Raw genomic sequence first — 72,089 nt, forward strand, 5'->3', positions numbered from 1 at the left:
AATATATTCTTAGCATTATGATAAAATGGTAATTAGCAACACTGAAGTCCATTACATTAGCCCATGCAAATCTATAAAAACTGTATGTGTAGCTTGTTAATCTTTTATTGATTTGTTCTCTGATTGTTTTTTTCCTGTGTACTGTTCTTTGAACTGCCTCTGTGTTTTATTCAGTCAATAGTTGTAACTCTTGCAGTTGTCAAAACACTTCTTGGTAAGAGACTTCATCTTGCATAACTCTTTTATGACTCTAATGAATCTGAGTATCATGCAACTTTTTCAGCTTGCATAATTTTCTCTGTTTATGACTGTATTCGCTTAGGGATGCTTTCCATTTCCAATGTACAAAGGTCATAATCTTCAAAAACAAAAGAGCTTAAATTCACTGCTCATTCATCAGAGAGAACCTCATGGTGTGTATGTCATAGTAGTATTTGTCCTGGTCCCCTTCAGTGACGCACATCACACCAAATGACATTTGACGACCTTTATTAATTTTCCATAACATAGCTTTGATCACCAACTTTATTAATTACAACTATTCATGGTATAATTGATTCTAAATACAATATAACATACTTGTAATGTTAATCAGGGCAGCATACCTACTCACCCTGCTCCAGTAAGCAGCGTCCATACCTCTACTCACTTACTTTACTTATGAAGCAGCATCCCATCTCACTTCAGTGTTAATCAGGGCAGCGTACCTACTCACCCTGCCCAACAAGCAGGGTCCATACCTCTGCTCGCTTACTTTACTTATGAAGCAGTGTCCCAACTCACTTCACACACCATCCATTAAATTACCTTCCACCAAATAAGCACCATCCTTACCTCAGCTTGCTTATCTATTCAGCAAGCTTCCTCCAACTACTCATTTCCTTTCCCCAGATCCTTGAAATGAACACCCAGACATCAGAGAGGGAACAGAAGAGGGCAAGCCTATCCCTCTTCTCCGCCAACCAGCCTGACCAGGCTGTTCCCACTTCCTTCTACCCCAAATTGTTCAATCCACTTCCCATAAAGGGAGGGGTCAAGCCAAACATCATTTGGTGTTACCCATCATCTGTAAAGCACCTTAGAATCCCATCATAAACTTCTTTGCCTTGCCATCAATGAAACACACCCTAATGAACTAAATAAAGTAGGATTACCGTGACCCCATTGTAACACCAGAGCATACACACCAAGAGAACACATACCCTTTTAGCCCACTGCCTTCAAGGCTAAAATCATGGTTCAACCTGAATGTATTGACAACATATAACCACAACAAACCACAAACTATAACCCCTTGAACTCAAGACGGCACCCAGTCAAACTAGTAGCAAGTCTCACACCCAAAACCCTGTTAACCATAGCATATCACCTTAGCCCACTCACTACCCAGTTCTGTATATGCAACAACTCGTTACCGTAGGGAACAGTCCAACTCCAACTTTAATGTCCTACCTTAGCTGGCAAAAAAACAGCACCCCTTGACCTAATTCCTGAAAACTCGCCTATGCTCAGCAACGAAGTACTCTACATACCCAGCCCTAAACACCCCCAATTCACTCATTACTGAACCATTCTTAACCCCTGTTTGGCCCTGGCCTTTCCCCTGGAGATCTCTTTCCTTATATTACCTATTCCACTAATAGGCAATTAAGAACTGTCCTACCGCTGCCTTATCCTGCAACCAACCTTCCTTAAACCTTCTGACTCCCCTGTAACAACACACCCAGTTTTAAAATTACCCCACCAACTGCCTACCTACCATGCTTCTTAAAACTCTACTCACAAAATTGACAAGAGCCATAGGGCTTTAGCCTAATAAGTCCTATGCTCTTATGAATGTCGTGACTCTACCCATCCCCACACTCCTCACAAACTGTCCCCAACTGTTTCCCCTTTGCTCCCCCCCACCTACCTCTTCCTTACTTGCTCCCTATACCAATGCAAACACAGAGCTCAAATATACCTTAAGGTGATTATTTGGACCCACCTTGTGCCCTCAATTCTGGTGGCAAAACATCCTTCCTATCAAAATGTTACCTTTCAGATCCCCTTTCCAAGCCACTGTATGATGTCTTCTGTCCTTCAGCAATTTCAGTCAGTAACTGTTGCTACCTTGTGCTCCCCATGTGCAACCTCTTCGCTCACCACTGCTTCCATCATCTACAAATTCCTTGTGTATCGCCACCACTGGTACTCGGCACACCACCATCTACAAAGAAAAGGACAGGCATAAATCCTCTAATATGTAAAGAGAAGGCTCTACCTTATACCCACCTATTCCAAATTATAGCAGCAGAATTCCAAACCCCCCCATCTGCAAGAATGAAAAGACATGTAACTAATCTCAAACACATAATGCACATTTCAAGACCTCTTTGAAACAACCTCCTGCCAACCTGGGAAGGAGTGTACCACCACCACACACATTTGTGACAAAGCAGCCATAACTGAAGCTGTACTTCCAATGAACTTATCAAACACCCACTATAAATTTAACTACCAATTGAGTATGTTACAAATAAACCCCACACCTGAAGGGACCTATCAATATCCCCCAACCAGGGTAACCTTGAGATTCCATACTGTATCACTTAGCGCACTGTATAAGCCAAGCTAACTTATATTGTCTTTTTTTCCGCCTCAATAACTAGGGTAGTCTTTTTTATATACTTTATTGTATTTTTATCTTTTTGTTTAAACTACCAAAGAAAATAAATTGTTTTTCTTTAATTAGTATTTTTCCTACTGTTAATGTGGAGCTTTTCTCCCCGGGCCTCCGCTGAAAATGGACATGTATCCAGTCGGACCATCCCGGTCAACAAATGTAAAATAAAATAAAATAAATAAAAATAAATAAATAAATTGTAAAACCATCCACCTAGCTCTTAACCTTCCATCTCCAAATGAGGCACACTAACCAACATAATGTTGAACAAAGTGTCAAAATGCAGCAACATAATAGCTTACTAGCAGCTTACAAAATGCAATTAGGTATTATTTAAATAGTCTTCTTACAAACTTATAAGGTTGACAGTACCGGTTTGCTTAACCTAGACATTCAAAACGGTAGGAAGCCTGCAACTCAAATGATTGTCATTCTTTGACATAAAACTGCAGTAGGCCACCATAAATTTCCCAGAAAGAGACTCCTACACTGCCATCACCTCCCCTGAGCCACCTTTACAGCTGTGACAAATGTAGTTTCAAATGTTGTGGTGTCTGTTCTCTAAATGGTAATTAGGAATCTGGTTAAAGCTATAAATGGGGGGGAAGAGAAGTCCTGAAAGTCTTTGCTCAAATCCCTGTCCTTGCCTGCACACTCCTGTTTGATATTTATATATACTGTTTATATATATATATATATATATATATATATATATATATATATATATATATATATATTGTTGTTTATATATTTTGTTTTTGATATTTATATTTAATAAACAGATGGGAGAAATAAAATTCACCCCGGGGATCACGTCAGTCGCCCTGCTAGACAGGGGTCCAGGGAAGTCAATTGTGTGGGAAGAAATAGCCAGGGAATTGTTATGGCTAGGCTTGTATAGACATTAGGGCTGATAGCCTAGTACCAACCTAACAACCTATGAACCTATAGACTTAAGCAGGGTCCATCTTCTCTCAGCCTCTTAGTACAAGAAATCTGACAGAAACTACATAATGGGAGGTGGTCCAAAGGCCTATAAATGATAGCATGCAATATTCAGCTGCCATTGCCAAATGGCCAGAACAACCCATTTCCACTATCTGCCCTGAGCTCAGAAACTACTGACTTTCCCATCCAACCACTCCCATACACACTATTTTATTTTCCATTGCCTAAAGGTGAACAGACTACAACCATGTCAGTTATGAAGCTGCATATGCCAAAAACAGCAAAGTAAATGTGGCAAACCTCGTCACTCAGACCTCCCCAGAGCCTGCAAAAAAGAACAAACACACACAGCCTCCATTGAGGAAAACACCCCAAGATGCAAACAGCAAACTTACCCCACCAGTGGATCCTGCCCCTGATGGCAACAAACCACCACCAACAAGCCGAGCAACCAATCACCCAAATAATTAAATAAACAAACAGGAATCAAATCATGGCACCCCACAAACAATGGCTGCAGTAGGAAGGAAACTCTCAACCCAGCTGTAGACAAAAGTGACACCTGAAAGACCCAAGGAGGCAGAAAATCAAAGAGAATACCACAACCAAAGCTCTACACAAAGCCACCATCATGTAGCTGCAAATCATCAAAAATCCAAGGACTACTATGACCCAACAACCCAAAAGGAAGACAGTCCCACCTCTGCAACATGTACAACACACAACCCAGCAAACCGATCTTACCAATGGGGCCTCAATCCCTAGCAAAAGCAAAAAAAAAGGGGGGGGGCGTACAAAGCAAGACCTTTCTATCTTCTTATCAAATCAGAAACCACAATATAAAACAATGGTTGCACACTTTATTCATTTATCCATTTTTTCAGACGAAACAAAAAGCTAGCGCGAGAACTTCTTACCTCTCTTTCTTCCCCTTTTCCTTTTCTGTGTTCCCACCACAAGCAAATGGTGCATCTCTTGCAACCCGCCAGTGACTCCAGGAATGGGAAGGTGAGATTAGTGCCAGCCTGTCAAACCACCCCACTTTCTCTCCCTTCTGCTACCGAATCATTCATTCCACCTAGCCGTCAGAGACCCTCCACTGTGAAACATGCAGAAATCGGCAAAACGCAACACCGACTAGTTCAAAGCTCTCCTCATGCATTGTTGACCTGCTCCACAACGAACCACAGGCTGCTGACTCTGGAACCACATGGACACAAAAAAACATTTTTTTTTTCTTCTTCTCTCTCCCCGGAAAGGTTCTATAATGATGAAGAAAGGTGGCCGATAGGAAGGGGGGAAGACAAGAAGCAAGCACATGCATCAACACCAACCGTGTCATTTCATTCATGCCTTCCCTGGTTCAAATGCTTCACAATGCCATACCTCCCCATGCAACAAGTAACTCAAGGAAATTGTCTGCACGAGTAGATGTGCACAAACTGATCCACCGAGCAAACCGTGAGCTACATTCCACAACAATTTTTCAAGAGACATGCTAGTCATGATGTGCATGTGTGGTAGCAGTCACACCAACTTGCACAGAGCCCTTGAAAACCATTCACCGCTTCACTGAGGTTAATATCTTAAGCTGAGCATGGCACACCAACCCCACCAATGAATCCTAAAACTGAGTGACAGCCGCAAAACCACCATACTAATGAAATGAGAACTCCATCGCAAAATAAACACAAAAAGGGGTGCTAGAATTACATCGCTAATTTAAGGCTTTTTCTTTTTTCTTCTTTCCTTCTTTATTTCCAAAAAAGCCCCGAGTAGACAGCGCATGCGCACTGTCCCCACCATCACAAAGGGGCACAAAAAGCAAACGAAAAATTCAATGCATATCGAAGAAGGGATGGCATAGCTCAGGAACCAACAGAACAGCAGCCAGGAAACACTTGAAACCCACACTCCTCCAATGGAGGTGGACATTTAAACACAAGAATAGCGACAACAAAATTCCGTCCCCAAGATCCAAGAACAAGGACCAGTTCACCTGCATCTCTAACAAGATCAGTAAATCAAACCAACTCAAAATGCTAAAGGCTTCTGTCATTAATGACAGAAAGCCAGTACACAACAGCTTTGTACCTGCACCACTCTCCAAAACACAGTCCACAACGCTACCTTATCTAAACCACCCAAACCCCATGTTATAGAAAACCGCCAAAACCATGAGACAAAAGTGCCTCACTTTGCCCATCTGCTCCCCCAAGAAACACCCAAATGCAACCCCAAAGGAGTTCTTCACTGATTAAAAAAAAAAAAAAAAAAAAAAATGAACCGCTCACATACTCAACCTTCCAAGGCCCACCTGACCACCAATACCTGCAGGCCATCATGGACAAAAACCTGCTCTAGCAAGTTCATGCCAAAATACTAAGAAATTAAACATTCAATTAAATATACCCTAGGTACTCACCTCCTCATGCCCACCACCAAACCAAGGCCTACCTGACCACACAACATACCGGTCGTCAAGACATGAACCTGCAGTAGCAAGTTCACGCCAAACTGTGATTGCTTAACCCAACTACACTACACTAAACCTCTTAAGCCCCTCCCCATCATTATCTCATTTCCTCCCAACTATCCCTGCCTCCACTTAACCCTTTCACCTCCCCAACCCACTTAACTTCCCTTAATATTAACCTAATAACTTCATTTCTTCCTTTGCTTTTACTTTGCATTTATTCTTTGGCACAATAGTTGTATTTTGGTAAATTGAAGTTTAAACTTTTTCTCTTTAATTATTGAGCTGGTAAAAGATTGAGATTTTGCAATGGAGCATTTATATATTCCAAATTTGCAAGATGGAAACACCCATAGCTATTGCTAACATACACATCTTCTTCAGATTCTTCCCAGTATGAATTATTCTATCTACCTATTTAATTTTGGAAGATACAGACTTTTACTAATATGCCTAAACTTCTACATCTTTTATATTTGACTTTATAAGCACCAATGTAGAGCACCTGTTTTTGGATCTACAAAAGTATGGTTTTGTCAAAGGAAGACCAAGTTGCCTTAATTTAGTAAACAGTCTCTCTGAAGCTGTAGACAGCGGCCATACAGTTCATATAGTGTCACTGGGTGTGGCTAAGGCCTTTGATATTATGTTTCCATGCTGAAATCATAAACAAGGTTAAAGGTATAAATGTAGACTATGTTGTAGGATGGACAGCAAAAAAGCTGACAGAACTCATAAAGTTAAAGAAAGAAAAAATATTGCATTCCGTAAGGCTGAGTATTGGGACCACTTCTGTTCAGCATCTATTTCCTCACATCCACATAGCACTTACCCAGATAAAGGGCTAATTAAATTTGCTGCTGACAACATCCTTTTTGTGTAAAAGAAATCAATGTCTATATGTGCACACATCAGATGTATTTGACAACAGTGTTAGTGATATGTACAGACACCATATGACAGGTACAATGTAGTCTAAGCAGTAGTGGATGGATTTGAACTAACTACCCAAGATCACAAACTTAAGATTAGGACCTGAATTGCAAGCAATGCACAACATGTTGAGGTACAAATGGGACAGTGTAGATTTAAATGAATGACATCACCACTATTTATTAGCTGGATATTCATGCAAACAATGGTCGAAGTGCACAATAACACTGTAGAGCTACCCATCATATATGCATTTGAATAGTAGTATATATAGTATGAGGATGAAAGACACACTCCCAGCTAGCCTCCAAAATCCTACATATGTAGTTACACAATGTGCAAACACAGTATCAAAGTCATGCATCACAGGAGAATTCAAACCCCAAATGTGAGATACTGCAGTTATGGTAGCATTATTTAATCATTGTGGGGAAGCTAGGATTTGCAACTGTAACAGTGTGCCCAAATAAATCCATCTCACGAGTAGAAGTGGAAATAAAGATGGGTCTGAGGTGGTCAACAGTATATGACTGTAATCCCAGTGACACTATCTAAGCAGTGATGGACTTGAACCACCTAACTTTCCACTTACGCCATCTATACAGCACATTATCAGCAACTAGGGCCTAAGGCAAACACGGGATACAAGTGATGCTTACAGCATTTATGAAGGGATGGGATCAGCAGTGTATTGTCAAGGAGATGTGTCTGGTTAAAAGACTTTTGCAGCCATCTGGAGTTGTAAATGTTGTCACTGTAAATGTGTGTAAAACAATCCTGAATTCATTTGTAGTCATACACAAACACACACACACACACACACACACACACACACACACACACACACACACACACACATGCACACACACACACTTGTATTTAAACTTATTATGTATCTATTTACACATTCCAGAGAAGAGTGTAAGTAATTCAAGCACCACAGGAGAAGTCTGGCATTTAAAGCATGACAGTTAACTTTAGAAGGAATGACCTCATCAGTGTGTTGCACAAGGGGTATAGACAGAGAACAGAATTTTGTAATCATGTGCTCTTAATGCTGTCCCCACATACTATTTGTCATTTGGAAATTGAAACTTTTCCCTTCTTACTTAACAAATGTTTGCATCAATGCCCCTCTAAAAACCTTAGATATTTTTTCAGTCTATACACTCTTATTGAAAGCATTACTTTAGATAGTTGTGGAAATAGTAAGGTCTAAAAAACATGGTTTCTTTCAATATTGTACAGAAAATTGTACTCAATACTGTATAAACATTATGCCTAGCTCCACTCTTGTGCTGCAAAGAAATTGTCATTGCGAAAGGTGGGATTAGGTGATGGTGGAGTCATCTACCAGTTTGAAATGTTTATCCAGAATAGGAGCTAACTTAACACATGCTCAATTTAAAGTAAACACCCCCCTCACACAAGTTCCTCATACTGTGCACAGAACCTCTTACCTATCTTGTTATACAATGTAGAAAACATTGTACTAAATGTAAGCACCACAAGAGAAGTTGGAATTTTAAGGGTAGAAAGTTTACTTTTGCCACAATGACCTCATCAATGTGTTCCAATAAAAAGTAGGATAAGAGCGATGTGTGGAGATTTAAATGCCTTCTCTTTAAAGGAAGTGAATACATCACCAAATGTTACACACACACACTCACACACACACAAACACACACACACACACACACACACACACACACACACACACACACACACACACACAAACACACACACACACACACACACACATGTTGCCCATGTTTAGCATCAAATATGCTACCTATCTAGTTACACAATGTAGAAAGCACTGTATTAGTTGCAAGTGCTACAGGTAAAGTCTGACACTTAAAGGAAAAGCATGCACTTTTGTCAGGATGACTTCATCAATGTGTTTCGTGGATTATGTTCAGTAAAAAGTGATATAAGGGAGCTGTGTGAAGAGTTAAAAGTAGAGCTGACAGAGGAACTAGATACAGTACCAAGTGTTTCACGCATACACAATTTTCCCATTTTGTGCATTGAACTTCATACTTTTCTAGTTATACAGTCTGTCTACAAAGCACTATATTAGTCACAAGCACTACAGGAGAAGTCTAATTCTTGTCAGGGCAGGGTGCACTTTTGTCTGGATGACCTCATCAGTGTACTTCATAGAGGATGTTTTAGTAAAAAATTGGATAAGGGGCTATACCTCTTAATTGCACAGATTTTTACATAATGTCCAGATTTGTGACTCACATTTTGGCCTGTTTTTCATAAAAATGAGGTCTTCTGGCAAATTAATGGCAAATCATTAAAGACTGAAGTTAGAAAATATGACAGACATTTAAGTTTCAGACTTCATATCCTTCATAAAATTCATGCTAAGGCAAACACTGTTATTCTATCAACTTCCTAAGCTTGCAAGTGCAATATTTAAAAGTTATCCCTATTTTGGGGTCTTTGTTCCACTTTTATTTATGGCTTTGTCCAGATTTCTTGCTGTAAGAGGATCAGAGGCATGAAGGGAGCTGTGTGCACATTTAAATGCATTCTCTTCAGGGGAATTGGGTAAAGCACTAAGCAGTACACATATGTTTCTTCTGTTGGGCATTGAACCTGCTACCTTTCTAGTTTACACAATCTAGAGAACAATGTATTTGTCATGAGCACTACAAGTAAATTCTGATTCTTAAGGGGGAGTCCATATTTGTCATAATGACCATATCACTGTGTTTCATCGAGGGTAATTCAGTAAAAAGTGGGATCAGGGAGCTGTGGGAAGAGCTAAATGCATTATTTTCAGGGGACATGGATAAAACACCAAGAATTACAGTCTGTCACACACAAGTTTCAAATGTTGAGTATCAAAACTTTTACCTATTTAGTCACACAGTTTAGGGAGCACTGTATTAGTTATAAGCAGCACAGAAAAAGTCTGACCCCCGGATTCACGAATCCTCCGTGTAAGACTTAATAAGTCTTACACAGAGGCTGCAGTTGAACGGTATGACGTCAGCGTGCCATGAATATGTATGAGGGCATGCTGAACCAACCTTAAATCCTACATGGAGGGGGCGTGTCCGACTGCAGAGCAGTCTAAATGTCCACGCCCCTACAAGTGTTGAAAATAAAGGGAAATAAACAAGAGCGAGTCTGCTCAAATGTCCCTGCACCCAACACCTCACTGTCTGATATTGTAAACCCCCATCACACATCTAAAACGCATAACATTAATTATTTTTTTTAAATACCCAAAATAGCTGCCCGTATTTGTGTGTGTGTGCACGGGTGTGCCCATTGCTTAGCTACAGTTAGCAATTCTGACATGGAAGAGCATAAGAAAGAATGTTTATGCAAATCACACGCAATAGCGTAATGGTAGACCATTCTCACAAAGAAGAGGCATTCATGGTTTGATTCCCACCACTCCCTTTCGTATTTATTTTTTAAATCAGTATATGGAATAATACCCAACATATATGTTTAAACATAACTAAAAAGCAATGAAATGGCCAATGTATCAGTGAATAAAATAAATATTTTAAAGGATCCCAATATAAAATTGCCTGCAGTTAAGCAGCGCTTCACCCAGTGCAATATAGTTGCCCCTAGCTAACTCGTGCTTTACCCAGTGCAATGTAGTTGCCCATACCTAAATTGCACTTTACCCAGCGCAATCAGTTTGCGCAGAGGTGTGCGCCGCGCCAACCAGTTGTGTTGGGCAATGTGGAGCAACGTATAGCAAAGTTGCTTAAACACAGCCATGCCCCCTAACTTGTCTGGACAGTAGTAAAATAAAATGCAATGATAAGGTTTGAACCCAGGACACTGTGCACCATAATCAAAGTACTGAACCACTAAGCCACAACAGCTTAAATTAAACATCCACTGTTAACATATATATAGTAATAAATGTTTAATTAACCATTGCTAAGCAGGTCTGCAGTCAGCCGAAAATATTCAAAAATGGCCAATCACAGAAAAGTGTGGGAAATGCGGCATATTTAAGCTACATAGGTGGGAATACTCACCATAACTGATTGTAGCTCCCATCTGCAGTTAGAATGTCTTGTGCTGGAGGGGGTGCACGCTTTCGAGTGCAATGCCGGGGCATTGAGGAGTCAAGATATATGGTTTGGCTCCTAGTCCATTGGCATGAGAAGGCCAGTTCCAAGGAATGGAGTATAAGGCGGAAGCTTGGAACCGGTTGTCTCATGAACTCACCAGTGCCACAGGTGTCCCTCGGACTGGTGAGCAGGTCCGTCACCACCATGCAGACCTGAAGAGGCAGAAGCAGGACCTTCTGAACCAGTGTATCCAGGAGGCCTGTCAAATGCGGGATGCCCCACTACTAAGTAGGTAGCCATGGAATGCAGTATGTAAGATAAGCTAATATAGTCTAAATAATGGATAGGTATGTCTCAATATCCCTTTATTTACTCCACAGCTGCAGGTGCTCGTATGAATCAGCAAGCCTATGCAGATAGGCTGCTAAAGCTGCACCACCAGGCAGGTTAGTAAATATTCTGCATGTATTGTTACATGATATATGTGAGTGAGCATGAGAAAAGTGTTTAAGCCCAATAATACAGCAATAAAATGTCCTGATTAAATCCTCTGCATGTACTGTTATATAACAAACGTCAGTGAGCCAGAAATAGAGTGTACTAACCCACCAATCAAGGTAAAATAATTCTGGAATGCTATCCCTGCATATACTGTCATAACATATAAGTGAGCAGGCCTAAAAAAGAGTGTTGTAACCTATCAAGAAAGGTATAATATGTCCTGAATATGTCTTCCCTATGCACTGTAATAACAAGTAAAGGAGAGAGCCTGTAGAAAAGAGTGTTCAATGTAATTAATAAAGGTATAAAACTTGGAGTGTGTCTGTGTCACCTACTTTGAAATGTTGCCGTACCCTTGAAATAAAAAATAGTACTGTTGTATTAGGTGCTGTCAACCCACAGTTGTGCAGTCCCATAGGAAGTGGATGAAGGAAGTGGCAGTAGCTGTGAAGTATAAAACATTTATTCCCTGAATAAATCCTCTGCATGTACTGTTACATATCATAAGTCAGATAGCCAGGAAGAGAGTGTAGTAACCCATGAATAAAGCAAAAACATGTCTGGAATACTATCTCTGCATGCAATGTCATAGATAAAAAGTGAGTGAGCCTGTAAAACAGTCTTGTAACCTATCAATAAAGGTATAACATGTCCTGAATAGGTCTACTGTATGCAGTGTAATGTCAAATACAGGAGAGAGCCTGTAGAAAAGAGTTTTAATGTAAATAAGAAAGGTATAATACTTGTAGTGTGTATGTGCCAGTTACTCAGAAATGTTGTTGTACCCTTGTAGTGAAGAAATGTTACTCTGTTGTAGTAAGTGCTGACAACCCCCAGTAGTGCAGTCCCATATAAAGTGGATGAAGGAAGTGCTAGTAGCTGTGAAGTATGCAACAGTCCTAAACAGTTGTGAAATGGCTGACATGCATAGGTAAGTCTGGCACACGAGTAGCCTGTCAAGGTGTTCCCCAGAAATGTTAGTGTGCTACCTGAAAAGTAGGGTTGTGTAGAAAACAAGTGAAAAAGCCATGTGAACACATCCAGATGTGCAGATACATAAACAAGTCAATTTAATACAAGTATGTAGCAGTAACATCTGCATCCTGGACAGTTACCATGTCAGATATAGGCCAGGTATATCATGAAGTAGCAAAACCCATAATGCAATCAAATGCATGTTGCCTAGTGTAAGACTGCATGTAGGGGATATACACCTGCAGTCAATAGGAATGTAGTGTACAGTTAAAGTACTAATAAGATGTTAATGGAGATTTCTTTTTACACCCTACTCCATGTGCATAAACAATGCAATTCCACACCTCAGTGGGTATGTCTAATCTCATAACATTTGTTGGGACATATGTCCTATTGTTATATAAAATCTGCACTTACTTTGATGCATGTCCCCTGTTAAAACACCACAATCTTGGTGGCCTGTTGCCACCAATCATCCCTGCATGCTGTTGGAATGTCCACTGTCGTTCAATACATGCATGTGTTATGCTTGCTGTTCAACTGTTGTAACCCTGGTGTGTTTGGTTAATGGGGATTTTACTGCATGCTGTTACAACTAACTTGGAATACGGTTGCCTATGTTGTAATTAAACACACCTAATCACAGAACGTATGGGAAGGCCAGTCCCAGCGGATCCACCTGTCCCTCCTCAGCTGGCAGTTGCACCTGGCACCAGCAGGTCTGGTGCCCAGCCCGGACCACCCTCCTCCGTAGGTCTTGTGCCACCTTCGGGTGGAAGCACTGCAGGGGATGGGGCTCACCCCCCCTGCAAGCATGGGCAGAGAAGGATCTCCTGTCACCCTCTGAAGGGTCTGGGTTGTGGTGAGTAGGGAGATCCAGCGTTTAGTCACTGATCCCCTACACCAGCTCAAGGTGAGAGTGGCGTGACTCATGGGTGAGCCTGCCCCTCCTACGCAGCCCCCAGCATAGTGACCCTTGGGTCTGTGAAGGTCCAGTGGTGACTGCACATGGGTGGGGATATCAGTCCCACTGTTACCATCTGTGGGCTCATGGGCCTGCGTTTTCCAAACATCCGTCCCCGTCAATTATGTTCACCCACCCCATGTGTCATACACTGCCCCTGTATGCATCTTGTTTGTCTTGTCTGTTTACCTACCCAACCTACCTCCCCAAATATACCTAGTTCCTCTACCTCACTTTCCACTCTCCCCTGAAAAAAAACAAAAAAACCCCAAAAAGGGCAATCTGTACACGAAAAAAAATGATGCCTCATACATAGCTTTCCATTTCGCACACATGTTCATTCGACATGTACACTGATAATTCTAATTGGCAGTACAACAAACTATGTTGTCCTCACCCCTCTCTCAGGAGTGGAAGGTTTCAAATTTCACTCCAAATTTTCAACATATGCACAGCTGTTGCTGGTAAAGAAATGGGCAGCTATGGACCTTCCCTACACCCGTCCTGCACATCCCAAGTTTGTTTTCCTACTGTCTTTCCCTCTCTGTGCCCCCTTTTTCAACACTTTCCTATCTCCCCATTTTCTTTTCTTTCAAAGAAATTAGCCCGGGTGTTAGCAGGAGTAAGCACTTTTAAGCAGTAGTAAGTGGGATTAAGCGAGCGTGAGCATGTGTACGCTTAGCTAAGCATCGCTAAGTGTCGCACAAACCCACACAAACCCGCTTACAACTGCTTAAAAGTGCCTTAGTCACTCTATGGCAGGGCCCTTGTTCTGCTGAGCAGCAAAAGAAAAAAACATCTGCCAGTCTTGAACCCCAGACCTTTGACACAGTAGACTGCATGAATTACCACTAAGCCACAGCAGATATGCAAATAGCTTTGTTCTGAAATAAATATATCATGCATTACAATGAGGGAATGTAAATGGAAATTAGGAATGGTATAACACAAACCCTTTTCTGTGGGTCTTTACCAGCAGTGGAATTGCATGACATGACTGTGAAAGGAGACCCAGCTATCCTAGCAGGGAATAATGTTACAGTAGCACCTTACAAACACCACACAGTATCAGACCAGGATAAATACTGGCCACAGGAATACAGTGCAATAATTACATTTGTATGGCACTTAATTGTGTAAGTGAGAAAAAAGTACATACTCCCATGTATCCTGTGTTAGCATTTGGAGGGGTGCATATATGTCCACACTGAGATGTGTGTACTGGAAGCAGCAAAATTCAGGTATGAATACAACATGCATATAACTGGCTACAACCCTAGCATTAGATACGAGACATATACCAACCTTCAGACTGACACAACAGTGTCCAGAGCAAACAAGCATGGGCACACCTTGGAAGTCTGAAAGTGCTACACTTACCTAACCTATCATTTTATAGCAGTGGGCTGCAATCACAGTGAGTAATGCAATCACCAAACAGCAGGCTGCATGCAATTACTGAATGGTGGGCAGCAACTGGTGCAGAGGCTGTCACATGCACAAGTGCAGATACCTAGAAAAGCAGGCTGTACCTGCAGTCCACACATGTAATTATATCATTGCAGGTACTGTGAGATATAGAGTGAGCGAGAGAGAGACACAGACACAGACACAGACTGAGACAGAGACAGAACAGAGTGAGAAACAGAGACTGAAGGTGAAATAGACGGCGAAAATCCAAAACAAACCACCAATTAAAAAAAAAAAAAAACTACAAACTCATAACACATGGAGCAGGGAAATACAAAGTTAAGGTATGTAACTCACATGTATGTGCTGGCATGTTGTAGATGTTCCTGAAGAATACTCTACACATTGAAAATCATCCATGTGTGGCAGCAGTATGTATCTATCTGTATCTGCACATGTGCATAGGGCAAGGGACATACTGCAACTGTTAGTGAAGGGTGGACAGCTATCTGTCAGTGAAGGTTGATATGTGCATATATCCATGTAGGTCATAGTGTGTGGCCTAGAAGACAGCATGCAGTGTGCAGGAGTGGCCTTAGGTCAACTGGTGCCCTAAGAATCAAAAGCACCAAAGGCTAAGCAAATTACTTAAAACAATTTATTGAGTAAGCGCTTTTGGAAACAAACTGTTTTTCCTTCTTCAGACAAGGTACAACCATTTTGCAGAGCTTATAAATAACACATACAATGCTAATTAACTGATTGTTAAAACTAATTGAATGGTTTTAAAGTGACAGATACATTTCAGTAGATTTTGACAAGCCAAAGGAAAAAACCTTTGGCAAATACACTTAAGTCCCAGAATCCTACCTATCAATTCACCCAACCTATAAAGAATAAAGGTACTGTGTGTAAATATTAAAAACACTTAATAAAATTGTTTGTTAAACAGATCCAAAAAGACACATATACTTACTAGACCATTAAAAACAAATCTTCCATGACATTAATATTTTAACTAAACTGAACGCTCACAAATGAAGTCAGTAAAACTATTATCTGTTTAAAGCCAACTTCTTTAAACAGCATTTTATAGAGACCATTCCATTTAAACCTGGGGGTAAATAAGCAGCAGTAGAAATTTGCCATTTGAGTTCATCAATTTCCAAATTAATCTGCCAAGGCCCTCCTCTTATATCAGTATTAGTTTGTTTTAACACAGAGAACTTAAAAGCATGGTCTGGGAAATCTGCTATGTGCCTAGCCAAAGCATTATTTGTATCCCTTTTGTTAACAGCATAAATGTGCTCATAAATGCGTGTCCTGAGCTTTCTTTCGGTCTTCCCAATATAGAAAGCTTTACAGGCTTGGCACTTGGCACAGTAAACCACCCCCTTAGATTCACACGAAAATCTACCATTAGGTTTATATACCCTCTCCCTTATTTCTAGATGGTGATTCGTGTTAAGGTACCTACACTGTTGACACCTCCCGCATTTAACCATGCCTTTACTAGTATTGGGGTGTGGGTTAGTGGAATATTGCAGCAACTGTTTCAAGTTCTGCCCCCTTCTGAAGGTGATCTTAGGTCTATTACCAAACAGTTTAAATAGGGAGGGGTCCTCCATAATGAGGGCCCAGTTCTTATAAAAAGTTTGTCTAATAAAAGAGTGGTTAAGGTTGTAGGTAACCACAAAACTTATGTGGTGGCAGTCTTTGGTGTTACATAAAGAAACGTCCCTCTGATGAACAGGAGAGACGTCTTCAGCCCAAGCTTGAGTTGTACCCAAAAGGGGTATAAAATGGCCAATCTGCCTTTTATTAATAACCTCAGTGGAAATACTAGAAACTAGGCTCAGAGGGTATCCTCTCTTAAGAAACATCCGTTCAAGCTTAGAACATTCATCCGTAAAATCTCCCTCATCGGAGATCATTCGGGCTGCCCTGACTAACTGCCCCTTAACCACTGCTCTCTTTTGGTGGTAGGGGTGGCAGCTAGAAAAATGAAGGAAACAGTTGGAATAAGTGGGCTTCCTATAGATGGTACTTTTAAATCTTTTTCCACCCACATCCTTATGCAGGCTATTGTCAAGAAAGTTAATACATTCATTTTGAAGGTTGAATGTAAACTCCAGAAAGTTAGTTGAAGCTGAAATCAATTCGATAAATTCTTGAACACCTTCAGTCGGCCCTTTCCACAAAATAAACATATTATCTTGGTACCTTGTGTACCAAGCTATGTTTTCTTTAAACACTGCCATTTTAAAGAGGAAGGTGGTCTCCCAATGAGCCATTATGCAATTGGGAAAACTGCCACCACAGGGGGATCCCATCGCCACCCCTGATTTTTGCAAGAAGATCTCTCCCTCAAGCCACATAAAGTTGTTACTCAACACTAAATCTAACAAGGTGGTAACGATGTAAATGGTATTATTGTCACATTTCCTTGCTGCCATAAAATCCCTAATCCACTCAATCCCCAAATCTTGGGGAATCACTGTGTAGAGTTCCTTTACGTCTACTGTCAACATTTTGAAATCTTCCTTAAAAGGGATGTTCGCAAGATGGGTTAAAAAACTCCAAGAGTCCTTACATATTTGGAGCTCGCTCTCAACTAGAGGCCTTAGGATACTATCCACATACTTGGCACAACCATAAGAAATGGACCCACGTCCATCAACAATGGGTCTAAAAGGGGGATCAATAATCCGCTTATGGATTTTGGGAATGCCAAATAGGGATGCCATTCTGGGGGCTGGCATAGTCAGAAAATCAAACAACTCTAAATCTATAGCCCTTTCAATAAAAAGCTCGTCTAAAGCAGCCCTAAACTTAGCATAAGTCACATTAACCTCATTGAGACAAACTTGTTGGTAAGGCGAATTTTTAAGATATTCAGTCATACATGCCTAGGCAATAGGGCTCCACGGCACCCTCTACCACACTTCCTGGTGCCCCCATCCTTGTGTCCACATAAATAGTGGAAAAACACCCCTGCTAGAGCTGCACCCTAGGTGGCTGCCCAGTAGGCCTATGCCTAAGGCCAGCTATGGTAGTGTTGATATGTCATGTGGTGGTTAAATGCTGTGGGACAGATTTGTCAGATCTGCTGCGTTGCAGACAGTGAGGCCTGTTAATGCTACAAGGGCTGAGGACACCCACATGCATTCTGCACAACACTGTGCAATTTAATCACCTACCTGTACATCCCACAACTGTCACATAAGTGATATCCCCACCATGAAAGGTGGACTGTACATGTGCCTATATGCACATCCATGTGTACAGCAATGGATGTGTACATGTATGTGTATAGATATGCATATATATAATATATATATATATATATATATAGAGAGAGAGAGAGAGAGTGAGAGAGAGAGACAGAGAGACACAGGGTCATATGTACTGCAACAGGTGTGTGGTGACCAAGGCATGGACTGTAGACAAGTGTTGATACTGCAGTGCCATTCCACCTTCCCAAAACAGTGTACCCATTAACTACCACATAGGTAGAGATCTTTCTAACAGTGAAGGTGTGATAAGGGAACATGGGACACGGGGGGACAACAGCCTCCACTTTGATGAAGACAGTGCCACACTACACCTGTAATCTGTCTGTGTGGTATGTGTCATGACAACAGGTGTGTCATCTATGGAAGTATAGGGTAGAGTTCCCCCTCTACTCATCACAATGCCCTGTGTGGTATGTACTTCACATGTCAACTACACCAGGTGAACAGGGCACAGACAGCACTCCCAAAGGGTAATACTGTCCGCAAACAGATGTCCTATGCAGACTGACTCACAAAACAACAACTACACTGTATTGTATACTGGCCACACAGCGGTGACCTCTGCCGGACATACAGAGGTATGTCACACCCATAGCTGGGTGACAACCACCATGGCAACACAATCCCTCAGGGATACACGTTCCAGGGCCCTAAACCTTGTCAGCTCACTAAACAGCACATGCTGGAGGGATAGGTTCCCATCTCAGAGATATGCCATACACCAGAATAGACCACATAGCAATAGCAAACAAGGTTCCTCCTTAGCAGTTGTTATAAATAACCCTGATGGTTGTGTGGGAAATTGGTAATACACCCCATGAAACACCTCTGTGGTTCAGGTTGGCAGGGGCAAGTGAAATCAAAGTACATGTGTGTCAAAGGCCAAGGTAACATAGGGCTAGGCTGCCATAGGCCCTAGGGCCAATAGCATATTACCTACCTATGACACTATGCACTCACACATGTACTTAATGCAATAGCTGCTATGTGAGGTTGAATAAGTGTAACACTGAATGTGTGCAAGGTCTGTAAATGTGTGATAGCTTAGTGTGATGTTGTATCTGACATAGTAGTGCCTATCCTAGCTGTGAGGACAGCAACTGATGTGTAATGTACTGTTAGGCAGACATAGTAGTACGGCATATGATGTGACGTAGTTCTCCGTTGATGAATGCGGTGTCTCATTGTAGGCTAAATCAATACATGTATGCTTAGTGAGTGGTACTGCTGGTGAATCCATCACCAATATGAACTGCAGTACTACCTGAAGCTGTAGGCCTAAACAGCACAGTATGGTGTGCATTCACATTGCTTGGAAACACTGCTATGTGTGTTTCCTGTAGTCTGCACAGAGGACAGACTGCAGGCATAAGGGTGTGTAAGTAGTGGCACACAGTACCATATGGTACACAGGTAATGCTCATCTGTGTTGACATACAGTGGTGCATTGTATGTTTGCCTGATGTGTGTGTGATTATGCCTGTACAATGGCTGCAATCATATGTGTGTTACAGGGTTAACATGTGTATCCAGCAACATATATAGTCTGTTACAGCAGTATGCCACCTATATTAACAACTGGACACATCTGTTAGGCAGGGCTATGGCATCAATGACTAGGATGGTTGATTGGTGCTTTACATCCATTGCAATGGATGACATCTCTGTCCGTGCATTGGTGTTATATACACCCTTGTCTTGAGGTTGTGCAATGTGTCACAAACAGTGTGTCGGGTACTGTTGTATAGTGGTGTGATATATACAGTCTGCCAGGCAGTGTTAGTTAGTTGTGGCCTGAGAACCAATAAGTGGAACTGAACGTGTGTAACCTCTGACAGACAATAGGATGGTATATATGTCAGTAAAGTGATATCTGTGGGTAAAGGTGTAAAGTGTGCCACAGGACACGCTCACACATATTGTTCATATCTTTTTCAGCCAGATGGCCTACCAATGCAACCCAGCGTACATAGCGGATGAGAAAGAGGTGATACTCGACAGCCTATTGCAGTGGTCCACAATGCTCTTCTCCAGAAGCAGCCAGCAGGAGCGGACTGCACTGTGGCAGGAACTTGTTAGTCATTTAAATGACATAGGCATGCATAACCGGACATATGAGCAGGTACGCCATCACTGCAGTGATTTAATTAGACAAGTCCGGTGGCGTGCGTCTGATATCCAAAGACAGCAGCTTGCCACAGGTGGTGGGGTGGCCATTCACCCCCCCCCCTCACCAGAGCGGAGGAGCTGCTCCTAAGCATGGTGGCTCCTGGACAACAGCTGCATCAACCTCTGACATGTGTTGTAATGGAGGCCGGAGCCACCCAGCACATCCACCTGGAGCAAGCAGGTAACATGCCCTATCTGTAGATTACAGTTAACTGTATTGTCAGATTATGTGTATGTGAGATGTGTACTGTGTGTTTAGCAGTTCTGCTGCCTAGTGTTGTGCAATACGGATAGTTTGAATAATATCCCCACACTTGTGACTGTGGACTGTTGTTGTAGTGCAGTTTAGCATACCCACTGTAGCAATGCCACAGTTGTGGCCACTGGCGAACCCTCTCATATTCTTGTAGTGCCCTCTGGTGTGACGGCAGGGCAGCCAATCCATGCTGGTGAGTGTGTTATACCTGCAATGTTGGTAATGAAATATGCATGTCATAGGTGAGGTGTAGGCCATGTACACGTAACACACCTATGCATAATGCATGCCGTGCATGTTTGCTGTGAGACGTTGCACAGCTCAGTAATGTCAGTAGCTGCCTCAATGACATGCAATACACAGATCATGACACACAGTTGTGGCAACCCCGTACTGCACATTGGATAGGCATAGTTGCAACACCTGTACACAACATAAGACATTTATCACATGCAGTACACAAAGTCATGCTACATATGGTGCAACCACACACCCGCTGTAAGGTCACACTTCAGTATCCCACATGTCATCCACACACACATGATGTACCTCAGGGGTAGAGGCCCATCATGGGGCTGTACAACACTCTTCAACACATAACACAGTCATGTTAGGCAATGCTCCCTACTGGGCACCTCATACAGCCATGTAAAAAGTGGCTGTGTAATAGTGAACGTATCCACGGCACTGCAGTTCAGGTACAGCATGCTAGGCAGTGGTCTGTCACACAGTAGTAGCCATGAGTGACCACAAGATGCATGATGATGATGATGGCACATGGTACTACACCCCATCCAGTTACAGTGACCACAGTACTACACATTACAGTCTTTGCTGTGCACCTCATTGTTCTGTGTGTGCAAACATATGCACCTATACACACCATGCATAGCATGTTGTGTGTGTGCTTACATATGCTAGTATGCACATTTTGCACAACAGTCGCCATTTGTACAAAGAGTCACATATATGTCCTTGAATGATATTGGGTGTATAGGTCACATGACACACACTGGGTATGTGTGGTGTTTAATGTTGCAGTCATGTAGCATGCCATGTCATGGCTGGCAACAACATATCTGCAATATGTCCCACACGCACCATAACCACTGTGCAATGCCCATGTCGTGCATTGGGATTCCTTCATGTCTACATGCAAGACTCACCCCATGTCTGTACATTGCATGCATTTGCTACACCTGTGCCCACTATTACGTGCTATGGACACAGACAATGTCATCAGACATGGCAATCTATGTGTCACACAGATAACACATGCAGCCATGGTATGTATACCATTGAGTGATGGTGCACATGACATTGCAGAGCAGATAATACTTGCACAGGAATGTTGTGTCCATGTACACATTGTATTCTAGGGTGTAGATAATCACTGAACAACTACACACATGCATCAAAGCCATGTATAATGTCATCAGATAGGGCTGTCTACACTTGCACTGCATGGTGTTGAGCAACACATGGTCTGCCTGCTGACACATGTGTGGTGACTGTTTGCCTTATGATACTGTCACCCACCATCACCCACTATTGTGTATGTGTTGGATTGCTGGTGTGTGTGTGTGTGTGTGTGTGTGTGTGTGTGTGTGTGTGTGTGTGTGTGTGTGTGTGTGTGTGTGTATGTGCTGTGGTGAGCAGTGTATTTCTGTGCATGTGTGCATGTGTGCATGTGTCCATGTGTTCATGTGTGCATGTGTTCATGTGTTCATGTGTCCATGTGTGCATGTGTTCATATGTTCATGTGTGCATGTGTTCATGTGTGCATGTATTCATGTGTGCATGTGTGCATGTGTTCATGTGTTCATGTGTTCATGTGTTCATGTGTGCATGTGTTCATGTGTTCATGTGTGCATGTGTTCATGTGTGCATGTGTGCATGTGTGCTAACATCATGTGCAGATTGTAAAGTGCGTTTCCTGTCTTCCTTCCACAGGGGCTGAGTTAGGCGTGGCTGAGTGCAGCAGGGAACCTGATGTCATCGCCACTAATAGTGGAGATGATGAGACATGTATTGTGGCACAGGAAGGTCTGACAGGGTCTGTCGTTGGTCCACCAATCGACAGTACACAGCGGTCAACCCCATCTATGCACACACTCATACTGCCATTACATCCCTCATCACCAATGGCCGTAGCTGAGGGACAGCATACAGGTGGCATTGACTAGGAGAGTGTGGTACCTATGGCATGTGCATCCCCTCACAGCAGCCATAGCCAGATTACCGGAATGGTACCACATAGGCGGATGTCCAGGGGTTCTCGGGGGAGCACCACTGGTCGTATTGCCTCTGGCAGACGTGCTCCCGGAGGTATTACAACTTCCAGTATGTTCCGGTCTGTAATGCATGCACAAGCACGTATGGAACGGTACACCTGACAGGGACTAATGGCGCAGAGGGCCCATTACACTGCTATCAATGACAGCATCCGTGACCTTGCCGGTGCCATCCGGAATTACACTGAGGTCATTGATAGCCGTTGGAAGGAGACATTAGATGTCCTCTACAATGTGTTAGCCATGAGCCAGGACAGTGCAGGAAGGATGAGAAGCTGACACGGATGCATGCCAGCAACAGAATCAGCTGGCAGTCCTCGCAGATGGACCATGGATCACAGCCGCTCCCGTAGTGGCAGTACCAGCCCCAGCAATGCTGGGGCTGGCCTGTCCATTGACCGTCCTACTAGACCACGTGCACATGGTGCTGGCCAGTCCCAGCAGGGACATGGGTCCAGTCATCATACCTCTGCCTCTGATGATAGCACCCAGTCAGGGTTGGTACCCAATACTGCCCATAGCACCCCTGCTAGGCACAGGTACTGTGTCCGTGGCTGGAGACAGTGATCTGTATGGCCTAGCAGGTACAGTCTGTGGCTGTCCCACAATTGCCCGTATATGGCAGCCACATGGTGGTGTTGTGTGCATGCAGACACACACACATTTACCATACAACTAGGGCTCACACATACACACACACACATTACATCAACATTGGCCCATCCAGTACTGTTGTCCCTTACACACACATACACACACACACACACACACACACACACACACACACACACACACACACACACACACACACAGAGACATGCCGATTGGATGGGTCAATGTCGGGCTCTGGCAAACCTCCTGTCATCTGTCACATAAATGCAGGAATAGGCTAACATGGTTCTGATGCACAGTTTGACATTATAGCAGTGTAGCAATAGTAGCAAGTTGCCAACAGGAAGGTGTACTGATATCCTTGTAGGAATATCTGAGCAGGCATTATGCATCACAACTCTGATAGTCATTGTAGCATTGTTTACACCAGTGTTAGGTCTGAGTATGTATTGTCCACCCATGTGCCACTTGGCTAAAGTGCACAGTGTTGCCAGCATATGTTAGTGAGTGGACAGTATGTGTGTGATGTATGCATTACAAATTAGTGGGTGTACATCTGTGAACATGGTGTGTGCGCACTGTCTACATGTACGTGCATAGTGGACAGGTGGGATGTGTGACATACCCTGTTCTACACCTTGTTAACATCTCATGGTATCTTTCAATGGCCAGTATGCATTCTACTACAGATATGTACTAACATGGGTACACATGTGTGTATGACATGGGTTGGCACTATGCTGTGGGTGATACCGTTGATATCTGTCAATGATCTGCAGTCTGGCAGTATACACCACCTCAACAGCATGACTATAACCAATCATTAGATGATGTCCTGACAAATTACTCACAGTTGTAGGGAACTCAGTAACAGTTGGATCCTTCCAGTACTATACTATAACAGTAACCAGTGGTATTGACCGCCACACATTCCTGGGACCACACCTGTGTGGCATAGAGCCCTCTTAGGTACATGCAAACATACTAGGGATATGTACATCCACATCTGGAAATCCATGCATTGGCCTACACTGCATTCCCCGGATGGGACGCATATTCTACACAAGGGTATCATACAGACAGATACCTGTTGTCCAATACATGCTGTATAGCAGTACGCCGTCTATGGCATAATCATCCACATTTACTATACATACTATCCCGACAGTACCACATAGGTGGTAGCCCTGAACATGTATGTTGGGTACCAATGTGTACAGACAGACACATCTTATGTCATCTAACCCTTGGTATCCACATATCCATAGGTATTGTGGGGTCCCTTGGTGTTTCACATAACACATTAGGGGCCTGCATGCATATCCACAGGGCTGGTGCACACCTATAATGACTGTCCATTATTGTCAGTTGTTGTTGTGCATGAACATGTCTGACATATACCCCAGCAATTACCCTCACTCACAGTACTCCATAGTACGTGTCATGGGTGTGTGTGGCAGGGATGTCCTTGGCCACAGATCACTACATTGGCCGGTCTTGATGCATACATACATATGTGACCTATGATCTGAGAAGCAGCGGTACAATCTGTCGAAGGTTACAAATGTATTCATGTAGTATGCAGGCTTCACACCTATGTGCTGATTGAGGTCACATGTACACAAATCTATTTGACACGCAGATACCCAATGTGTGCAATGCACATACTGTTTGAAACATATGTCATACCGTAGTAAAAGCAAAACCCACACTGCATTGATCAACTGTGGCACACACACACGAACACTCATCATTTGCAGGACTCAAACCCCTACCGGACTATGTTATGACACTAGTGAAATACGCATTAACTCGACACACTATTTGCTTTACTGAGAATGTTCATTTCCAAAGCTCTATTTGTAGGATGCTGACATCATCACACTTGGCAAAGAGGTATTCACCACTCCTAATGTGTTTCCACAGTCTCCAAAAAGGCCACTGCTCTCAGAGGCAGTCTTGCATACACACATTCACAGGATTCAAACCCCTACCTAACTTTGTTATGATACTACAGAGATACGCATTAACATGGCATGCTATATACGGTACTGGGTGGCTTTTGTTCTCTTTGAATATTTGTAGGATGCTGACATCATCAGACTTTACTCACAGTTGTAGGGAACTCAGTAACAGTTGGATCCTTCCAGTACTATACTATAACAGTAACCAGTGGTATTGACCGCCACACATTCCTGGGACCACACCTGTGTGGCATATAGCCCTCTTAGGTACATGCAAACATACTAGGGATATGTACATCCACATCTGGAAATCCATGCATTGGCCTACACTGCATTCCCCGGATGGGACGCATATTCTACACAAGGGTATCATACAGACAGATACCTGTTGTCCAATACATGCTGTATAGCAGTACGCCGTCTATGGCATAATCATCCACATTTACTATACATACTATCCCGACAGTACCACATAGGTGGTAGCCCTGAACATGTATGTTGGGTACCAATGTGTACAGACAGACACATCTTATGTCATCTAACCCTTGGTATCCACATATCCATAGGTATTGTGGGGTCCCTTGGTGTTTCACATAACACATTAGGGGCCTGCATGCATATCCACAGGGCTGGTGCACACCTATAATGACTGTCCATTATTGCCAGTTGTTGTTGTGTATGAACATGTCTGACATATACCGCAGCAATTACCCTCACTCACAGTACTCCATAGTACGTGTCATGGGTGTGTGTGGCAGGGATGTCCTTGGCCACGGATCACTACATTGGCCGGTCTTGATGCATACATACATATGTGACCTATGATCTGAGAAGCAGCGGTACAATCTGTCGAAGGTTACAAATGTATTCATGTAGTATGCAGGCTTCACACCTATGTGCTGATTGAGGTCACATGTACACAAATCTATTTGACACGCAGATACCCAATGTGTGCAATGCACATACTGTTTGAAACATATGTCATACCGTAGTAAAAGCAAAACCCACACTGCATTGATCACCTGTGGCACACACACACGAACACTCATCATTTGCAGGACTCAAACCCCTACCGGACTATGTTATGACACTAGTGAAATACGCATTAACTCGACACACTATTTGCTTTACTGAGAATGTTCATTTCCAAAGCTCTATTTGTAGGATGCTGACATCATCACACTTGGCAAAGAGGTATTCACCACTCCTAATGTGTTTCCACAGTCTCCAAAAAGGCCACTGCTCTCAGAGGCAGTCTTGCATACACACATTCACAGGATTCAAACCCCTACCTAACTTTGTTATGATACTACAGAGATACGCACTAACATGGCATGCTATATACGGTACTGGGTGGCTTTTGTTCTCTTTGAATATTTGTAGGATGCTGACATCATCAGACTTTCCGAAGAGGTATGTACCTCTTTAAAAATGTGTTTTCCCAGTCTCCAAAAAGGCTACTCCTCTCAAAGGAAAAGGCTACTCCTCTCAAAGGAAATCACACACATACACCCCCCCCCCACACACACACACACACACACTTGGAATTTTCAGGACTCAAACCCCTACGTGACTATGTTATGACACTAGTGAGATACGCATTAACATGATGCGCTATTTGTTTCACTGGAAGGATGGATTTCCAAAGCTCTATTTGTAGGATGCTGACATCATCACACTTGGCAAAGAGGTATTCACCACTCCTAATGTGTTTGCATAGTCTCCAAAAAGGCCACTCCTCTCAAAGGGAATTTGACACACATTCAGACTCAACATTTGCAGGATTCAAACTCCTATCTCACTATATTATGACACTAGTGAGATATGCATTAACATGACGCGCTATTTGTTTTATTGGGAGCATGCATTTCCAAAGCACTATTTGTAGGATGCTGACATCATCACACTTGGCAAAGAGGTATTCACCACTCCTAATGTATTTGCACAGTCTCCAAAAAGGCCACTCCTCTCAAAAGGAATTGCACACGCAGTCACAGGATTCAAACTCTTACCTAACTATATTATGACACTAGTGAGATATGCATTAACATGACACGCTATTTGTTGTATTGGGAGCATGCATTTCCAAAGCTCTATTTGTAGGATGCTGACATCATCACACTTGGCAAAGAGGTATTCACCACTCCTAATGTGTTTCCACAGTCTCCAAAGAGGCCACTCCTCTCAAAGCCAATCTCATACACACTCAGCAATTGCATGATTCAAACACCTACCTAAATATGTTATGATACCAGTGAGATATGCTTTAACATGATGCGCTATGTACTTTACTGTGTGGCTTATATTCACATGCTATATTTATAGGTTGCTGACATCATCAGACTGGACATGGTAATGTGTATGCACTTAGTGTTATGCAATCCCAGGAATGAACCTTGTGTGTCAGAAGGTGTGAACATCTTGAACAGGAATACACAATTCATACCTGGTGTGATCAATCTGTGGACAAATTACCATTCCTTTATATGACAATACATATTCATGCACGGATTGTAGGCTTTGTGGATACAACATGTGTCTGTGATGTTGGTAAAGGGCTATTCAAAGTCTATGTGGGACCTGTGTTGCTCCTGTCAGTGATGTATGCCCTGGGTGGCTGTCTTGCAAGATATCTAGCAGATTTGGGGAACATGATGTGCTCATTAACATACCACAGATGCTTGGGTTGTGTGTTTGTCGGTTTACAATATCTCTGTTCCTGACTGCAATTATGATGGACTCCATGGACTAGCATTTCAGACTTCATAGGCTTATAGGAATATAGTTCCCATGGTGTGCTGTGCACCAACACTTGCGGGGTGTGCCACATGTTGCTGTAACACATTCAATGGTGTAAGATCCTGTAGAGAGTGTGAGGCTCAAAAGACTGTTCGGGTGCAGTGTCTGTTTGTCCTGTCGTTCACTTATGACACATATGGGGAAACAATGTTATCCACGTGATGGGATTCATTTGGCATTGGGAAGACCAGTTTACACATTCTACATGTGATATCTCCTGGTATGATGTTAGGGCCTTTTGTCACTGGGAGGTTGGTATGTATGTATGGGCCTGTCTGACAGGATGTTGACATTGTCAGTCAGGTACAGTTGACCCTGACTCAGGACATATATGACTGTACATCGATATTTCTGACATAGCTGAAGGAGGTGTAATGTTTCTGTCTGTACTCCTTTGCAGATTATCTTTCCACAGCAACAACTAACCTGAACACTAAAACTGTGTTATACTCTTTTACACACTTGACACACTACTGATCCTTTGTGATCAGTCAACAGTGTATGTCATCATCATACCCTGGCATGTCCAAAGGTCAGTTTCATGTGTACTCTCCAGTCCAGCTGGTGCATATTGGAATTCTGACGCATTGTTACAACTGCCTTATGTACACAGGTAACACTGTCCTCCTACCAACAAACTCAGATATATGTGAGAGGTGCAACTGTATAGACAGACAGGAGGCTGAGCTCTCCCAAGCCATGACTGGCACAGTCCATCGGGTGGTGAAGGTAACCACACACAACACAAATACAGTCACATATGCACCTATGGCAACAGCAAACCATATACATTGACACACAATGACATACTTGGAGCATCTAAATATACTCTGCCTAAGCAGCTGAGACATCCAAAGCAGACACACAAACAACTGCTAACACACAACCATACACACATATCACATAGTTCACAAAGTAATTGTGCCACACAGTTACTGCCCTTAGGCCTACACAACACACCTCATACACTTGTATTAGGTGACTGTAATTATCGGTCACACTGGCATCCCACTCACCAGGCTGAACAAGGTGAAGGTCACTTTGTGTTGTGTGTTGGGTGCCAGGATATGCCACATGACACATGCATTGTTGTCAGTCCACTGCAAGTACAAATGTGTCTCCATTACTGACCATTCTGGTGTGTAAACCCTCAGACATTCCTCCCTGGACTACATGACATGAGACATAGAGGAGATCTCTGATCATGTAGCCCAGGACAGTATGACCCTGACCTTGTGTAGCATCTTACCTTCACCAAGTACTATGTCACAGTATACAGATGACATGATCACTTTTATCAGTTGCCTAACATATTGTTGTCATTCACAGGGGATCCAGTGTCTGTCTGCCTGGGATTACATGCCCAACATGCCATGTACATTCGCTATGGATGCCATGCACCTGTCAACCCTAGGCTTTCAGAGACTGCCTAAGGCTCTTGACACACGCATAGTGGCTGTTTGAAGCGAGGGTCAGAAGACATAACCAGAGCCATAGACGTTACAGGGAACAGGAAACGGAGAGTGATGGTGCTCAACAACTGATGTCTAACCCTCAGAATGCATGCACTCAGGACTCACATAAGTATGGAATCTGTCGATATATGTGCAGTAACAAACATCTGGTTCAGGCTCACAAAAGCACAGCAGCACTAACAGGTTTTACGTCATACCATGGTTTTCAGACACAAGACTCGGACCGGACAACAACAATAGGGAGGGTATCCATATACATCATTCATACACACACCTCCAGGTTGGTAGCAGTGCACAAAGCATTGGGGAATGTATATGTGCAACTGAGAGTGGGCAAAACTGCATTTCAGTTTGTAGACTGTTACAGACACACAAACTTAGGCACAACAGTCGTTATTCCTGGGAACACCGGGGAATGTGAAGGTCTCACCAAACACCATTATATTGTGTGACTTCAAATACACAAACATTGACTGGGTATACTACTCAAGCAATGACACCCTCGCACAACAGTTGCTAGGATTGTTACACTCAAATGCTATGGCAGACCTGGTCACCACACCCACAGGGGGTTAAACATGTGGGACCTGATCATCACCCACATGGGGACTCTATGTTCCACACCAGAGGTATACCTGTAATTGTTAAGGTCGGAACATACATTCATCTCACTAGACATACATATCCCATACACACACACACACACTCCCTATGTGATCTCAGTGACATACTTCTCATCAGCAAATGTCACACTTGTACAAACTGAGGTGGTATCCCTCAATGACCCCGGGACAGTGTTAATTACGGCTCAGACCACTTCATACTTTACAAGCACATTCTATGGACAACTAGTGGAATGCATGGATCATGCTATCCCAGATAACTACAAGACTCACTCCTCAAGAGGCAGGGGACCTGTCTGCTGGACCACGGCCATTACTGAGCTATACAGGGACAGGAGGAGGCTACTACATTATAGAGCACAATCACAATCAGGAAGGCATCTCTGATCAGTACTATGGTATAGCTACGATCACTTGTTGATTCATCTAAGGCCCACTTCTAACGGACACTTGCAACAGACACTATGGACAATCACAAGGCTTTATTTAGTTATGTCAGGGACCTGGGTGGGAACTCACAGATATGCTGTGAGTTACTGCATAATAACAAATGATACAGTGAACCCACTGACATTGCAAACATCCTGGACAACAGGTTCAGTGGGAATGTTTCCCCACCTTCCCCCCTGCAGTGCACATGTCCATCACTACAAGGTGTAGCCTCCCTGACATCACAGATGAACATGTGTGTGCTGCTCTCTCCATAGCAGACAACACAGCATCAGTGGGACCAGATGGTGTCCCAGACTGTGGCATACACGAGATTCATGACAAACTTCACACTCACATTATGTCACTGTTCAATATCACAGCTACTACAGGATGTGTACCCATGGAATGGCGTACAGCTACAGTGTACCCACTCCACAGTGCTGGTGCCACAAGGGACCCTGGACATTATCCCAATATATGCCTAACTATCCTGGTCTGCTATGCTATGGAGTGTATCATCATGGAACACATACACATACACATTGTGAAACTACAGACACTGGATCCTACACAATTTGGTGTTGTTGTCGGCATATCTTGCCTCTTGCAGATGTTTGATGTCTTTAAACAGTTAACAGGTCCATAGACGTACACAGGGTTGTCCACACAGCCTACCTGGAGCTTGCACACAACTTCTACACAATACCCCACTTGACCTTTACACATTGGATCACTGGATTCAATATCTACACATATGAGACAAGATGGATTGCTAACTGGATCATGGATAGCACACACATGGTCAGTATTGCAGGTGCCATGTCTGACTATACACCAGTTACACGTGGCATCCCACAGGGCTCCATCCTGGGACCTCTCTTATTCTGTATATATTTCCGATACATACTGGCTAACACAGGAGGAATATGGATAACCATGTTTGCAGATGACTGCAAACTGTGTGCCATAATCGACTCCACAGCTGGCACAAGCATCCTCAGAAAGGGTCTCACAGAGATGGATGACTGGTGCCAGAGCCATGGCCTACAGCTACCTTCCTTTAGATGCATAGCCATCACCTTTGGTAGTAACATCATGCACACACATTACCACATATGTGATGATACATCACGTACAGTGTGCGTGATTTGTGATTTGGGGACATGAATATTTAGTACTCTCGCCTTTGACATTCATGTTGCCATTGTTGTTGGACACACCTTCTATTTAGACAACCTTGTCCCATACGGTTTTACATCCAGATCATGTGGGGTCATTGTGACCCTATAGTCATCAGGCACATGCTTGGATACAATGCCCCATTTCGGATGTACCTTACCCAACACCTGCAACAACTGGAATGTACACAGATTTACATAACCTAGTGGATCTAGGGACTCACACAGATGGTATGCACAGTTTGGCTATGGTGGCCCCAGCTTTCTTCAGTTGCTTACTGCCTACTTGGATGCAGTCTGTGCCTTTTGTTTGAAGCCATGTCCATCACAGCATTGATAGACAGGCTCCACATGAGGATATCAAAGTTCCTTACAGCTACATGCTCCAGGGACAGGTATGTGAGCAATGATGTTAATAGGACATGCTGGTGGGGCATATTACCATAACAGAGGCTCCACTCACTCGGGAATGTGATCACAGTCCCACATATGCACAGACCCATGCTGACCACCTACAGGTGACATCTTCAAAGGTGGATGGGTGATCGTATGTTTAGCACTGGGATATGTTATGGGTCCTTGCTAGACAGAGGCAGAATGAAATGAACATATGTGAGATATCTTGTGTGACCTAATATTAACAGGCACAGTCTACTGATCTAGTGTGGTTGCAGAATACAAACACACTGTGGCTAGGCTTCTACATACCCTAGGGCAGATAGCCTAGTGTCAACCTCTGAACCTATGCTAATGTTCGGGATGCACATTGTTCAGTGATGGTACTGATTGCAGGTTTTGTTTCTTCTTTGCTTTACCACTTCCTATGAACAACCTAGGTTTCTGCATAGCATATTTGATTGTGACAGGATTTCACTATATTATATTGTGTCTATTGTCATATCACTGTTTGCACATAGTGGATTGGTGAATAGTGCGAGGTTCCTGGGTTGACACATGCAACTGAGGGATATGTGTGGCCCCCTGCTGTACTCAAACTTGCCCTAAGTTTGTGAGCATGCCCAGTTCAGACTTTCAGTGTTTTGTTGCCTGACATTTGTCTCATAGTTTCAAGTGTGTGAGCATGCCCAGTGTGACCTTGCAGTATGTTGCTGTCTGATGTCCACTACATTTGTTGATGTGTGTGAACATTACCAGTATTAACATTTATACTATATGTGTGTTGAATATCAGGTTCTATTATTACTGCAGGCCTTACCATTGTGTCTTAACTCAACAGGGATTATGCTATGCCTGCAAGGTTTCCTTGAGATACTTAGCATTGACTTATCAACATTTTTTCATACAAGCTGACCATTGACATACTGTCATGGTTTAGTGGGTCTGTACTCTGAGTATAGTGCACTGTATCCTGGGTTCTAGGACTGTCACTGCTTCATTTTTTCATACATGCCAGAACAGACTGCATCAAGAAAAGTGAAGCAAATATGAACTTATTAACCTGCTTTTGATGGACTATACCCACATTTGACCAGACTTGCAGAACATTGTTCAATGTTGCCCAACATTGCTGGACAGTGCACAATATTGCTGAACATTGCTGTAGTTGTGCTACTTAGTGTGTGCAATTTTGTTTACATATACTAAATAGTGGTGAGAGCTGTTTAGCAGTACTTTATATTGCTTAACACATAGTAATCATGCCTCAGGTGGTGCTGCAGGACTGCCTATGTTGGATGCACATTTTACACTCCCTATACATATTTGTTAACAGGTAGTGTCAAGTTAGGCATCGCTTTTACTATATGTGCAAGTCGGAGAGAGGTATCATTTCCAGGGTTCCTACTGAGCCAGTGTATATGCTATGCATTGCCTCTTTGCCAAGGCCAAAGCATACTGGGCACGCCTCCTTCTGCCTACTGTGGCAGGCTTAGGTTGTTCCTCCTCCGAGTCACGGTCTGCCTGTGATGGCCTTGGCAATGGTTGGGGGCTGCTGTGCCTGGCCCTATGCTGCTCCTGCTGCAGCTGTTTTCACAGGATCATATTGTGTAGCATAGCACATACCATGACTATTTGGGTACATGTAGTTGGTGAGTACTGCAAGGCTCCACCAGATGTGCCCAGGCACTGGAACCATGACTTGAGCAGCCCAAACACAAGCTCGATTACATTTCGTGTTTTTGCGTGTGCCTCATTATGGCATTCCTGTTCAGGTGTGTGTGCATTTCTGATGGGTGTCATCAGCCACGGCTCGAGTGCATATCCAGCATCCCCCACTAGGTGACCATAAGGGATCACCCCATTGGCAAATGTCTGGTACAGCTGTGTCAGATGACAGTTATGGGAGTCATGGAAGCTTCCAGGGCAGCCAGCACACACATTCCTTATTATGCCCTGGGCATCACACACGACCTGGCAGTTGATGGAGGGGTAACTCTTGCGGTTATAGTAGACTCTACCCTGCTCACTGGCTGGTGCTTTGATGCAAATGTGTGTGCAGTCTATTGCACCCACTACCTCAGGGTAGTCCGCTATTTGCTGGAAGAGACGCATATTGCTGGACAATACCTCATGGGAATTGGGGAAATATACATGATCACCAACATGTGCTGCCATGACATTCAGGAACTGGTGCAGTACCCTAGATGCTGATGCCTGTGAAATCCCCATCATATTGCCAGTTGGTCTCTGGAAGGTACCTGTTGCTAATATTCTTAGGCCAACACATACCTTGGTTTCCACTGGGATGGGTTCCCCTCTGTTGGTTCTGTGTGTGAGGCGTGGCCTGCACAGCTCAACAATTTGCTGCACGAGGTCTCTGTCCACTCTATAGTGCTCCACTATCTCCAGCTCATGTAGCCCCTTGTAGGTTACCCTAGGCCTGTACACTCTTCTCCGTCTCCTCACTGTGGGTTGCTCAGCAGCATTTGCATAGTCACCACCCTCAGCATGTTGCATATGTCGCCTTATGACAGCAATGGCAGCCCCTAACATTTCTTTGTCTCAGTAAATCTTTTTCAGTTTTCACTTCTATTAGCTTACTGCAGTGTTGCAGTGTGTCTGTGAAAAACATACTGGAATGGTGTTTGCTGAGTTTTAAGTGCTGGGCTGGGCTGGGCTAGTGTACTGCCTGTGTAATTGCCTAATTCTGATTGTTTTCACCTGCTAGCTCTGCTAGTACTCCCTGGTTAACTTCCTACTATTTGTTGTGCTTCCTTTTCCCTTTCTGTTTCCTCAGGTGGCAGCGCCGCGCACACCAGCTCACACATGTGCACACATGCTTACACAGACTAAATCTTGCTTATTCTTGTTAAAACGAGTGCACACCAGTGCAAGCATGCTTACAACTGTTTACACAGCCTTACATATGCTTACTCAAGCCTACACACGTGGACACACGCTGACACGAGTGCACACTGTCTTACTTGGGTTTACTGGTGCGCACACACACGTGCATGCACGCCCAGCAAGAAACTTTGGTGTTATCCACAATATACCCCTTCGATTTCTTGACTTTACCTGGCCTACCTGTTGACACACCTCTTTCACTATTATGTAAATGTAAGCTGACACATGTCACTCTGCTCCAATGAGCTGCAATCCTTTCATACATACCCCCCTAGTGATGTCACCTATCTTCTACTTTGTTACTCCCCTTATCCTACTCCTACACTCCACTGACAGTGCTCATTTGCTATGTAAACTTGCGATTCACTATCATAACTCTCATTTGCATAGGATTGCCTACTAATACTAAGACTGAGCTTCCCCCCTTAGCAACCTATACTCGGTGGCCATGTTGTCTTCAGCCTGCCATTCCCTTGCATTGTAAATTCATTTTAGCTATGAAATCCACATTTGTGGATCTTAATTATTAGTTTTCTGCTTTTTAAGCACGGCATGTTTGTGCGGCACTGCGCTACGGTTAAACCCCGGAAATTGGGATTAAAAAAAAGTTATTTTATTTTTAATTTGCATCACTTCCCATTGCCAATGGCTGTATTTTTGGCCATTGGCATGCTTCCTCCTGTGAATACATGTTTTTTTTTCCAGCTGACACGGCTCCATTTTGCTATTTGCAGAACTGTACTCACTTATCAACTGAGTACATTTCTGCAATTAACACTACTCCTACTCGGACAGGTTTGGGTTTCCTGGATCGCAATTTTACCTCATTTGCATGGCTTTCGCCTGCAATTGAGGTAATTTGCATACCCCAGCACTGTCTGTGTAGGACTAGTTTGGAGAGCTCAGTTGCACGCCCCTGCCGGCGTTTCCTGGATCACTCGGCAGACATGTTGGCTTGCTCGAGTCTTACTCTACTCCTAGACTCCGTGCAAGCCTTCATGAATCTGGCCCTGAGTCTTACGGAGAGATAGACTGCACTTTTGTCAGGAGACCTCATCAGTGTGTTTAACGTTGGATGTTACAGTAAAACATGGGATAAGGGAGCTGCCTGAAGAGTTAAATGTATTCTTCTCAGGGGAAATGAAGACAGCGCCATGTTCTCCACACAGACAAGTTTCCCATGTGGGGCATCGAACCTGCTATTTATCTATATTACACAATCTAAAGAGCACTATATTAGCTGCAAGCACATCAGGCCAAAGCTGATATTAAGGCTATAAAATAGGACATTTGAGACTTTGTAAAGTCCATTGTTTGGAACAGATGGTACTGAGCATCACAGGTTGTGCAAAAAATGCATACTGTATGTGTGCACAAGATAGTGTAGTTTCACTAGATTGCTACATATAATTATATACTTGTCTACTAAAATATATATATTGTCCTTAGTGTGCATTGTGTTACTGTAAAGGACATTGTCATGATTTATATTATGGGATGACATACACATTGATCCTTGTACACAAGTGGTTTATCAATCAAACATTCCTGTGACTTATGTAAGGATGATTACACACTTGTATTGTCTCATACTTGCACTATGTGCATTGGCAAGACCAACAAGCAAGTCATGCACAGGACAGTGCACTACAGAATAACAGTCATGGATTATATGAGATAGGTTAACCAATCTTGTAATACATTTGCAAGTATAAACACTGTAGAGATGACATACTTCAAAGGACTGATTTAACTGAGTCAACATCATTCTGAAATCAAGATCACCTGCTGGCAAAAAGTAATACAGGCATAGAAATCTTGTGCAACCTAAAACAATAACGTGTTTTTAATTATTTATTTATTTATTTATTTATTTATTCGGTACAAGACAGGCTTCACAATAGGGAGCAGGCACAATAATATAGCAGCATGATAATGATGTGTTAAGGAAAGATGTAACTAACATCTACACCCACAGGAATCAGCCAAAATAGGCTTACACATTTTTCATCCATCTGGATTTGAACCTTTGCAGCATTCCAAGATAAAACTTTATACCTGAGTATTATCTAAGCACACCATGTAGGAAGTCAGACTTCTGAAAATTAATATTTGAAAGCAGATTTCAGCAAACGTGAATGTATGTATTTATCTTCATTAAACTATGGACCACTGTAATACGTACATCCATCTTTCATCTTGTTGAACGGTACATTAAACAAAATAAACATAGTTTAGCACAGTGATGCAAAGAACAGAAGAGTAATAAGGATGAAGGCAAAAAAATCACAATCTATTCCCGTTAGCTGTTCACTTTCATTTAGTCTTAGGCACATTTGCTGCTTGGCTCTAGACATTCCATAAATGCAGAGGTGGAAGAATAATGCTACAGAAGGGAGAAAGTACATCAACAAGGTGACATGGTTCATAGGTAGGTACTAGGCTATCGGCCCAAGGGCTTATGTAAGACTAGCCAACAAGGTTCCCTGGCTTATGCCACCCAAGAAAGTTATTTTCCTGTGCGACTGTCGAGCAGAGACACAGAAGTGATCCCTGGGGTGTATTTCCTATTTCCCATCCACTCATCAAGATTTTTCTTGAAGAGTGTTAATGAAGAACTTTGCTTGACATAGATGGGTAGCCTGTTCCAGAATATGGGAAGTCACTGGGACATGAATCTATCTCTCCAGCATGTCCTGTTTATTGTGGTGACAAGGTTTAGGTCCCTAGAGCATGTATCTCGGAGGGGTTGGGATTTCTTTAGGTGTAGCATGTCCAACAGCTCTGGGTTTGACATAGCTTTATATGTTAGGCAGAGATCACCTCAGAGTAGGCGATATGCTATGGAGTAAAGCTGGAGTTTTTTGAGACGGTCAGTGTAGGGCATTTGTTTGAGGCCAGTAATCCTCTTTGTGTGGTACTTCTGTCGCCTTTCCAGCTGCTGCAGATGTCTTGTGAGGTACATTCCAAAAGGGGCATTGTACTCTATAATGGGTCTAATGAGTGTTGAGCAGACTGGAGGTAGAGAGAAAGTAGCTTGTGATAGGAGGAGGATAATGGTGGCTTATAACAATATGTAGCCAACAGGTACACCTAAATTAATGACACAATAACACTTAGCTAATGGCTGGATTAGAACCCTTGACATTAGTCAAAAAGTCTTTCTATATATAGCATTAGTTCAAGATACCACAAAGGAAGCACTGCATTGCAGCACTTAAATAACACAGCTGAAGTACACTGACAACTTTCTGAAGCAGAAGGGGTGAACAAAGAGAAAGGGAGACAGTGGCAGATGCAGATAGGAATAGCAACAGTGTGTTTTGTGAACCATGTAGGAACACCTGTATGGTGTATTATTCTTACTTATGAAATTATCATTATCTGTCATGCTTGCTATAAGATACAAATAACAGATAGGAGAGTGCAATAAACATGACTACAGAAACAGGAGAAGGTTGGCTTAATGTCTCCTTGTTGGGGCTGCAATGGTTTTGCAAATTATGGCTTGCTGCTAATCAAATGCTAAGTTAAGGGATTGTTATATATGGAGAGAAATACAGACATTTGAAGTTAAATAGATGATAGGAATATGAAATGTCATGAATAAATAAATTGGCCTACAGCTGTAAGAGAACCCATAACACTATACAAAAACCTCAGACTACAAAAAGGGTAATCAACATGTCATATAGGTACTTCTGCTTGATTTCATCCAGGAGCCCATGAATTGCTCTGTTAACTGTATCACAGTAATGCCTTTTGTCTGCCTTTACTCTGTATTGCCATAGTGCAGCAGATTTAGGCATATTTGTGTAAAAGTAACTGGACCACTGCAGATTAAATTGAAATCTTCAGCTATTCTAATATCTACTATCACTCAGCATTGCTGTGCTGCACCAACCTCTGTGCAAATGCCAAGGACATAAAGTGAAGGCCACGTGCATTGTGTGTAAATCTATTTTGTGACCAGTCAGATTAAACATGTGAAAAAGAGATGGATAGGACAAAGGCAAAAACGGGGATTGGCAAGCAGAAGATATGACACATGGTAAAGAATACGTGAATTTCCATGAGAGCCATGCTAGAACATCATAGCTCTCCACTTCTTCACAATCAATATAGACATACAGGACATACAGCACAGACAATAATGATGAAGGAGGCAAGAGGTGTGGGATTATTATGATTGTGAGTAAGTAACTGACATTGGAGACACACCCCATCCAGGTTGAGAATAGTGAGAATTCAGTACTCACCCACAGAACTGTCATCCCTGTCTCATGCAGCAGTGCTGGATGTGGCATCATCTTTGCAATCCAATGCAGGGCCTTTTCAACCCCCTCCAGTATGTTCAACAAGGGCACTCTCCATTACATCCTCCACCACCCCTGTCAGATCCTGCCAGGTAACAAAATGGCCACCTCCATTACTATTGCTCCTGGAGGGTACCAGTGTACGAGCAGCTAGGGCAGAACTACCTGACACAGGTGGAGTAGGTAGGGCAGGGGTCCTGGAGAAAACACTGACAGGTTGTGAACCCAAAGTGCTGGGTCTCTGTGCTGCCATCTGTGGAGGTGTTATGAGTTGAGACACAGCAGTCGATCTAACTGTCTGTGGTGTTCAGATTTTATTTTTTAGCAACAAGAAATGCAAATTATTAATAAATTATAGCCCTCCAAAAAAAAAAAGACAGAAGAGAGAGAGAGTGAGAGAGAGAGAGAGAGAGAGAGAGAGGATGGAGAGAGACAAAAAATAGATAATTACATAAATGGCATATCAAAGTATTGTATTTTTTTCAATAAGCATTGTTTGGCAATACATAAACAATTATGATATTTAACTACTGTACACCTTTGCCACATCTGTATGTGGTGGAAAGGTATTCATGTGTCATAAAATAAACAAATCTTATTGCTGTGATATAACAAAAAGCAGCCTTTCTTTCCCTTTGATGGAGTGGAAATATGCATTCAAATGTAATAATTGCAATTACCATAAAATGACTCTTCCCAACATTTTTTTGTTAATATTTTGTAAACACTTATCCAGTAATAAAAAGGAATTGCTGCTTCTGGTTACTGAACCAACACACAGTTTCACTTCTGTTCTAATTGTCTAATGCAATCAGCAAGAGTAAAGGCATGTACGCTTGAGATGGAGGTTGATTTATGCCCGCTGAAAATGTTGGTGCTTGAGGACATAAAAAGAAAGTTCTGACTTGAATTTGTACCAGAGTCATACTTACCCCATGCTTCTCTGAGGAGATTAATTCTCTCTTGATGTGCAGCATGGTTTGCAGCTATCTCTTCTGCAGCTATACAGTACAAAAAGAAATTAAAGATATAGGGTAGCCTAATAAGTACCCACGATGGCTGGCTAGATAATTAATGCCATATCATAGACAGTTTATTGGTTAGTATACTCACACAACTGTGGGTGTTTACAGTCCTAAATTCAGCCTCCCCATCAACTTAGATGGTCCTGCTTGTGCTTCTTAATGTCACTGCAGTGGTGACAACATTGTTCCCCAGTGCATGGAATGCCTGTTGTATTGGATAAAGCCTTGGCTAAGCTATTCCAAGCCTCTGCCTTATACTAAGAATTGGTTTAACCCCCCTACAGCAGCATATGGCTTTACCACTTCACTAGGAGTACCACAAATATCTTGGACTCCTTAATACTCCCAGGCCATGATCTAGATTTAGTATGATTCTTTCTATTGCCAACCATGTCTGCAAAGTCAGGCTAATAAAATCTGTCCGAATTAGTGCTTAATTTACACCTCACAGATAACTGTGCGCAGAGACACACAGCTTTGCCAACTCCATTAACACAATTGAAAGCAGGAGGACTCATTGACAGATATATTCATACCATTTAGATCACATAGCAGTGAAGGTGTGAAACGTGACATACAGCTTTGCATGTGTAATGTTCAGCCTATTAACACAGGTTCCAGTGTTCCCCAAATTAATGTTTAATGGCATGGCATTTTTCTCATTGCAGTTGGAAAGAGAAAGATGAATAATTTTGACAAATTGTGATGTTGGAGTCTATACAATTTTAAAACAATATTGTACTAGCTGGTAAATGAACTTATGGAATAAAGCATGCAAAAATTGAAATTTAGGTTAGTAATTGATACTGTCACAGCAGAACTACTTTTAAAGATGGAAATTAGAATTATACTAATCTGGTAATGAATGGAGCTACACCTCAGAGAGGCCTGTATGTGTCTGATTTTAACTAGTCCTGGAATGCATTCCTATGTAAAAGTTATACAGTGGGATTCACTAAACTCTGTGCAGGCTTTGCACAAAGCCTACACCGAGTTTATGTGCTTGTGCAGTGAGTAGCAGTGGTGATTACATATTCATGCTATATACCACATTTAAACATAAGCAAGCACAGTGTCATGGCTGCCAACAGCAGTGCCAGCCAAGAAACCATGTAAAGCAACACGGATAGCAAACTTGTTTACGTTACAGCAAACTAGCTTAGCGGTATTGCGCAGAATGCCCAATGATTATCAGGGTCTATAGGTTCATAGGTTCCTAGGTGAGTACTAGGCTATCTGCCCGAAGGCATTTATAAGCCTAGCCAGAATGTGTTGGCTTTCTCCATCCCCTTAGATTAGTTCCCTGTGCCTCTGTCCAGCAAAGCCACTGAAGTGATCCCCGAGGTAAACTTTCAGTTTCCCATCCACTCATCAAGGTTTCTTTTGAAGAGTGTTAGTGAGTAGCTCTGCTAATGTAGATTGGGATCTTGTTCCAAAGCATGGGAAGTCTTTGGGACAGGAATCTATCCCTCCAGCACATCCTATTTATTGTTGTGGTGAGGCTTAGATCTGTAGAGTGTGTGGCTCGATGGGATAAGGTTTTCTTTAGGTGGAGGATGTCCATCAATTCTGGGTTGGACATGGCCTTGTATGTCAGGCAGAGATCACCTCTGAGTAGGCGGTATGCAATCAAGTACAACTGAGCTGCATAAGGCATCTGTTTGAGGCCATTGATCTTGGTGAGGTACTTCTGTGGTCTTTCCAGCTGTTGCAGGTGTCTTGTAAGGTGCATCCAAAATGGGGCGTTATACTCTAAGATGGATCTGATGAGTGATGAGTAGAGGGGCACAATGACCTCTTTTGATCTGGATGCGAACCCTTTTGTGATTAGGCGGGCCACATAGAAGGATTTTCTAACCACTTTTGCAATGTGATTATCAAAGGTGAGATTACTGTCTACTTGGGTCCCCAGATCCCTTACTACGTCTTCTGTATTTAGGGGACTACCACCTATGTGGTAGTTTTTGGGTACTTTGTTTTTTCCAAAGGGGATGACTATGCACTTTTTGGCATTTAGCTTGAGGACATGATTTTGTGTTTTTCATAAAGAAATGTATATTGGTCCAAACATATCGACTACCATATAAAATAAACAGGGGAAGTGTGTGTATTGAATAGGGACACACAGTTGAATTGTAGGAATGTGCACAGGGAATGAAGACAGGTGAAACATTGTCATGAACAGGAGATAAGAGCATGCAAATGGAAGACAATTGTATCGGGAACACTAATCACATATCGACTTGGTACAGTATGGACTGCACAGTGAAAATGTATATTATGTCACTGTCAAACAAGGTGACATAACAATGGAGAAGTTCCCTTTGTGATATAAGCATCCTGACATGAACAAAGAAGAGGACATCTATCAGGGATGTTATATACAACTGGGGTTGGGTGAATATTGTGAAGATGTGCAAAGTGATTTGACTGAGTATGACTATAATGTCAGCATAGGTCTCTAACAAGTGGGACACAATTACAGGTCCATGGACAACAGTAAAAGAAGCACTCACAATCATGGACAATATCAGAATAATACCACCAGTAATCCATGTCTCTCATACACCATATGTGATTCTCACTGATCATTGATGTTTCTGCACTAACACACTTCTACAACTATTGTGACATGGCAGCAATCTTTGTCAGTAATCAGGTACATCATTCTGACACTGTAACATCTGCTGGAGGTGTTAGGAGGGACACTGCTATACCTGTATGGGACATTATTATTACAGGCTAGTTGACTGGTATGCATGTCAGAAATATATGGCGCAATCCACATTTTCATGAATGTAACCCATACCAATAACAGTGTCAAACAGCTATGTATGTACTGTGTGCATCACCAGACCAGGTATTACACATGCATCTGGTATAACACCTTACTGGGGGATCAGCACCTTCAGACAGTAATGTTTATGCAACAAAAAGAATAATTAGGTATGGCCAATAAGATGTCTGACAGCTCACTGTAACAAAGGTGGTACAGTTAAGTTACACATCAAATAATACTACAAAACACTGTGTAGCTAGCCACTCTAAGGGCAACAAATCAGTTTTTTAGTGTATCCGGTGGTGGTGCTGTGGTAGCGTTGTTGCCTCACAGTAAGACACTGTCCGATTCATCTCACAGCTAGCGTGTCTTCTGCGTGGAGACATGCGTGAATGGGCATACCTTCATTGAAGGTTGTGCATCAGGGCTGGTAACTCGGCATGTAAAAATTAACTATAAATCATTAGAGGACCGGAGTTCTGCTGTGGCGACCCCTAACCGGGAAAAGCCAAAAGAAACAACAAGTTTAATAACCGCTTCCGTCTATATGACTTCTTCAGAAAATATTTTAATTACAACAAATATCAAATAAAACAATAAAAATACATTTAAAAAATAAAATTCTCAGAAACATTAATAGTACCCCCTTATTCAAAAAGTTTCTGCATCAATATCTCTCCTGTCAATGGCTCTGCCCATGTGTCATCTCCAATTCCTCAATAACCTGCTTTAATTTTTGACCCTTCTAGCCCTATACTCATATCTTTCTCCCCTCTTAAGTGTCACCCTTGAAAACCTTCTTGCATCTTACTTTACCTAACATGTTATATGAAAAATGGTGTAGTTATGCATACTTGTTTTATGCATACTAAATAAGCTAATCTGCAAGTCTGTCAAAATGTACTATATAAATGTATATGTGTATGGCTTATCTGTCTTTTATGTTAAATACTTTATATATGGGGTACCTTGACATCAATAAAAGTTGATTTCATAACTTATAGTGACATAATTGAACTAAGTTGCAAGTATTTCTCCTGATTCTATATAAGTTAGGAAACGTTTATCACTTTGGAAAGTCTTGTTTAACTAACTTCTGTTATCTTATATTCTGTTATGGAGCTTTTCTCCCTGGGCCTTTACTAAAATTGGGCTCATTTCAGCCCAGTGGACTTTCTCGGTCAACAAAAGCAAATAAAAAATAATAAATAAATGATATCAGTTTTATGCAAAATAAAATAACAGCAACCAATCATTTTAAAATATCAATAAAAAAATGAAACTCTTAGGCAATCAAACATTCAGTAAACTGTTAACCCTTTAGATGACAGCAAGTCCTCTGTCCTAAGGAAACACTTAATATTTATGATTTCATTTAACCCAGTAGGTTTATCACCAGCTAACTTAATCTGCCATTTAGTTTCACTATTTCTACTGCATTTTTATAATTGCTTCCCTTTTGATCAAACATAATATGTTCAAGAACAGCAGAAATGCACTTTTTCCTATTTCTCACACTTTACCTTACAGACACACAGTGCAGGGTTTGATTCTCCCATGGGGTAATTGTTTAGACTTGAAATGGCCCACAGGGGTAATTAACCTAGTACTAATCTGTTAACCTATGTGTTCCTTGATCCTTTTGCTCAAGCTTCTAGTGGTCATACCCACATAGAAGCTTGGGTACCCCAAATACATAGCTATAAAGACTATTCCTTTCGGGTAACAAGTATACCTAGTCTTTGTTCCTATAGTGTAGGAAATGTGTTGTACAGCAATGCAGGGACCTTCATAGATGAATCAACAAGCACTACAATCAGTGCATTTGTAGGTCCCTACTTTCTTATGTGTAATGGGCAGAATTTCAATGTTTTCTTTTTCTAATACTTGCTCAATACAATAGTTTTTTCCTGTATACAAAGGCAGTATTCTCACCTACTACTTTTAAAATATCACTGTTTCTCCCAATTATTTTCCAGTTGTTCTGAACTATACTTCTAACAATATGGCTAGCTACAGACATATCAAGACAAAATCTAAGGGTTAGACTCTGCATGTTTGCCTGCCCTCTTGGTTCACTATTGTCCTTTTTTGGAAACCCATATAAAAGTATGGGTCCAAAATGTGTCTGTCTTTTGGAACGTGCTTCTTTTCCAGATTTTAATAAAAACTCCTAATCATAACCACAATAAAGAAACATAGAAGTAATAGTCTGTATTTTCACGTCCAAGTCAATATTCTTGCTGGTCATCTTAGAGGCCCAGATAAACTGGCCTCTAGAAATATTGTTCTTTATAAAGGTGGTGTGGTTACTATTATAATGAAGGTAATTACTGGGGAAAGTATTTTTCTGATGAATATGACTGTAAAACTTCTTATTAAAATTATCCCACCAAAGTTCTGTCTAAAAAAGAGACAATTTTCTCTACATCTCCTGTAACAAATTTTTAAAAAGTGGTAGTACTAAGATTTAAATTATTGAGAAATGAATGATGCCCATCTATGGTTCCTTGAATAATAAAAAATAAGTAATCTGCAAACCTTCTGTAAAATAAAATACTAGAAAATTGTTGTAAAGTAGGCAAAATTTCCAGCTCCTAACACTCAAGAACCAAGCTAGCAAAAGTGTAGACTACTGTGGCCAGACTTGGGACAGTAAAATATATAGAAATCCCTGCTTTTCTAATAATTACTTACCTTATACTTGTATGCACCGAGTTCATGAAAAACAACACCCCTAGGGGCCAGATGATAAGATTTGCTAGATTCACTACTGATCAGATTCATTTTTAGATGGCATTCAAGAAATAATTGAGTTATTCAAAGTTAGAGGTTACAAATTAAATGTGTTACAACCAATGGCAGAATGAATCATTAATAAAAGGGGTCAGTATTTTTTACCTATTTCAAAGAGAGGTATTCCTAGTAAGTCCCAAGAAGTTATTTATTCTAAACATTTTAAGTGTAATTTTCTTTTAGATATGACAGTGGATGATTCTAGTATTGAGAATGTCATCCAGGACAATTTGAAGGTTATTCTGGGAAATTTTGACTTGGTTGAAACTGTTGGGGTTTTACCTAATTTTATAGGTAGAAAACCTAAGGCGATTAAACAAGTCTTAGTAACAGACAACATTCTAAGACTTTCCAGTGATAATAAGTGTAAGAGAGGTATGACCAAACATGGGTTTTGTACTGTTTGTCATTTTATATGGGAGGATCCAAATTATGCTATTAAGCATTTTAAGAAATCAATAAGAATAAATGGTCATTATAACTGTAACTTTATGGGGTTAGTATACATTGTTGTCTGTTCCTTTTGTGAAGCATTCTATGTTGGAATGACCACACACACATTTTGTAAAATAATAAAAGAACATTTATATGCAATTAAAGTCAAAGATAATAATAATGCATTGAAACAGGTAGTGTAGGGGTGGCAATTATAAAAACAATTGTTGGCAAGAAAATAAAATTTATGGCATGCAGGCTGGTTAATACCCTGGTATTAATGACACTAAGTGTTTTTTTTTTACAAAGCTAGAAAATATTTTTAATGCTAATTACTTAATTCATTGTTTATTATGATGTCATTGGTTTAATTAAATTAAGTTAATCAAAATTTTAGTATATAAAAATGTGTTATGGTAAGATCATATAATTTGTGGAATTCCTGAAGTGGATAAAAGTGGTAAATAAAATATTATACTAGTCCTTCCTCATGTGAGTTTTTTTGAGGGTGTTTGCCTGTTATCAATTGCACATCACTGGACAATGTGTAAGGAGGTACATGAAGAAGTGTGAATTGTACATCACATTTACATTGTAAATCAGTTATTGGTGTGATGAAGGTTGTGACCTATAGAGGTTTTATGGTCTTTGATGTGGATGTCTTGGTAGTTGTGTTACATATGATGAAGTAGTCATCAAAGTGGCTACATACTGCTGGATGTCCCACATACCATCTACCTCAGACACAGGTTACATACCAATTGGTCTGCTTACACTGTGTGATGTCAACATTATCCTTGGGTTGCCTGTTTTCATAATGTAACAAATCCCTCTATGTTTTTGTTTCATCTCATGTGTTGTCATGGCTGTGGCAGCAATCTTTGCTGTTTGTTGATACTGCCTGTATTATATTAATATTATAGTTGGAGTCAATGATTGCCAACAATCTGTAGTCCCCTAGACAGTTGTTTGGACACAGGATGTGTACATCATGCTTGACATCTGTGACTTAAATAATGGACTGGAAAAGGCCTGGCAGACGGTCGTGCTGTATGGATCTGATCACTGGACCTGAAATATAGGTCACCTCACAAATTACAACATATTTAGATGCCATATATGTGATCCAGTGGTCTACCCGCTTGGTGATATAGGTGTTTATGGCCACATCTGACAGTGTTGAATGAATACCTTAGTGTTGATTTGTGTCAAATGCCTTGACCTGGTCAAGTTCCACAGGATGATAGCGTTGTCATCATGCATGCCTTTGATGACCTCTCTGAGGACATCTAATGGATGAAACAGAAGTGGATGTAGCATTAACAACTCACACATGTCTGTTGTACACAGCCAGGATATTACTAATGTCCATTTAGAAAATGCCCATGATGACATGTTGGTGTATCCAACTGTATCAGGTAGGTGTATATTCTGGGTCATGCTATAGGTGTTATGTGTTGTTGTCACAGCCCATTAGGCTAGATGAAGGTAAGACAGTGCATACTGCCTATCTTGATCTGGTCTAGGGTTTGGATAGAATTCCCCACTCAGGTATCATTGATTACTCTCCCAACTGGGAACTAACCTTTATGGCACTAAATGTTGAATCAGCTGGCTCATAGACAGATCAGATACTGTGAAAACTGGTAAATACACCTCTACCAGTAGAGCTGTCACCAATGGCATACCCCAAGGATCTGTGCCGGGGCCTTTACTGTTTGGAATCTATTTCTTGACAGTCCAGGCTAAAGTATACAGCCTTTGGCTTACCAGGTTTGCTAATTCTTGCATATTGGGTGCAATCATTGAGTCCACTAATGATGGTAACATAATACAGGAGGAGCTAACACAGACAAATAATTGGCCTCAAGGCCACATGGTCTACAACTAAACAAAAAATATATTATTATTTTGGCCTTCTGCAAAGTGGAATACCCTGCTAATTATAACACTGACAACACCCCCTATGCTGAAATCCAGTGATGCAAGACCCAGGCACACATATAGATACCAATCTGAACTTTTACCACCATGTATCCACAGTGGTATAGAAAGGCTATCTCATGCATCTCGTAAGTCAAGCCATTGCATCCAGATCTGAGGATGATATAGCAGTACTCTACTCAAACCTCATCAGAATACTAATGGAGTATAATGTGCTTTTTGGCATGACATCATCAGCCACAATAAGCAGCTGGAGAGACCACAGAGGTTTCTCACCAAGAAAATACAGGGCCTACAAATCATGCCATGACATATGTGGACAGACTAAAAGCCTTGCCACTGTAATCTGTATCTTATAGGATGAAATGACTTCTGCCAGGCCTAAAGGCCACTCTCTGATTCCACCCTGATGGGAATTCTGCACATATGCAAATCAGCTAAAACTGATAACATCAGCAGAATCTGATAAGAGAAACATGGTAATGGTAGTGTCCCTCATGCTGGTGTAAAATGTTCTCTCTACTGTCAAGCAAGTGCACAAACACAGACTCCAGTTGACTACAGTGAGAACAAAACCCCTACTTAAGTACACCTACTAAAAAAAATAATTTGAAGACAAGCACCACAGCTCAAGTCTGACTTGGATAGTGTCAGAGACAACTTTATAGGTGATAACATTGGCAGTGTCAGGTGAGGAGAAAATGGTAATAGCAGTGTTCCACGTGCTGGTGTAAATTTCTCTCTCTAATGTCAAGCAAGTACAGAAACACACTCCCACACCCCAGTTGACTATAGTGAGATCAGAGCCCCCTACTTATCTAAGTACACAGACTACAGAACTCAGTACTTTATGCAAGTGTCATGGCAGAGGTCTGGCTTTTACAAGGATGCATGACTACTTATAATGGGTGATATCAGCACGGGATGTTGGAGAGAAGATATCGGGAAGACTGCATGACTTGGATGTGTAGGCATGTGCAAGTATCAAAATATTGGCAATTCATGGGGTTGGAGTGGTACCTGTACAATACACAGGTATCTTCCTCTGATGGGGTTGGAGTGGTACCTGTACAATACACAGGTATCTTCCTCTGACTAGATAGACACACACACACACACACACACACACACACACACACACACACACACACACACACACACACACACACACACATACACACACAAATGCACAGACACATGGGGTAGATAGGAAAATAGTGAAATGTGATGGCAAAGCAGGGGGCAAGACAAGGGGAAATAATATAGGAATGTGCAGGAAGGAGGTGGGAAAGAACCATAGCTATCAATTTCTTCAACAGTTTAAAATTAAATATTTACAGAATATGATCTGAATTTGGTCTGTAACCTCCATAAAGAGGGGTGGCAACAATGCAGTCATGTTGTACAGCCAATTAGACTAAATCAAGTGTGTCAAGGAGATACACGTGTTAAATGGAGAGCTATTTATGGGACAATATTTTTTGTGCGACAGGTGCTCATTTTTTTTTACTTCAGTAAGAAATTAATGCTGGGAAAGAGATATTGGTATTTCTGTGTCAGGTAAGTTGGGTGGGTAAGTGAGGAAGCAAATGCAAACAAGACAAACAAGACAAGACACAAGAATGGTGAGGGACACAAAAGGTTGGGGGACACCATGATTTTGGTGAGGTAGGGGAGATTGCAAGCCCATGGCCATTAAACATGGGGAGAGTAGGACTCTAGTTCTCACTTGCAGGACTGTCATCACTGTTTCCTCACTCTGCTGACTGCTGGAGTGCTTGATGTGTTCTCCTCCCTGAGACCATGAAGAAAAGCATCTTCTCCATTCAGCATAGGCATGCATCAATAGTGCAATACATGACTCTATGCACCAACCCTGGCATCTCCTGGCAGGTGATGAAATACCCACCTCTGTCAGCACTCCCAGAGGGTGCCACAGCACCAGCTGCCAGGGTAGTGCTACCGGAGGGTACAGATAATGCAAGGGGAAGTAGAGGCTGTACTGCCAGATTGGGTCCCAGATGTGCTGGCATTGGTGGTGGAGCCAGTGGAGCAGGGGCAGGCTGAGCTAATGGGGTTGTCCTATCTCACTGTGTTATAAAGCATTTAGTGATTTGTTACAGATGGATGTCCTGGAAACATTTTGACAACACACAATAGAAAATAAAAAATAGAGATAAGAGTTGAGGTGAGAGAGAAAAAGAAAGAAAACTAGTACCATCCTATATGCTATACAATGCATTATCACAATAGTACAACTATTTTGAATAAAGTTTTGTTTTACATTTAAGTATACTTCCTAACAACTACAAACTATAATTATGGATTGCTCAAAGTAATCCTTACAATGTGAAAATATTGCACATATGCTTGGTCCAATTATACAGATTACAGTTAAGAGCAGGGCATTTATGCCACTTGTGTAGAATTTAATTGATGTAATATTATTAAAGAATTGCAGTATTGTGTAGTTGTCACTCATGATATTTGAGCCCACAGCCTCTGACTACAGTCTTACAATTCACTCCTACAGTTGGTTTGTGCTACAGACGTATGCATGCATACTTGCTTTTACTGTTAGGATATGCATGCATGCTTTGTTACTACTGTATAGAAAACAAAAACTTTTTTCTTTAGCTACAGTAATACTTTTCTTGTGCTGCATGCATACCACTTGTTTCTCTAAGTCTCTCAGATAATCAGTATGACATTGCCTAAGCACCATTATTTCAGGATTAGCTGTGAAAAGAAAAGAAACGAAAAGTAAAAAGGAAAGGAAAAGAAGAAAAGGAAAGGAAAGATAAGAAAAGAAGATCATTATTCATACCAGTCTTGTGTATATTTAGCTTTCTGTGTATTATAAATTCTGTTTATTAGCATACTTACACAACTTTGGGATGTCGGTAGTTTCAAACTTATCTTACCACTGGATGTGGGTATCCCTCTTGCACCTTTTTTAGGTCATTGAAGTAATGACTTCACTGTTGTCCAGTGTGTGAGATGCCAGTTACACTGGATACAGCCTTGGCCAGACTTTTCCAAGCCTCAGGCTTGTACTGGGAGTCAGAATAGTTCCCTTGCAGTAGCCTTTGGTTGTGGCACTTTACCAGGCGTCCAATAAATATTCTGCACTCCTAAACACAACACCTCTGTGCCTTAAATTGGCCACCTTTCCCTCTAACACCAGACATGCTTACTCAAAAAGCAGTAGCAATTGCAAATAATGATTTACCATAAATTCCTGTTATCGCATTTACTGTTAGTGCTCAAACCTGATAAACAATGCCCTGTGTCTGTGTGATGTTAAGGAGAGAGCAACAGTGCCAAACAGGGAGGAAAGCAATTTTTGAAATTGGAAGGTTAATCTGACACTTGAAATAATTTTGAGAGGAGTCTGCTGATGTAACTGTTGCATGATTTAACTTTGCAGACATGCACTGGGGACATGAATGTCATGAACTGACAGTTTTGTTTGGCTTTATACACTGTTAAAATTGATTTTACAGTGTGGGATTCAAACCTATGCATAAGGGCCAAACATTTTCTTCCACAGTGATGATTTTCCATCTTTGCCACGAAATAAGTATTTGTCATGTGTATGGCAGCCCTACACTTATACCTATTGCCACAGGAATATTGAAATAACATTTGTATATGTTCCTGTTCATTACTATAAACTGAATTGTCACAACAGGACAAATTTGTTTCACTTCCTGTATTACAGCCTTACACTTAAACCTGCTGTCACAGGAATAGTTAAGTAACAGTTGCATAACTCCATATTCATTTGTAACTTGTGTGTGTTAGCTGCCACCCAATGCCACTTAGCACATTTTCACAGTGCCCAACAGAATTAATAGAATATATCCATTTTGAAATTGACTACTTCCTGTATACAGGTGTTTGATAGCTGCAGGTGTTGGAGAAGCTTGTTAACTGCTTCAAAATGTCACTTAGTGGTGTCATGTGATGGAAATCAAAAACTGCAACATTGTATCCCTTTTGACATTTATATTTTCTATGTCCTGTCTGCTTCCTGTGTGAGACACTAGTCAAGGTTGGCACACTGCTAAGTATCCCGCAATTGAGATAAGCACAACTAAAAATGACATTCATTGTGTTTCTCCATTTCCCCTGTTTACACTAAGTCACACACCACACAAACACTGGCATTTAAAAAAAGGAAAGTTATTGGAAAGCAAGAAAATAAATCTATTAAATCAACAACATTACACATATTTATGTTTGTATACATGAAATATTTTCAAACAGGTTTGGATTTGAATTGTCACTCCAATGAACCTTCAACATACAGTAAGGGTGTTTTATCTTGCTTTGCAACAGAAACAGCTTTGCAGCAAAGAATAAAAATAATTGTGCATACAACCAGCTGCAACACCATCTACAGTACTAAAAAAAACATATGATAGTTGTTTCTACATGTTTTCATTTCATATGTTGTGCAATGAGGGATCACAGAACCATTTATGACTATTTCTTACATAAATGCAGCTCTGTCTTATCTCTCAGCATTTGTTGTTCATTCTTGTCTCATCTAACCTGTAATCTGAGACATGCGGTCTATAAGGCATTCTGCATCATTGTACTTAAAATGCGTGAGCATATTAAATGGCAAAAATACACCGTTTTTAAGAAATGAAGGGTAGGCTTGATGTTACTGAACAGAAACTGTGAAATGTGTGCTGCTTACATACATATGAAACTTTGATACAATTACCTCTACACTTTGTAAGTATATCCTGGCTGACACACCCACTGGAGGTAAGGGAGCCTGAATTGCAGTTACGTTTTCCTTCTCCTAACCAGTAGTCATTCACTGTTGCAATCCATTAGCAACAAACACTGAGGGAGTGCCTGCACTATATTTACATCTGTGACATGGAGCCAAGTATTTGGCACTCAGCAATTATAATGAGGTAATACATCATTAGCATATCCAGCATGCTTCTTCTTCTTCTTTTGACTGCTCCCATTAGGGGTTTCCACAGCGGATCAACTGTTTCCATTTCTTCCTGTCCTCTGCATCTTGCTCTGTCACACCAACTTCCTGCATGTCCTCTCTCACCACATCCATAAACCTTATCTTAGGCCTTCATCTTTTCCTGCTACCTGGCAGCTTCATCCTTAGCATCTTTTTTCCCAATATACTCTGCATACCTCCTCAACACATGTCCAAACCAATGTAATCTTGCCACTCTGGCTTTGTCTCCAAACCTTCCAACCTGGGCTGACCCTCTAATATACGTATTCCCTAATTCTGTCCATCCTCGTCACACCCAGTGCAAATCTTAACATCTTCAGCTCTGCCATGTCAAGATCTGACTCCTGCCTTTTTGTCAGTACCACTGTCTCCAACCCATGTAACATAGCTGGTCTCACTACCCTCTTTCACTCTTACTGTTACTCGTCTGTCACAAATCATTCCTAACACTCTTCTCCACCCACTCTATCCTGCCTGCACTCTCTTCTTCACCTCTCTTCCACACTCACCATTACTCTGAACTGTTGATCCCAAGTATTTAAACTCATCCACCTTCACCACCTCTACTCCCTGCATCCTCACCATTCCTCTATCCTCCCTCTCATTCACACACACATATTCTATCTTAGTCATGCTGAATTTCATTCCTCTTCTCTCTAGAGCATATCTCTATCTCTCCAGGGTCTCTGCCACCTGTTCCCTACTCTCACTACAAATCACAATGTCATCTGCAAACATCATAGTCCACAGCGACTCCTGTCTGATCTCGTCTGTCAACCTGTCCATCACCATTGCAAATAAGAAAGGGCTCAGAGCTGATCCTTGATGTAATCCCACATCCACCTTAAATGCATCCGTCACTCCCACTGCAGACCTCACTGCTGTCATACTACACGCGTACATATCCTGTGCCACTCTTACATACTTCTCTGACACTCCCGACTTCCTCATACAATACCACAACTCCTCCCTAGGCACCCTGTCATATGCTTTCTCTAAGTCCACAAAGACACAATGCAATTCCTTCTGACCTTCTCTGTACTTCTCAATCAACACTCTCAGAGCAAACATTGCATCTGTAGTGCTCTTACCTGGCATGAAACCTTATTGCTGATCACTAATCATCACCTTCCTTCTTAACCTTGCTTCCACTACTCTTTCCCATAACTTCATGCTGTGACTGATCAGTTTAATCCCTCTGTAGTTACTACACCTCTGCACATCACCCTTATTCTTAAAAATCGGTACCAAAATACTTTTTTCTCATTTCCTCAGGCATCCTCTCACTTTCCAAGATTTCCTTAAACAATCTAGTTAAAAACTCCACTGACATTTCACCTAAACACATCCATGCTTCCACAGATATGTCATTTGGACCAATAGCCTTTCCATTCTTCATCCTCTTCATAGCTATCCTTACTTCCTCCTTGCTAATCCACTGCACTTCATGATTCACTATCTGCACATCATCCAACCTTCTCTCCCTCTCATTCTCTTCATTAATCAGCCCCTCAAAGTACTTTTTCCATCTGCTCATCACACTCTCCTCGCTTGTGAGTACATTTCCCTCATTATCCTTTATTACCCTTACCTGTGCACATCTTTACTAGTTCGGTCCCTCTGTCTAGCCAATCAGTACAGGTCCTTTTCTCCCTTCTTAATGTCCAACCTTTCATACAACTCTTCATACGCCTTATCCTTAGCCTTCACCTCTCTCTTTGCCATGCACCTCATCTCCTTATACTCTTGTCTACTTTCTTCATCTCCCTGACAATCCCACTTCTTCGCCAACCTCTTTCTCTGTATACTCTCCTGTACTTCTTCATTCTACCACCAGGTCTCCTAGTCCTCCTTCCTCTTTCCAGATGTCACACAAAGCAACTTTCTAGCCACCTCTCTAACTTGCTCTGCTGTAGTTACCCAGCTATTTGGTAACTCTTCACTGCCACCCAGTGCCTGTCTTAACTCTTCCCTGAACTCCACCTCACAATTACCCTTTTTCAATTTCCACAATTTGATCCTTGGTGCTGCCCTCACACTCATCCTCCTTTTCTTGATCACCAATGTCATCCTACAAACCACCATCCTATGCTGCCTAACTACACTTTCCTCTGCCACCACTTAACAGTCTCCAGTCTCCTTCAGACTGGCCCTTCTACATAAGATATAATCCACCTGTGTGCATCTTCCTCCACTCTTGTATGTCACCCTATGCTCCTTCCTCTTGTTAAAATACATATTCACCACAGCCATGTCCATCCTTTTCGCAAAATCCACTACCATCTGACCTTCTGCATTCCTTTGCTTAACACCATACCTATCCATCACTTCCTCATCCCCTCTGTTCCCTTCACCAACATGCCCATTGAAATCTGCTCCAATCACCAGTCTCTCACCCTTGGGTACAGTCATCACCACTTCAGCCAAATCACTCCAAAATTTTTCTTTCTCATCCATCGCACACCCAACTTGTGGAGTATATGCACAAACAACATTTATCATTACATCATCAATTTCCAGCTTCATAAACATAACAGCCCTGAATCTGCACTATAAAAACCACCCATGTAACTTGTGAACCTGAAGGTGATGAGATTTGTTTATATGGATAACAATGTTATCGATATGCTAAAATGTCACTAACAAAATTCTATTTACACACACACACACACATACACACACACACACACACATATATATATATATATATATATATATATATATATATATATATATATATATATATATATATATACATTAGCAAATGCTACTTTTATCTGTATGCATTTATTAGAAGTATACTGATGGCATAGATATATCTGGTAGGGTGTTTTACTTTCTTAGATGTACAGAATTATTAACTGTCATCAGAAGTGCTAATGTTAAAATTCTTTTTCTTTTTATACTCTTCTGTTGTTATTTCCATGAAATGTAAATCTTTTATACTGTCAATGACAGAGGGGTGTAAGCCTTTTTAGGATGGCCCATACACACCTCTAGGGGAGTGCTGGTGACAGGCAGACATGACTGGCAATTTCATAGATTTGAACGTTCTGTAGTAAATGTGCACACATGTTTCAATGCCAGTTTATTTGACAGCATTGTTAGCAGTTCACTGACAATTTGCTAGCAAAATTTATCATTTGCCTGTTGTTTTGGGAGTGGGGAAGCCAATTTCAATTTCTGTGTTGGCACAAACAAAATTTGCTATTGGCACTGTCCTGGTTTTGGATCCAATGTTGCTTTGTGTGTGATTGTACTAGGTTACAACACACTTCCCTTTTTTTATATTTAAATATCTTGACTGTTTTATGTTTCTCCAGTGGGTAGTAGTGAAATACTACCATTTATTTGCTATATCTAAGCAGGACTTTTTATTTATGTGATACTTAAGTGTATTATCTTTCCTTTGTGTTTTATGTCACCTTGGACAATGCACCCAGGCATCACAGTCCTACAACCCCCCCTTCAGTGACCCTGAGAATGAAGTCATTGTGGAAGCATTTAGGCAACATGGTGCCTTTCTGCTTAACAGTGGACATGGGGATATGTCTGGCAGAATGCAAATCTGGCAGCAGATATTGGCTGATATGAATGCAGTAGGTGGCCTGAGCATGACATATGATCAGATGTGCCATAGGGCCACTGACTTGATTTCATCGGCCCAGAGGAAAGCAGCTGCAGTGAACCATGAATTAATGATTACCAGGGGGAGCCTGCTACAGAGCCAACACTGGCACCAAACGAAGAGTTCTTGTCCACTGTCAGGGATCCGGACAGCTCACTGAAAAGTGCACAGCAGCATGTCATTGATGTTGGTGCTGCTTTTTCAGGGAGGACGTGTGTGTTTCAGGAGGAGCTTCCAGGTAAGCTTACCTATCTCAATTGTTAAATGCCTCTTATATAGTAAAATATTGACAGAAATACTAAAGTTCTGTTTAACATTAAATTTATTTTGGGGGAGAAAGTTGTAGTTAACAACACATTCTGGTTGATTACACATGGGCTTAGGGTGGATGTTTCATCCAAGTTCTTATTGAAAGTATCATTAACAGAAATGTAAAGGATAAAAATTTTTAACCTACTGTGTTACTGTTCACTGTGAGGATGGTGTCCTTACTTTTTGCTTAAATTCTTCCAGGATTGTCCATCATAGGGAGCCTACAATCATCTGCAGATGGTAAGCCAAATATTTTTATGTCAGAACTGATGATCAGTTCAAAGAAATATTTAGTTTGTGATGTGTGTGTCAGGACTGTTGAGTGTATTACTGTACTGCAGTAATAGTGGCACCACTGTTAGTTTGTTAGCATATACTGGACCAGAGTAGTCTAGGTATTAATTGTTTTCCTGTGTTTGTTGCTTATTATCACAGGTGATCATGACAGTGGAAGTGTGTGTCTCCTACCACCTGATATCAGAGTATCAGAAGACTCTGATGATGATGGTGACCTAACAGACTCACATTCAGGGGGTGCAGAGGTTAAATCTGACACCAAGGTTGACATTCAGCCATTTCTTGTAATTCCATCAGACAAAGGCAGTAGGCCTACACCAACACATTCCACTGAGCCCTCAGATACTGGACAGACAGAGGCTGAGACGCTCGATCAGAGTAGTGTGGTTAATGTGGCTTCAGTGCCTGTTGATTCTGGCTGTAACCAAAGTATGGGCAAGGTGTAACACAGGAGGATTATTAGAGGTACTCAGAAGAGGCCTGCCGTCCATCCTACACCTAATCCAGGTGTGTCTTCCAGTGCCACTCTACATATGTTTAAGGTTATCATGGAGGCACAGCACATTCCAATAGGTCCTCCAAATAAATATTTAATATTGTAGATGAAGCACAGGCTGACATGCATGACTGCATCTAATGTGTTGCCAGTTCAATTGATCAGATGAATGACATGTTGGAATGGATGGTGTCTGTGATGCAATGTCTGCTGGGAGGGGGGTGGCATCCACATGGGCATAGGTCAGCCATATCATCTGATGTTAGCCAACATGGCCATGTCTGATCACAGTCAAATAGTGGGTCTACTTCCACTGCTACATTAGTGGTTCAGGTGTCCAAACCCAGATGTTGCAGGCCATGGGGTCATGGCCCTGACCATCTTTGTGAAGAGAGCTCATCCAGCAGACATCAGTCATGTTCAGGTTGCAGTAGTGCATCTGACTATATGCGTGGTTGTGCCAGAGCAACTCCTGGCAGAGATAGTTCTCATGGTTAGATATGACAGCACAGGGCTCAAAGACACAGGGCTCAAAGCATGTAGTTGAGTCTACACTACATCTTATTAAGGATTCATGGGATTTTCTGGGACATTTAAGGAATAACGTATGGAGGAAGGAACTCATATTTTTAACTATAGATGTTACAGACCTATTTTCTGTCATCTCCACAAAACAAAGGACTTGAATTTTTTCAATAAACCCTGATTAGATTTTCCTTTACATCCAATAAGAAAGTGGCTTTAGTAGTAGAATTAATGTCTCTCATCCTTGACAATAATTACATCTTCTTTGAAGGACACTTTTTCCAACGGACCAGGGGTGTGGCTATTGGTTCAGCCTGCACCTCTGTTTTTGCAAATTTAGTGATTTTGGAATGGCAGCCTAAATACTTGTTACATAGTAAGTATTCCAAGACCCTTTATTTGTATTTAAGGTTCCTTGAGGACATCTTTATTTGATGGGACAGTTCAGAGGAAGAGATTGCTTCCTATGTAGACTATTTACATAAAACAACTGATTTTTTAAAGTTTACCTACAACAGGAGTCAAGAGAGAATAAATTATTCAGACACCCTTATATCCCACACACCACTAGGTTTTATGTCAAATGTATGTAGAAAAAAGACTTTTGTGGTTCTTATTTGCATTTTACTAATTACAACCCTTTTTTGCAAAAGAAAAGTTTAGTAAAGGGTCAAACAATAAGGGTGGCGAGGATGACATCTCAGTATATGATGAGATGTGAGATGAACTGGGTAAGTTAAAATATTTTTTTTTGTTAGAGGTTATCCTGAGTATTTCACCAGTAGCATAATTAATGAAGTTTTTAATGAATGGGAGGTAAATATAAGCCCTTGATAGGTATGGGTTTGGAAAAACTAACAACAGATAGAAATGGGGAGAAATTTGAAAAAGATTTTATCATTCAACACAACCAGTTTTCTAAGGAGACACGTGATACTGTCCAAAGGAACTGGAACATTTTTAAAGTAAATCCAGATATTCATAATTGTGCTGGGATCGAGTCTGTTTTTATTTCAAAAACTGCACATAATTTTAAAGTTTGAGAATAAAAAAATTGATGTATTTACAGACAAGGGTAAGACCCCCTGTGGTTGTTGCAAACAATGTTCATATATAACTAGGGTGCAAACCCTGGTATTAGAAACATTCTTAACAGTAAAATTATCTAAAAAAATTAATTTTACCACATCTAGAGCTCTGTGTTTGGTAAACTGTAACACTTGTTCAGGATTCTATGTTGGCAAAATGGAACATCCCTATAAGACACAAATTTATGAACATCTTTATGGCATTGTCAATAGTGGAGGAGCTCCCAAGTCAGCCTCAGTAAGAAGCTGAGATCTCTTATAAGATCCTCCAAAGCTAGCTATGAAAACAAAATCACCACTGATTCTAAGGGCCACCACAAAGCATTGTATAGCTATGTCAAGAATCTCAATGGCAACACCCAGAACTGCTCTGAGTTACAGCATAACAACACAAAAATTACAGAACCAACTGATATTACCAACATCCTGGCAGATAGGTTCAGTGCTAACGTTACCCCCTCTCACCCCCTATACAGGAAGAATGCAGAGTCCCTGTAATCACATCTATGCAGGTAAAAGCTGCACTCTCTAGAACCAAAAACACAGCATCCATGGGACCGGACAACATCCCAGGCTGTGTTTTACATGAACTTCAGAATGAACTAGCTCCCCACCTAAGCACCATGTTCAATCATAGTCTCACATCAGGCTTTGTACCCACTGAATGGCATACAGCAACAGTTATCCAACTCCACAAAGGGGGAGCCACCACTGATCCTGGGAACTATCGCCCTATTAGCCTGATGAGCCTGGTCTGCAAGGCCATGGAATGTATCATCATGGAACTCATAAACAAAGACATTGGTAACCTCCAAACTCTGCACCCCACCCAGTTCAGGTTTGTGAAAGGCAGATCATGTCTTCTGAACTTGACCAAATTCTTTGAGGCAGTCACCAAAGCCGTAGACGAGGGTAAGGTGGTTCACACAGCCTATCTTGACCTTGCCAAGGCTTTCGACTCCATCCTCCATTTTGGAATTCTAGCTAAACTCACTAAACTAGGTATAAATCCCTACATCACAAGGTGGGTTGCCAACTGGCTCACTGACAGAACCCACACTGTAAAAGTTGCATACTCCAAATCTGACTTCAAGCTAGTGACAAGTGGAGTACCACAGGTTTCAATCCTGGGACCTCTCCTGTTAGTTATCTACTTCTCTGAAGTACAGGCTAACACAGAAGGCCTTGGGCTAATGAAGTTCACAGATGACTGCAAACTAAGAGCCATAGTCGAGTCCCCAAATGATGTGGACATCCTACAGAAGGGTCTTAGTGAGACGGATGCCTGGTGTCAGAGGCATGGCCTCAAGCTCAATGCCAAAAAGTGCATTGTCATCCCCTTTGGTAAAAACCCTGTATCCATGAGCTACCACATAAATGGCAGTCTACTTAGTGCTGAATGTGTGATAAGAGACCTTGGAACCCAGGTGGACAGTAGTCCCTCTTTTGATAATCACATCACCACAGTAGTCAGGAAATCCTTCTATGTGGCATACCTCATCACAAAAGTGTTCTCATCCAGGAAAAAAGAGGTCATTGTTTCCCTCAGCTCAGCACTCATTAGACCCATTATAGAGTACAATGCCCCCTTGGAATGTACCTCACAAGACATCTGCAGCAGCTGGAAAGGCCACAGAAGTACCTCATAAAGGGGATTAGTGGCCTAAAACAGATGCCCTACACTGACCATTAAAAAACCTCCAGCTTTACTATGTAGCATATCGCCTACTCTGAGGATATCTCTGCCTAACATATAAAGCTATGTTAAACCCAGAGCAGTTGGACATGCTACACCTAAAGAAATCCCAATATCTTCAACCTACGTGCTCTAGGGACCTAAACATTGTCACCACAATAAACAGGACATGCTGGAGGGATAGATTCCTGTCCCAGAGACTTCCTATACTCTGTAAAAAGCTACCCATTTATATCAAGCAAAGTTCATCATTAGCACTCTTCAACAAAAATCTTGATGAGTGGATGGGAAATAGGAAATACACCCTGGGGATAACTTCTGTAGCTCTGCTCGATAGGGGCACAGGAAATTAACTTTCTTGGGTGGCGTAAGCCAAGGGACCATGTTGGCTAGGCTTACTTAGGCTCTTAGGCTGATAGCCTAGTGCCTACCTATGAACCTATGAAACCATGGACCTTGTACAAACACTCTACTGAGAGTACGGACTTTAAAACGTTTATCTTCAGAATCATGGAAAAATGCACATCAATCCTAAGAGGAGGCTGAAAAAGGGTGGTTAAATAATAGAGAATTAATTTTGCAGCTTAGGTTAGATGCCACTTTTCCAATAAGCAAACATGTCTCAATTGTACCAGTTTTAAATATTAGAGTGGCTAACTTATAATATTTATAACATACATACATTTTAAACAATAGTTATTTATGCTGTATTTTTATTTTTTTCAGAACAGGCCAGCTGTATAATATTAAACTACATAGACATATTGATTTAATCAAATATTTAATTTTTATAAGAAATTAATTGTTATTTTTGAAGTATACATTGGATATGTTTTCATAGTTAGGTATACTGAGTTTTCTATTAAATTCATTGTGGATTGGTATTTGATTTCTATAACTTTTAGAATGAGATTGCCTTGTAATTATTTAATTAACCAATAGAATGGATTGCTTTGACTATTTAATGAAGGTTTATGGTGGGGTTCTACTTCTGATGAAGTCTCCTTAGCTGGATGAAAGCACTCAAACTTTTAATAAATTGTGTGATTTTTAACCATTGTGGACTCTTATGGCTTTATCATTTTCTTGTTCTTGGATGTGTAATAATGATACACTTATTTTTTTTTGGTTTGGTTCATTGTGGTGTGAGAGAGCATCTAATGGATTTTTTGGACAACATATCCCTTTCTTCTTCATGTCCAAACAATTCAGAAGTAGCCATACTAAAGGAGGACATTGCCACTTTAAAGGGATACCTGATGAAACTGATTGATTTCTTCTTGCAACCAGAGTACTGAGGGAATATTAGGAATCCTGGCATGTCTCTTTCCAGTCCCAGTTGAAGAACATACCATAGGTTCCTCTCCTCATGGGGAGAGGAGAGTTTCAGACTTGCAAGAAGTGCTTTCAAGTCAATGCACTTTTACAACTTCAAATAACAGCATTTCTGGATTGAACCTTGGTTTGCTTCATAAAGGTGTAAGACTGACGACCGATATGACCAACATGTATTGAGTAACATGGACTTATGCAGAAGTAGCAGGTGCTGTTCCACCTTCCTATAGAGACATGTAACTGCATTTTGTAGAGTGGTCTAATTTATGTCCTGAAGTAAATTTAAAAAGATAAAGCCATAAACTCCTTCTGCACATACTAAAATCTCTTGCACTAGATCCCTCCTCCTTAACTTGGTTTACTTCTTATCTAGAAAACCGTCATCAGGCAGTACTCTGGAAAAGTTCACTATCTTCTCTCCTTCCTAACTCATTAGGAGTTCCTCAAGGGCCTATCCTAGGCCCACTTCTATTTTCTATATTTATTAATGACCTCCAATCAGCTATTCTTAACAGTACCTGCATATAATATGCAGATGATTCCACTATAATTTGCACTGCTTCCTCTCAAACTGAACTTCAATCTCTTACTCAAAAAGCCTTTTCCACTGTCGAACAGTGGTTCTCTGACCGCTGTCTACTCCTTAACCCTAAGAAAACTAAATTGTTACTATTTTCACCTACCCGTTAATCTACTTCTCTAAACTTCACTATTACTTATTCTGATAATACTCAAATTCACCCTGATTCTTCAACAAAATTGCTAGGTGTTACTATTGACAATAACCTTAACTATGATTGTCACATCAACAACACAAAAAAAGTAGTTAATAAAAAGATTGGATCCCTGTACAGAATCAAACCCTTCCTTACACCTGAAGCTCGGACCACCTTAGCACAATCTCACCTTATCTCTACCCTTCTATATGCTTCCCCTATTTTCACTAACCTTTCTAAATGTAACCTTAAGAAACTAGCTACATCTTACCATAATATTGCTCGATTTACTACAGGATCCCAGTTTAGAACTCATCACTGTCTAAACTTAAAGGAACTAGGCTGGCTTGAACTTCCAAACAAACTCAGCTATCAACAGTTTTTAATAGTTCACAAAATTCTATATCAACCATCTAAAACACCTATACTCAGTAATCTCTTGACTCCCTAAAACAACCTAAAACAACTTTGTTCTTCAGACAAACTACTAGTTAATACTACCAAACCCATTAATTCTGCAGGTTATAGCCTTTTTTCCAACTCATTTGGCAAAATATGGAACAGCCTTCCATCAAATATCTCCTCTTTGCCGACACTTCCACTCTTTAAAAAACAACTTGAAATTCATCTCAATAAACACTGGCTTTGCTCCTGTACCATCCCTGACTAACCTTCCTTCTTCCTTTCCTCTACCTCAATACCTCCTTCTCTACTACAGTATCCTGACTGACTTCATTTGACATCATATCTTTGTAGATATAACTAATCTCATATATAATAATTATATAAAAAAAAAAAAAAACTCTTCAAGAGAATTTATGATCTTGTTGTGGATATTTTACTCCTACATGTGTATTACTTTTACTAAAATCTTCATATCTTGTATGCTTAATGCTTTTATTTGTTATGTATTTGTATTCTCTAATCTTGTTTTAACCAATGGAGCTTTTCTCCCCGGGCCTCCACTGAAAATGGACATATATCCAGCTGGACTAGCCCGGACAACAAATGTAAAATAAAATAAAAAATAAAATAAATAAATTAAATGCTGGTGCCTCTGACCTTGCTATTAGTAACCATACTAATTCTGTTTTTAAAAACATTATAGAAAAAACTTATAATTTTCAGATGGACTTTGGTTCTGAGCTGGTAGCAAGCAATGATGCAGATGCTAATGCTTTTACATCTCTTAGAAGTATGATATATTTTATTTTGAAAGGAGGCTTATGAAGTTCAAAAGTCTGCAAATTGAAATTAGTTATTTAAGAGAGTGTATCAACTTTAATATTGTGCCCCAAGGTTTGCAGATGTATAAATGTCCATCTAGTTTGTCATATAATGATGAGATTATGGATGATTTCACAAAGTGTTTTGATAAATGTGGCTTAGAACCTATTAAAAAAATAGTAATTATAATGAGATGATTTCTAAAACTTTGAGCCAGGCATTAGAGAAGTTGCATCAGAAGATTTTAAGTGATATGCTTTTTCATGAACTTAGGCGTTTATTTGAGAAAGTTTTGGCTAAAGTTAGTAAGAGATGTAATAACTTATTCATGAAGGAAAAAGTGCAGATTTGAACAGGATATTAAGCAGTATAGAAACAAAGAGTCATACTTTACAAAACATTTATATCCCTCCCAGACCAGTGAAAAATTGGTGTTTTCTGATATTTACATACATACTGCAGGCAAAACATTTAGGTCAGATGGTGGGAGATAAGCTAGTGGTACACTGAATTTTGATATTTTTTGTGATAAACTATAGGATTTTCAATTTCTAAGATGCTCAGAGATATGGGCACATCAGTTGAAACAGGGATTGGATTCAGGTCTGAATTTTCAGGCATCATTACCTCATTCCCCTCAGAATTGTTATCAGAAGTGAGGAAGATTATCAACACCCATGGTGGTTTTAATATATATAACTATAATAATCACCCCATTACTAAAGAGCACTTTTCCTTGATCCTGAGAGGTTTCAAGTTTGCTCCATCCGGATGTTGCGGATTCCGTTGTAGAAATTAAACTTTTAACGAGGACGTTAAATTTCAATATATATTTTTTATGATAAAATATCTAAAGGAATGACAGATACATTATCTAATGTGATTATTCTTAAGAAATGCAGCACATTTAATCCCCCTTAGATCCTCTTATAAGTCTTTTTGAAAAAGCAGCAATAGAGGATGTGTATAAAATGCATGCTGGTAGAAAACATGCATACTATAACCTTATCAGGGAAAAGGAATTGCTTTTAAACCAATTAAGGAATGATAAAAACATACATATCATGAAACTTGATAAAGGTGGTGGGATAATGTTTTTTCATGTACAGTGATTATTCTAATAATATGTTGGATATCTACATAATGCTGAAACCTATAACCTGTATCTAAAAATCAGATTAACATTGCTTACTATAGAATTGACTCTTATTTAGAAGAATATGTCTTAAACCAGCAGATTGATGTGGAGACTTATACTTTCATGCTAAACATTAAACCCACCATCCTTTCAATTTTTGAAATTCTGAAAATTCATAAGGATGTTGCAAACCCCTCGTTTAGGCCAATAGTATCAGCACAGGGCTCAAAGACACATCTCTTAGCTGTTTTAGTTAATAAATGGGTAAAGCACGTAGTAGTCTCTACACCACATCTTATTAAGGATTCATGAGATTTTCTGAGAAATTTAAAGAATAGAATATGGAGGAAGGAACTTGTATTTTTAACTATAGATGTTACAGAACTCTTTTCTGTCATCCACAAAATGAAGGACTTGAATTTTTTCATGAAAACCCTAACTAGATTTTGTTCTCTATCCAATGGGAAATTGGCTTTAGTAGTAGAATTAATGTCTCTTATCCTTGACAACAATTATATCTTATTTGAAGGAGACTTTTTCCAACAGACCAGGAGTGCGGCTATGGGTACAGCCTGCACCTCTGCTTTTTGCAAATTTAGTGTTATTGGGATGGAACCATCAAAACATGTTAAATACTAAGTATTCAAAGAACCTTTATTTATTTATACTTAAAGTTCCTTGATGAGATCTTTATTTTGTGGGATTGTACAGAGGAAGAGTCCTTCCTTTGTAGACTATTTAAATAAAAATACTGATTTTCTAAAATGTATCTACAACTGGAGTCAAGAGAGGATAAATTATTTAGACACCCTTATATCCCACACACCAAGTTTTAAATCTAATGTATATAGAAAAAAAGACTTTTTGCAATTCTCATTTGCAATTTACTAGCTGACACCCTTTTTCACAAAAGAAAAGTTTGGTAAAGGGTCAAGCAATAGTGGTGGTGAGGATTACATCCCAATATGATGAGGTTTGAGATGAACTTGTTATGCTAAAATATTTTTTTGTTTGTTTGTTTTGTTAGAGGCTATTCTGAAAATTTGATCAGTAGTATAATTCGAGGCATTTTTAATGAATGGTGGTAAAAGTAAGCCCCTGTTAGATACAGGTTTTGAAAAATTAACAATAAGAATACAGTGGGGAGAAATTTGAAAAAGCTTTTGTCATTCAGCAAAATCAGTTGTCTAAGGTAACACAAGATATTGTTGAAAAGAAATTTTACATTTTTAAAGTGAATCCAGATATTCATATTTGGTGGGGATCTGTTTTATTTCAAAAACTGCACCTAATTTTAATAAGTTGCTTGAAAATAAAAAAATAAAAAAATGAAGTATTTACAGACAAGGGTATAAACCCCTGTGCTTGTTGCAACAATGTTCTTACATATCTCAGGTGCAAACCTTGGTATTAGAAAACATTCTTAACAGTAAAATTTCCTTTCAAAAAGGAAATTGAACTATGTCTAGAGTTGTCTATTTAGCAAATTGTGATTCATGTTCAAGATTATGTGCTGGCAAAATGGAACATGCCTTTAAGACACAAATTTATGAACATCTTTATGACATTTCCAACCAGAAAGAAAATAGTGCCTTGTACAAACACTCTATTGAGTAGGGACTTTAAAAGTTTATCTTTAGTATCTTGGAAAAAATGCACATCAACCCCGGGGGGGGGGGGGGGTTGAAAAGGGTGGTTAAAGTAATAGAGAATTCTTTTGGCAGCTTAGGTTAGGTGACACTTTTTCACCATGAATAAACACACATGTCTCAATTGTACCAGTATTAAATATTAGAGCAACTAAATTATAATATTTATAAAATAGTTATATTTGATTACTTTTATAGAATGTAAATTTACCTATGTCACAACTGATAGCTCAATAAAGGTGTTTAAAAATGCATACATTTTAAATAATAGCTATTTATGTTGTATATTTTTTTTCAGAACAGGCTTATTGTATAATATTAAATTACATAAATATGTTGATTTAATTGAATATTTAACTTTTATAAGAAATGGATTGTTATTTTCTAAGCATAATTTTAACTGTGGATATAGTTTTATAGTTAGGTATACTGAGTTTTATATTACATTCATTGCAAATTGGTATTTGATTTCTGGAGAATGAGATTGCCTTGCAATTATTTAATTAACCAATAGAATGGATTGCTTTGACTATTTAATGAAGGTTTGTGGTTGGGTTCTCAATTCTGATGAAGTCTCCTTAACGGTACAAAAGTGCTCAATCTTTTAATAAATTATATGATTTTTAACCATTGTGGACACGTGGTATTATCATTTTTTTCTTGGTCATGTTATAAAACTGCGCTGTATTTATTTTGGTAAAGTTAGATAGCTGATAGAATCAAAACACTTTTTGTATTAGTGGTATTAGTGTTTTTAAGAATCTTCAGAGGGTTGTGAAGTCAGAAACTGAAATGTGTCTCATTACTTTCTTACTTCTCTCTTTAATGATTTTCCAGTACAAAAGTATGAGGCCAAACCGAGGACATTCAGTGGCCATCAGTACATTTTAGAGTTATGAATGTGTGAATCTTTCATGCCTGATGCCTATTACTTGGTAGAGGCCACATGTATTCACATAAGTTTCTGCTGTCACATGTTAAAGTCATTTCTGTATAAATCACCCACCTCTTCCTTACTTACATTACCAAGTAACAACATGCAGGGATATGCCATTCATTTGTGTTATTACACAGTTCTGTTTTAACACTCCAGATTCAATACTTAACTTGTAAATCTAGCAGTTGCTACAGTTTTAGTCCAAGGCTGAGTCTGTCTGATTCTGGGAGTGCACAGCCATTACATGGATAAGTAAAGGTTGTGAGCATTGCCTGGCATCAATGTTACTATACGTATGTGTGTAGGATGAAGGTTATAGCCACTTAGGTGGTGAGTGAGTGTACTATGCGTTGCCTCTTAGCCAGTGCAAGAGCATATTGTGCACACCTATGTCTGTTCACACCCACAGCAGCTGCTGGTTTCCCCTCTGACTTCTCACCTATTTGTGGCTATGGTGAGGTTCCCATCAGTGGTGGGATGTGTGCACCTTCCCCTTGTTGATCCTGCTTAAGCTGTTTTCTTAGGATGATGTTGTGAAGCATGTCACTGACAGTGAATATTTCAGTACATGTACGTGGTTTGCACTGCAGGGTTCACCAAATGTATCTAGGCAGTGGAACCATGACTTCAGAAGCCCAAACACATGTTCTATGATATTTATGGTTTGAGTGTGTGCCTTATTATGGTGTTTTGAAGCAAGTGTGTGTGCATTTCTGATGGGCACCATCAGTCATGGTTCTAATGCATAACCTGCATCTCCAGTAAATGACCCTGTGGGATATCACCTCTAATGAACATCTCACAGATTTTGGGGGGTGCAGATATATCAGTTGCAGTAACTGCCTGGATTAGTCAAGATGATTCCCTTAGCATTACACACAACTTGGTAGTTAATGGAGTGGAAGCCCTTTCTGTTTATGCAGACCCTTCCCTGTTCCCTGGGTGATACTTTGATTTCTGATCAGCACTTCCACCAGAGGTGACAACATATTGGACCTGGTCATCACCAACATGGGTGACCGGTGTTCCACACTGGAAGTCAACCCCTTGCTGGTTAGATCTGACCATAAACAAATCACTTTGGATATCCACATTCTGCTCCCACCCCCGGACAAGGAAACCACTGTGAAAAACTTTTCAAAAGCAAACTTCACATTACTTAAGACCGAGGTGAAAAGTTTCAAAGGCCCCATACTAAAGGATAATGCTGTCCGAGCTGCAAAATCCTATACTAATGTATTCTATGGACACCTACAAGAATGCATGGATTGTGCTATCCCAAGCAAAACCAAGACTCACACTTCCAAGAAAAGGAAACCAGTCTGGTGGACCCCTACCATAAACAAGCTATACAACAGAAGGAGTAAACTAGTACAGAAAAGAGTAAAATCCCAAGAAGGGAAGATATCCCTGATCAGTATCAGTAAGAAACTATGATCCCTCATAAAATCATCCAAGGCGAGCTTTGAAAGGAAAATTGCCAAGGACTCCAAAGATAACCACAAGGCATTCTTTAGCTATGTCAAGAATCTAAGTGGCAATGCTCAGATCTGCTCAGAGTTAGTGCAGAATGGCACAAAATACACTAAACCGACCGATATTGCCAACATCCTGGCAGATAGGTTCAGTGCAAACTTCACCCCCGTCTCACCCCCAAAAGGGCTCATAACCATACCAGAAGAATGTAGAGTCCCTGAAATCACAGACACTCAGGTTAAAACAGCCTTCTCCAAAGCCAAAAACACAGCATCAATGGGACCGGACGGTGTCCCAGGCTGCATCCTACATGAGCTCAAAGACGAACTAACCCCTCACCTAAACACACTGTTCAAACTCCGCCTTTCTATAGGCTATGTACCCATAGAGTGGCACACAGCAAAGGTTATTCTGTTCCACAAAGGTGGAGCCACAACAGACCCCAGGAACTATCACCCTATAAGCCTGACTAGCTTGGTCTGCAAGGCTATAGAGCGCATCATCATGGAACTCATTAACAGAGACATTGGGAACCTCCAAACACTGGACCCTACCCAGTTCGGCTTTATTAAGAGCAAATCATGCCTCCTAAACCTGATGGACTTCTTTGAGACAGTTACCAAAGCAATAGATGAGGGAAAAGTGGTACACACAGCCTAGCTAGACCTTGCAAAGGCCTTCAACACCATTCCCCATTCTGGTATTATTGACAAGCTCACTAGCCTGAACATAAACCCCTACGTCTCAAGATGGGTTGTCAACTGGCTCATGGACAGAACTCACATAGTGAGAGTTGCAGGAGCTAGGTTCAATTCTAAATAAGTTACAAGTGGCATTCCCCAGAGCTCAGTCCTAGGACACCTCCTGTTCAGCATATACTTCTCAGAGGTACAGGCAAGCACAGGAGGACTATGGCTGACCAAGTTCACAGATGACTGCAAACTAAGGGCTATAACTGACTCTCTGGCTGACACAGACATCCTCCAAAAAGGTATCACTGAGACGGATACCTGGTGTCAAAATCATGGCTTCAAGCAAAATGCCAAAATGTGCATAGTCATCCCCTACGGAAGACATAATAAATGATCTGGGGACTCAAGTAGATAGTAATCTCTCTTTTGATAATCACATTGCCAAAGTGGTTAGAAAATCATTCTATGTTGGCCACCTAATCGCATCCAGATCAAAAGAGGCCATTGTGTCCCTCTACTCATCACTCATCAGACCCATCATAGAGTACAACGCCCCATTTGGGATGTAGCTTACAAGACACCAGCAACAGCTGGAAAGACCACAGAAGTACCTCACCAAGAGGATCACTGGCCTCAAACTGATGCCCTATGCAGCACGACTGAAGAAACTCCAGCTGTACTCAGTTGAATACCGCCTACTCAGAGGTGATCTCTGTCTGACATACAAGGCCATGTCCAACCAAGAATTGATGGACATGCTCCACCTAAAGAAAACCTTATCCCATCGAGCCACACGCTCTAGAGATCTAAACCTCACCACAACAATAAATATGATGTGCTGGAGGATAGATTCCTGTCCCAGAGACTTCCCATGCTTTGGAACAAGATTCCAATCTACATTAGGCAGAGCTCCTCGCTAACAGTCTTCAAGAGAAACCTTGTCGAGTGGATGGGAAACAGACACTTTACCCCGGGAATCACTTCAGTGGTTCTGCTGGACAAAGGCACAGGGAACTAATCTAAAGGGGTGACAAAAGCCAACACATACTGGCTAGGTTTATAAATGCCTTTGGGCAAATATACTAGTACCTACCTATCAACCTATGAACCTATATGTGTACAATCTATGGAACCCAGTACTTCATGGTAGTGTGCTACAGGGTATTTATGGCCCTTTCCTCAGGAATACTGGGAAAATATATTTGGTCACTGGCATGTTGGAGCATAGAATTCAGGAACTGAT

Source organism: Protopterus annectens, chromosome 2.part0 (genome assembly GCF_019279795.1).
Source record: "Protopterus annectens isolate FY-2018-M chromosome 2.part0, PAN1.0, whole genome shotgun sequence".
Taxonomy (NCBI): Eukaryota; Metazoa; Chordata; order Ceratodontiformes; family Protopteridae; genus Protopterus; species Protopterus annectens.